The sequence below is a fragment of the Contarinia nasturtii genome, unplaced genomic scaffold (assembly GCF_009176525.2).
Source record: "Contarinia nasturtii isolate CC-2019 unplaced genomic scaffold, AAFC_CNas_1.1 Cnas_scaffold_1101, whole genome shotgun sequence".
Lineage (NCBI taxonomy): Eukaryota > Metazoa > Arthropoda > Insecta > Diptera > Cecidomyiidae > Contarinia > Contarinia nasturtii.
Genome location: NW_022198445.1, coordinates 1 through 68,045, shown reverse-complemented (window position 1 = coordinate 68,045; position 68,045 = coordinate 1). Strand labels below are relative to the sequence as shown.

General features: G+C 33.5%; 13 protein-coding genes across 15 annotated transcripts in view; 8 read left to right on the top strand and 5 right to left on the bottom strand.

Moving 5' to 3' along the window:
* Positions 1-227, bottom strand: part of LOC116344649 (sialin-like) — a 2,394-nt gene extending 2,167 nt beyond the window's left edge. The window contains exons 1-2 of the mRNA XM_031773289.1: positions 87-227; positions 1-22 (exon numbers count right to left, since the gene is read on the bottom strand). The exon at positions 1-22 is cut by the window's left edge and continues 196 nt beyond it. Coding sequence (XP_031629149.1) covers positions 1-22; positions 87-108 — 44 coding nt within the window. The 5' untranslated portion in view covers positions 109-227. The remainder of the gene's footprint in view (positions 23-86) is intronic.
* Positions 228-2,250: 2,023 nt separating this feature from the next.
* Positions 2,251-4,639, top strand: LOC116344611 (glucose dehydrogenase [FAD, quinone]-like). Its single transcript, XM_031773224.1, has 9 exons — positions 2,251-2,401; positions 2,474-2,602; positions 2,678-3,529; positions 3,618-3,665; positions 3,730-3,755; positions 3,815-4,075; positions 4,138-4,287; positions 4,351-4,456; positions 4,518-4,639. Exons 1-9 carry the CDS (start codon positions 2,251-2,253, stop codon positions 4,607-4,609), a joined length of 1,815 nt encoding a protein of 604 aa, XP_031629084.1. The 3' UTR covers positions 4,610-4,639.
* Positions 4,640-7,511: 2,872 nt separating this feature from the next.
* Positions 7,512-10,188, top strand: LOC116344648 (glucose dehydrogenase [FAD, quinone]-like). The gene is made up of 9 exons (XM_031773287.1): positions 7,512-7,783; positions 7,855-7,983; positions 8,058-8,891; positions 8,963-8,980; positions 9,116-9,163; positions 9,235-9,260; positions 9,347-9,757; positions 9,825-9,930; positions 10,002-10,188. The coding sequence occupies exons 1-9, from the start codon at positions 7,627-7,629 to the stop codon at positions 10,088-10,090; spliced, it is 1,818 nt and encodes a 605-aa protein (XP_031629147.1). The 5' UTR covers positions 7,512-7,626; the 3' UTR covers positions 10,091-10,188.
* Positions 10,189-12,076: 1,888 nt separating this feature from the next.
* LOC116344610 (glucose dehydrogenase [FAD, quinone]-like) lies at positions 12,077-16,190 on the bottom strand. The gene is made up of 13 exons (XM_031773223.1): positions 16,083-16,190; positions 14,533-14,767; positions 14,466-14,468; positions 14,285-14,407; positions 14,048-14,224; positions 13,704-13,967; positions 13,237-13,644; positions 13,114-13,164; positions 12,991-13,023; positions 12,816-12,916; positions 12,601-12,753; positions 12,374-12,523; positions 12,077-12,286 (listed from the first exon to the last, which is right to left on the bottom strand). The coding sequence occupies exons 2-13, from the start codon at positions 14,732-14,734 to the stop codon at positions 12,077-12,079; spliced, it is 1,875 nt and encodes a 624-aa protein (XP_031629083.1). The 5' UTR covers positions 14,735-14,767; positions 16,083-16,190.
* A 6,077-nt stretch (positions 16,191-22,267) lies between these two features.
* Positions 22,268-33,890, top strand: LOC116344621. 2 transcript variants are annotated; one of them, XM_031773239.1, is made up of 4 exons: positions 22,268-22,795; positions 31,954-32,056; positions 32,619-32,871; positions 32,942-33,890. In XM_031773239.1, exons 2-4 carry the CDS (start codon positions 31,972-31,974, stop codon positions 33,354-33,356), a joined length of 753 nt encoding a protein of 250 aa, XP_031629099.1. In that variant the 5' UTR covers positions 22,268-22,795; positions 31,954-31,971; the 3' UTR covers positions 33,357-33,890. The 2 variants fall into 2 exon arrangements, with proteins under 2 accessions (XP_031629099.1, XP_031629098.1); XM_031773238.1 differs by having other exon boundaries at positions 31,948-32,056.
* On the bottom strand, positions 33,881-34,795 carry LOC116344622 (mediator of RNA polymerase II transcription subunit 29). The gene is made up of 2 exons (XM_031773240.1): positions 34,433-34,795; positions 33,881-34,333 (listed from the first exon to the last, which is right to left on the bottom strand). The coding sequence occupies exons 1-2, from the start codon at positions 34,622-34,624 to the stop codon at positions 33,965-33,967; spliced, it is 561 nt and encodes a 186-aa protein (XP_031629100.1). The 5' UTR covers positions 34,625-34,795; the 3' UTR covers positions 33,881-33,964.
* Positions 34,796-34,919: 124 nt separating this feature from the next.
* LOC116344620 (myb-like protein P) lies at positions 34,920-39,915 on the top strand. Of its 2 annotated transcripts, none has more exons than XM_031773237.1 (8): positions 34,920-35,288; positions 35,585-35,762; positions 35,841-36,506; positions 36,573-37,895; positions 38,000-38,621; positions 38,702-39,202; positions 39,289-39,434; positions 39,519-39,915. In XM_031773237.1, exons 1-8 carry the CDS (start codon positions 35,227-35,229, stop codon positions 39,684-39,686), a joined length of 3,666 nt encoding a protein of 1,221 aa, XP_031629097.1. In that variant the 5' UTR covers positions 34,920-35,226; the 3' UTR covers positions 39,687-39,915. The 2 variants fall into 2 exon arrangements, with proteins under 2 accessions (XP_031629097.1, XP_031629096.1); XM_031773236.1 differs by having other exon boundaries at positions 37,970-38,621.
* Positions 39,916-40,600: 685 nt separating this feature from the next.
* LOC116344629 (meckelin) lies at positions 40,601-45,546 on the bottom strand. Its single transcript, XM_031773252.1, has 14 exons — positions 45,075-45,546; positions 43,566-44,326; positions 43,182-43,469; positions 42,768-43,100; positions 42,425-42,706; positions 42,221-42,361; positions 42,031-42,162; positions 41,902-41,968; positions 41,617-41,836; positions 41,413-41,556; positions 41,155-41,341; positions 40,992-41,079; positions 40,770-40,933; positions 40,601-40,693 (listed from the first exon to the last, which is right to left on the bottom strand). Exons 1-14 carry the CDS (start codon positions 45,262-45,264, stop codon positions 40,613-40,615), a joined length of 3,078 nt encoding a protein of 1,025 aa, XP_031629112.1. The 5' UTR covers positions 45,265-45,546; the 3' UTR covers positions 40,601-40,612.
* Positions 45,547-46,304: 758 nt separating this feature from the next.
* On the top strand, positions 46,305-47,411 carry LOC116344654. The gene is made up of 3 exons (XM_031773294.1): positions 46,305-46,835; positions 46,919-47,067; positions 47,147-47,411. The coding sequence occupies exons 1-3, from the start codon at positions 46,454-46,456 to the stop codon at positions 47,315-47,317; spliced, it is 702 nt and encodes a 233-aa protein (XP_031629154.1). The 5' UTR covers positions 46,305-46,453; the 3' UTR covers positions 47,318-47,411.
* A 536-nt stretch (positions 47,412-47,947) lies between these two features.
* On the top strand, positions 47,948-49,732 carry LOC116344630 (DDB1- and CUL4-associated factor 12). Its single transcript, XM_031773253.1, has one exon. The coding sequence runs from the start codon at positions 48,271-48,273 to the stop codon at positions 49,639-49,641; it is 1,371 nt and encodes a 456-aa protein (XP_031629113.1). The 5' UTR covers positions 47,948-48,270; the 3' UTR covers positions 49,642-49,732.
* A 282-nt stretch (positions 49,733-50,014) lies between these two features.
* LOC116344633 (nuclear cap-binding protein subunit 2) lies at positions 50,015-50,936 on the top strand. The gene is made up of 3 exons (XM_031773256.1): positions 50,015-50,195; positions 50,324-50,644; positions 50,720-50,936. The coding sequence occupies exons 1-3, from the start codon at positions 50,145-50,147 to the stop codon at positions 50,816-50,818; spliced, it is 471 nt and encodes a 156-aa protein (XP_031629116.1). The 5' UTR covers positions 50,015-50,144; the 3' UTR covers positions 50,819-50,936.
* A 5-nt stretch (positions 50,937-50,941) lies between these two features.
* Positions 50,942-52,164, bottom strand: LOC116344632 (coiled-coil domain-containing protein 134-like). Its single transcript, XM_031773255.1, has 3 exons — positions 51,685-52,164; positions 51,494-51,615; positions 50,942-51,412 (listed from the first exon to the last, which is right to left on the bottom strand). The coding sequence occupies exons 1-3, from the start codon at positions 51,800-51,802 to the stop codon at positions 50,978-50,980; spliced, it is 675 nt and encodes a 224-aa protein (XP_031629115.1). The 5' UTR covers positions 51,803-52,164; the 3' UTR covers positions 50,942-50,977.
* A 193-nt stretch (positions 52,165-52,357) lies between these two features.
* Positions 52,358-55,237, top strand: LOC116344631 (nicalin). Its single transcript, XM_031773254.1, has 8 exons — positions 52,358-52,754; positions 52,934-53,012; positions 53,092-53,200; positions 53,295-53,672; positions 53,747-54,133; positions 54,216-54,470; positions 54,558-54,739; positions 54,856-55,237. The coding sequence occupies exons 1-8, from the start codon at positions 52,586-52,588 to the stop codon at positions 54,998-55,000; spliced, it is 1,704 nt and encodes a 567-aa protein (XP_031629114.1). The 5' UTR covers positions 52,358-52,585; the 3' UTR covers positions 55,001-55,237.
* Positions 55,238-68,045: the final 12,808 nt, after the last annotated feature.

Genomic DNA, 68,045 nt, shown 5'->3' with positions numbered 1-68,045 from the left:
ACATAACGCTGTTGGATTGACACTGTATTGGAGATATATCAATAAAATCATTTCAATATATTTAAGCATTAATCTCTACCATCTACCTATTCCAAATGGTAACTTCATCGTCGTTATTTATACCACTTTTATTTAACACAAATAGCAAATTCTTTTTATATTTTAAAACTATCTAAATTCGTTTTTATCACAGATGTTTTTCACTTTCTCCGATCACAATTAATTTCTAGAATTCATTCGCTAACATGTTATGAAGTCGGTCGTTTTTTAACTGAAAATATTCTATAAATGAAATTCACTTTTTTTCATTTCGTCGCGAGTCACTTAATTCTGATAAGATAATCAAGGTCATTATCACCTATAAAACACAATGCGTGAAAATTAATAATCATCGCAAATTTCACAAAAGCGTTTATGATAAAAACACTTGTCACGTCGACAACAATTAAAGGTAATTAAATTTTATTAAAAAAAAAAAACAAAAGGAATGGACTGAGGAAAGAGAGACAAAGGTGAACAAAACGATATACTCCAGCTCATACACAGCTACTAAATAACAAAAAATAAGCTTGACGTTTAGGTATACGTTTATAATTCTTTGATTCTGGATAATTTACCGGTTTCTATGACATATTTTTAAATATATACAGCAAACGTCTAATGTTCAGGGTTTTCATATTTGGGATCAAATGATTCGACAAATCGAAAAATCATTCAGAACATCATGAATTCAAACCAAATGAATGATTTGATTCTTTGTGATTTGATTTGAAAAAACTTAAATGAAATCAAACACATATCTTTTAGTTGGTCCAAATCAACAAAATATTTGAGAAGAACAATTCAGATCAGATAAATCATTTGATTTAATTTGAAATCTAATATTGACAACTCTGCTAACGTTAAAGGTGATTTCTGGATGGAATGGCGTTTATTTCATAATAAACTTGAGAAGAACTTGATTTCATATATATTTTTTATATTTTTTATGATGTTGTGGCAACAATGTTGTTTATTATTTTAAATCGGTTAAATTTCAAACGTAATACGCAATTAATGTAAATCAAAATTTGAATCATATTTTATATTGTATTATAGCAGTATTGCAAACTATTCATGATAAAAATTTAAAATCTTGAAAAATAACGCCAATATAATTTATAGCATACATTGAGGCGTTTAAAAATAAACTTGAGATGAAATGAACTTGATGAGAGACAGACATCAAACAAACACGTTATTGACATTCTTATTGCTTCTTAAAACTATTCAAAAAACTTACTTTCAAAATTTTCGGGGAAAAAATGTGTTCAAAATCGAAAGAATGTAGCAATAATTTATAAAAAGTACAAAAAATATTTAAAATAAATATTTCGCATTGAATCAAATCTATATGCAAAGTTTCAGCGAAATTAAATCTGATCGACCTATAAAATTGATCGATTTTACGTCGAATCGTAAATTTACCAGAATTGATATCAACACGAATTTACTTTTGAAATGAGGCTAGCAATAAACTGATGACATTATCTGCTTATATTATTTTCACAAATAACAACTTTTTGCAATAGTTTAATTTGATTGCCCGAGAATGAAAGCGAGATTTCTATTCACAACTTATTGAAATGTAACACCACCATACAAAATATTCTGACTGTCAGCACTTTTTGTATGGCGGTGTTACATTTCAATAAGCTGTGCATAGAAGTCTCGCTTTCATTCTCGGACATTCATTTGTAAAAATAAATATCAAGAATAAAAGTAGTTTTTAAACATTTTTTGTTTTGGCATATTTTTTCTTGTAACACATTGTTGAAATGGTTAACTACTTACATAAAGTCAGAATTGCGATGATATAATAAGAGAGAATGAAACATGTCTACAAATTTTTTGCATGGAAATTCTAGTACCCTGTGTACAAACGCGCTAAAAATTTCAACATTTTAAGAGTCTCAATTTAAGAGTGCAGTCTCAGACATTGTTATAACAAGTGTATCGAATTAAAAAAAAGTCTAATTGAACTTGACAACACATTAGAATGAAATAATTACACATACATCATAATGCGTTTTCATACAAACACTGTTAAGATTTTTCACGGTGAACATGATATTCATATGTTACATTAATGTGAAACTTACAAATTTAAAAAAAAGATCGCACAATTTCGTAGTTATATATTAGTCTAAAGTTATTCGTTGAGAAGAGAAGACGTTCTAGTCTTATCACTTGCAATCTTCTTGTGTCAATATGTTTGGAAATTTGGCTTTTTTAGCCTTTTTGTTGAGTGTTTTCTGTGAAAGTGATGCGATTGCTCAGTTCTTATTTGATCATGGAACCATTAAAGACACCGTATTCTTTGATCAACAATATTCTTTCATTATAGTTGGAGCTGGTTCAGGTTGACCATTTTTTTCGTAAAACTCGCCGCGAACATTTTATGCATAACATTTTTTCCTTTGTTTTTCTGCAGCTGGTTGTGTATTGGCAAATAGACTCAGTGAAAATCCCGAGTGGAAAGTGTTACTTTTGGAAGTGGGTGATAAAGAGTCCGAATTGATCACCGATATTCCGGTGGCAGCAGTCACTGCAATGTTTACAAGTAAACGGACTTCTATTAAGACACACGATGAAAATACTTTCGTAACAAATACAAACGTATCCAATTCATTTTAAGAGTATAATTGGCGATATCAAACCGAAAAGGAGAAAAATGCATGCTTACTTATGGATGGTGGAGTTTGCCAGTGGCCGAAGGGAAAAGCGTTAGGCGGTACCAGTGTTATTAATTTCATGGTTTATAATCGAGGACATAAAAGCGATTTCGATGGTTGGGCTGCAGCTGGTAATAATGGATGGAGCTATCGCGATGTTTTACCTTATTTCAGAAAATTGGAACGAATCGATATCGAAGAGCTAAAATCATCGAAATACCGTGGTCGAAAGGGGAATGTTAATGTTCAGTACCCTGCATATCGTAGCAAGCTCTTGGACGCATTTATTGATGCAGGTAAAGAGTTTGGCTATGAAGAAACTGATCCAAATGGCGACAAAATGTTGGGCTTCTCGCAAGTTCAAGCGACAACTCGGGATGGAAAGCGATGGTCGGCGGCAAAAGCATATTTGAGACCTGTTGCGAAACGGAAAAATTTATTTGTGTCGACGCGCACATGGGTGACCCGTGTTTTAATCGATCCACAGACAAAAGTAGCTTACGGCGTTGAATTTTGGAAAGATCGACAACGATATCGTATTAACGCCACTAAAGAAGTAATTCTATCGGCTGGAGTTATAGCATCGCCACAAATACTCATGCTTTCGGGAGTCGGACCGACAAAAGATTTGAACGCCCTTCAGATACCAGTTATACAAGACTTACGCGTGGGTTACAATTTACAGGATCATATAATTTTAAATGGACTAGCGTTCCTTGTGAATGAATCGATTACAGTGAGCGAAACGAGCGCAGACGGATTGAGTGCATTTTTTAAATATTACGTTTTTCATTCTGGTCCATTTACGCTTCCCGGTAAAGTTGATTTTGCCTGTTTTTATAACTAAAAAAGAAAATTCAATCATTTTAAAATCTATCAACATTTTAATTTTATTTGTACTAGGCGGCGCAGAAGGTCTTGCATTTGTTAAAACACCAAACTCCACATTAGGTATTTCAGTTTAATTTCTTTTTTGTGTGCATCTTTTCATGACATAAGGGCTATTTGATTGCAGCAAATGACTATCCCGATATTGAAATTGTGAGTTAGAAGATGAATTGGTATGCTGAAGCGACTTAAATTGGTATATTGTGTTGTAGGTGTTTGGACCCGGGGCTGCAAATGGTATATTTACTGCGCCGATGCTAAGAGGATTTGGCATGCCGGAAAAATTCACCGAACAAGTTTATCGTGGTATCGTTGGGCTACCGGCATTTAGCCTCATTCCAGTTTTATTGCAGCCGAAAAGTCGGGGCAGACTTAGCTTGAAGAGCAAAAACCCATTTCAACCGCCAAAAATGGAACCGAATTACCTGAGCCACTCTGACGATTTAAATACTCTTGTTAAAGGAGTCAAATTGGTACGATTGGTTTTTTTTTTTAAACAATATTCTTGAAGATAATTTACCATTCTTTGCAACAGGTTCATAAGTTAGGTGAATCTACGAGTTTTCAAAAATACGGCAGCAGATTAAATAGGCAACCTTTTCCGGGCTGCGAAAAATATGTATTTGGATCCAACGACTATTGGGGTTGTTGCATAAAAAGCTATACACTTAGTTTACAACATCAAGTAAAAATGCACGAGAAACAAATTGCATTGATTACAATTCTAACTTATCTTTTTCATTTGAAGGTTGGTACATGTAAAATGGGACCTTCAACCGATGTTGATGCCGTAGTAAATCCACAGTTACAACTTTATGGCATTGATCGTTTGCGTGTTGTTGATGCATCTATCAGTGAGTGGTCCCCACGTGAGTAGTCCACGTTGTTTTATGTAATAACAATTATTCTTTTCAGTTCCAACAATTCCTGCCGCGCATACAAATGCCGTTGTATTCATGATCGGCGAAAAGGCGGCTGATTTAATTAAAAACATGTGGTCATCATAAATGTTAAGAACATTTGTGATTCTGAAATAATTGGGAAAAAATAAAACAATTTTTTTTATAAATCAAAAGACAATGGAAGACTTGTTTTTATAATGATGTTTCAAAATAATCCGTTATCAAACAAAATTACTTCTACCATCAAGATTATTTTTGTGTAAAGTTCTTGACTATGAATTAAAAAGATGTGTGAAGGTTAATATGCTAATGCCACTTTCTCGAATTGAAGAAGGTGACATTGGGTGTTTTATTGCCATGGTTAAATTGAACATGTTCAAAATTTTCTAAGATTTTTTGACTCATGCTTTTCACATAAGCATATGTCAAAGAAGTTGCCAGTGGCCGCAAATTTTTAGAAAATAAGATAGCATTTTGCGAGAATTACGACGCTTGAAGGTTAAAATTACATAAAAATTTATAATCTAGTTAACATATGTGTACAGTGTACACTTTACCCACGGTGCTTTGCAAAAACAAGAATTGCATATCATTCCACCAAAAGTGATTTTCTTTTGAATGTGAATTGTTAAAACATTTTATTTACATTTAATGTGTAAAATCGTCAAATAAACTTCTTCGAAGAAATCAAAGCACAATAAATATTGATATTTGATGTCAAAAGCATTCCACAAAATATACAGAAAATATTCCACAAATCACAAACGTTGAATCAAACATATAAACAATGTAAAACTATTATTTAATTTAATGTCACAAGCCAAGTGTCATTAAACATTGTTTACAGTGAAAGACACATTGAACCTTTAAATGCGTATGAACGAAGCTTTAAATTTTGTTTTTATACTTATTGAATAGATTGCTCACATTACTTCACTCAACACTTCTAATATTCACACAATTTTTAGTTGATGCAGTTGTCTTAATGTGCATTTTCCTCAATTAAAACACTTTTTTCTTTATGGTTGCAATGAGTTAAAAAAATGTCATTATAATCAAAGGAATGACCATTTTCGGCGGGCACGTTTTACCGATGCACTTTTTCCAACTTCTTTGTTGCGTTCGATCAATTCTCCTCTGGTGCTTCAAGCTATTTCCTATATAATGAAAACTTCAATATAAACATGGAACTACATCACCTTGCTAAAAAAAATGAATCGGTAATTTATTGTTTTCCTTTGTGAAAATAGCTGCTGAAGATGTTGTTGTGTTGAAAGCTATTTTTAAATTCATATGTTCAGACAAAATGCTGCTAATTCGTTCTGATACTCCTAACTAATTGAATCATATTTAAATTGTGAATGTGTTTTCATATTCAATGTGCTATTGACCGGTGTGCTGTCTTTATTTCCATCTTGTGTTTTCTTTTTGTAGTGTGCGCACAGACGGTTGATCATGTTTTTGTTAAATCATTTTTAAACGATAAAATGATCTATCATTATTCATCAAAAAATTCGTGATCCAATGGACTATTCAGTCTTAGAATAAATTTGAAAATTACCCCGAGATTCTTGCGTATTTTATCATGAGATATTTATATTGTAAATTCAGGTATAAATATTGCCATCAAGTAGCAGAAGAAATGAAATAATTGGTTTTGTTAATGGTAAGTACATGATCATATGAGCCAATCGCTTCAGTAAATGGATCAAACATGGTTTGAATCAATCAAAACTGATTATGGTGAAGAATTTTTAATCTCTTACCACAACTATGCGATTTAATTGTGCAAGAAATTGAATACCTTTATTTGTATATACAAATAGCTCGTTTTTAATGCAATATAGTTGCTTTTTCCTGATTTTTTGGTCTCATCAATTCTGCACAAAATCACAAAATTGGTCAAAGAAGGTCGACAATTGATAAACAAATAGCAAATACACACATGGCTGAAGGGAAGTACTTAAATACTGAATACAAAATTTCATAATTATATATCGCGTAAATTATGAAAATTTGACAAAATTATTAACATAAATAGTCGATAAATGTGCGTCGCAGCTGTGAAGTTATGCAAATTGATGTTATTGTAGATAATTTGTGAAAACAAGTTATTTGAATAATGATGTGAAGCCGGTAACTTGATCACTTGCATTGTCTTTTGTCGTACGGTCTGATAACTGAATGCATACATGCGAGAGAGAAAACAACAACGCGCATATACGTGTAGTCGTTGGAAAAGTGAAAACTTTATTCATTGAGAAATTTAATTGATTGATGATCATCGCGCTGTTGTCGATGTGACTACATAAGATCGATTACATTAATGCAATGATAACATCGATGATTCAGTATAAACTGCAAGTGAATATAATGCAGATTGTTTTACGCTACGTATTAATATGCCACTCATTGCATATGTATTTCCTTCATTTATTGTATTGAGTGATTTTTTTTGCGGCACAATCACAATAATCTATAATTTGTAACCCATATATCTTGATGAGCAGACACATTATGCTGAAGTGGTGTTTCCGAACAACATTGATGTTATTTCAAAACTGATGCCAGACGATAAAAATGGATGTACAGCCAATGTAACCGGTCTATTGCACCAATACCAATGAGTCTGATCAATTTGATCATATGATGCTTGTAAATGTACAAGCATGGATATATCACTCACTTCCACATATTTAACGTTCTTAATAAATCGACGTTTTTTTTTCTTTTTCTCATTTTCATGCCATACATACCTCTGAAACAAAAACAAAAAAATACACGCGACTATTTATGTAAACGAAATTTCCACTTCTATGTATACATTGCACATTTATGCATGCGTTCATTGCATTCGTACATACATCAAAATGCCATACATCAGTGCACTGTGCGAATGGTAACCGTATGTGCCATTTATGAATTAAATTCTTATTAATAATGCACGTAAAAAGACCGTCGTGAATTGTGCAGCCTGAAATGCAACAGTTTGTGATTGAACGTGAATGCGACTGGACGCTATTGCCTACATTATTTTTTTCAGATAAAATTTCGGTTGTATTTGAAATTTATTCTTTTAAATTAAAAGTGTTCGACAAGAAAATTAAAAATATCGCGTAAAAATGTCTGTGCGTTTTATATTTTTGGTGCTTTTGTTGATATTTAATGCAACAAATGAAATCAGTGGTCAGTTTTCGTTTGAATTCATGCAAGCGCCAATTACAGATACAGTAAAATTTAATCATCAATATGACTTTATCATCATTGGCGCCGGATCAGGTTGGCCATTTTCAAGTTTTCGTTAAAATTGCCGAAAAAATCCTTGAACAAACTGGTTTTTTCTTCTTCAGGTGGCTGTGTAATGGCGAATAGACTTAGTGAAAATCATAACTGGAAAGTATTACTCTTGGAAGTGGGTGACGAAGAATCAGACTTTTTAACTGACGTCCCACTAACAGCCGCGGTGACAGTGTTGACAAGTACAAAACGTTTGAAATTTTTCTTTAAATTAGAAAAAAGTGCTTTCAAGCATTTTTCTTTTGTCAAATTTAAGGACACAATTGGGGCTATCGAACAGAACGAACGAAGAATGCATGTTTACATTTGAGTGGTGGCGTGTGCTATTGGCCAAAGGGTCGAGCTTTGGGTGGGACAAGTGTTATAAATTACATGGTATTCAATCGTGGTCATGCCGAAGATTATAATCGATGGGCTCGAGCTGGAAATGATGGTTGGGGCTATCGTGATGTACTGCCATATTTCAAGAAAATGGAACGCATTGGCATCGAAGAATTTAAAACATCAAAGTATCGAGGACGCAAAGGAAATGTTGACATTCAACATCCTGCGTATCACAGTAAATTATTGGACGCTTTTCTGGAAGCCGGGAAAGAGTTTGGTTACGAAGAAAATGATCCAAATGATGAGAAAATGTTGGGATTTTCACAAGTTCAGGCAACAACTCGAAATGGACGTCGCTGGAGTGCAGCCAAAGCATATTTGAGACCAATTAAAAAACGAGCAAATTTGTTTGTATCGATGCGCAGTTGGGTGACCCGTATTTTAATCGATCCTAAAACAAAAGTTGCTTATGGTGTTGAATTCATTAAAAATCGACAAATATATCGTGTGAATGCTACTAAAGAAGTAATTCTATCGGCCGGAGCTATAGCATCGCCTCAAATACTCATGCTTTCGGGAGTTGGACCAGCAAAACATTTACGCGATCTTCATATACCAATCATTAAAAACTTAAAAGTTGGCTACAATTTACAGGATCACGTGGGTTTGTCCGGTTTGGCTTTTGAGGTCAATGAACCAATTACAATCAGCGAAAACAGCGTTCAAAGCATTAGTGCAATTTTTAGCTATTACATTCTTGGAAGAGGTAAATGTCGGAATCACCATCTTTTAACGTGAATACTTTGATTTTAAATGGAGACTATTTTTGTATTTCAGGTCCATTTACGCTTCCCGGTAAGGTTGATTTGGTCGGATTTTTCGTGAAAGAGAAAAGGAATTCAAATTTCATTCAATCTATCAACGAAATTCAATGATACAAACCATTTTCGAGCACTTCATTAAATGCAATTTTAATTTTATTTTTACCAGGCGGCGCAGAGGGTCTTGCATTTGTTAAAACACCAAATTCTACATTGGGTAATATAGTTTTTTTAATGCGCACATAATAGTTGATAAAATTATTTCGTTTACGATCAATTAAATTTTAGCAAAAAATTACCCCGATATTGAATTGGTAAGGGTTTCTTATTCAAAATATGGTTTTTCTATTGATCAGTTAAATGCCATACTTATTAAAATCAACACTTGATTTTGTTGAAGGTACTAGGCGCTGGAGCTTTGAACGGTGATATGAGTGGTTCAATGGCGAATATGTTGGGCATTCCAAAAAATTTCGTTAAAGAAGTGTACGCTGACATAATGGGAAAAAATGCGTTTAGCTTAGTCCCAATAATAATGCGTCCGAAAAGTCGTGGACGACTCCGCTTGAAAAGCAAGAATCCATTCCAATGGCCAAAAATGGAACCCAATTATTTGGATCATCCCGACGATCTCAATACTCTAGTTGAAGGAGCGAAATTTGCGCAAAAATTGGGCGAATCTGCAAGTTTTCAACAATACAACAGCCAATTAAATCGTCGACCATATTTGGGTTGTGAAAAATACGAATTTGGTTCAAATGACTATTGGAAATGCTGCATAACTGGATACACTTCAAGTTTACAGCATCAGGTAGACGTTTACATGAAATTTACCACAGATAAAATAGTGTCAATCACAAATGTGTGTTGTTTACAAGGTTGGTACGTGTAAAATGGGACCTTCAACCGATGCAAATGCCGTAGTCAATCCTCAGTTACAAGTCTATGGTATCGATCGTTTGCGTGTTGTTGATGCCTCAATTAGTGAGTTAATTTATTGAGCAATTCAATTAAATCACAATAAAAACATTACAATACAAATTGTTTAATTTCAGTGCCAGACATTCCAGCCGCGCACACCAATGCGGTTGTATTTATGATTGGCGAAAAAGCGGCTGATATGGTGAAAGATACATGGTCGTGATTGATATTATTCAATCGAAGTGCTAACGCATGGCTTAGAATTAATCATTTGTAAAAATAATTTCGTTCATTTTTACGATCGATCATAGTGTTTTTTTTTTAAACTATAGCACATTTAACGCATGAGAAATGGTCGTAGCAATCAAGTCTTTGCAAAAGAGAAAAATATGCACAGCCATATCGCTGGTTCCAAACGACTGATTTCATTTACACGCCAAATATGATTTTCTTTTCCATTTATCCGTTATGAATGTTAGCAATTGCTGAAAAAAAAAAAAACGTTATAATATATATTTTTCATAATGCATAGACGACGATGTTTCTTTTAGAACGTGTTCATATTGTTACTGTTTGTAAATTATTATAAATAAATTAATTGGAGATACGATTATATTATAATAAAAAAAATACCAAAAGCAACAATAATTAGACTTTCTACTCAAGAAGTGATCGAGTTTTATTGAATTATTTGCACAATTGTTGATTTTGTAAGAATAGATTTTGGTTAAACAATCAAAAAAATCGCAAGCCATGATCTTTTGTAATACTACAATGAAATTCAAAATATGCATGTTTTCGACGTGTAATCGGTTTGAAATTAACCTTGATGAACTGTCCTCTCGATCGAACAATTCCGAATTGTTATTTTTTTTTAGTGACGACATAAAAAAGACGAATTTACGAGCAAAATTAATGTTTCCAGCCAACTTAAAATTGCCTACTTATATCAGTATATTTGTAAATCAGAATAGATTAACTTATTCGAACGGAATATAGACAGCCATAACCCATATGATACGGTAGCCACAAAATGTTGATCGCCTCACGATTCAATATCAACTTTTTGTTTTTTTATCGGTGAAGAGATTTCTTCTTAGCTCATAAAATGACTTAATCAACCTTAATGGACTTTATTGCTTAATGTGAAACGTAGTTTTATACATTAAGCTATGGAATAGTAAGATATATATATATATATATATATATATATATTATATATGTTTGTTCAGTGATTTTAGAGAAAATCAGAAAAGATAGAGAGTTCGGGTTTTCGGCATTCGATAGGGCATGAAAAACCCTCCAGACGTATTTTTTATTTTCCCCATAAGTGCTCCCCATTTAATTTTTTCATTCATGGACCCTCTTTTTTGGATTCCACTTTGAAAAATATTTCGATTCCACTCACCATTTATTGAGTGGATAACGAATGGATTCGGGTGGAATTATTTTTCTCCGCAACTTTATTGGGTGGATAAAAGATGGAATAAATGAGTTTTACTTCAGTGTTAATTTGATTACTTTGGATCTAGATGAAACTTGTTGAAAAAAAGTTGGAGACACCCGAGGTACCAAATTGTTTTAGATTCCTTATAAAATTACCTTTCGAATAGTATATAAATTATGGAGTTTCCGGCAGGTTTGATGGCGTTTTACGCTGGCCGTTTGGCCGAAATATGAAAAATTGTGAGAAAAATCGGCTTCCGAATTTCATTGCAAGCAACCTAGTTCTATGATTTTGATGAAACTTTGCCAGATGATAGCTCTTGAAGCCCTCTTTCCAACGGTATACAGCTTATTAGCCAATCAAACTTGTGAATGTGTTTCCCAGGTGGCTGTTTGAGGCCAAATTAGTGAAAATATTGGCAAAATCAATTTTCAAGGTGTAATTTATTTTAAAAAAATTGTGGCAAAAAATTCAAAATATGAATGTCGAGTAGTTTGTTTTTCTTAGTAGTACGGTTCCACGTTTCACATTAAGCTCTACGGCCAAAAACTGGCAGTGTATTATTTTTTCTAACAGTCATTCAACTTATTTCATTCATGTATCAAAATGTAAATTATTTGCATAAACGTCACATTTGCGATAGACATAAAATTCACACATTTTGCCGTAAATTTTATTTGCATAAAACTAGCTTTTATTCAACATTATTCGAAATGACTAGGTGATGAATGTTTTTGATTTGAAACACACAAAATTATTTCACTATTTAAATACACTGTTCAACCACGTTTCTTTAATCATATCGGATGCTTTTTCTCCAATCATATATGTTGCCGCATTTGTATGACCGGCTACAATTTGCGGCATAATTGATGAGTCCACGACACGTAAGTTTCTGATGCCATAGACTTGAAGACTTGGATTTACGACTGCAGTCGGATCACTTGAAGGCCCCATTTTACACGTGCCAACCTTCAGATGAAATTAATAACATGGAATTCCAATCAATGCAAATTGCTTCTCAAATCGATAAAATCGAAAGTATTCCGTGAATCTTACTTGATGTTGAAGACTCCCTGCATGGCGTCGAATACAACATTCCCAATATGAATCCGAATTGTATTCCAAGTGCTCACATCCCAGGAATGGTCGTGTGTTGAATTTTGTGTTCCATTTCGCAAAGGCCTTTGTATTCGCTATGTTAAGACACTTTGAAGTCAATGGAAATCATAAAACATTTAAGTTAGTTTAAGTAAAATATCGCAGTCAGACTGTTCTCTATTTACCGATCGTACACCTTTAATCAAAGTTTCAACATCTCGTTGGTCTGAGAAAAAATTTGGCAGCATTCTTGGCCAATGGAATGGATTTCGACTCTTCAACATAATTCTACCGCGTGAAAATGGCCTCAGCAGTACCGGAACCAAACCAAAAGCTGGCTGAAATTCAAAGAATTGCTTTGATCTTTGGTGTCATTAACAAATTTAAAGTTGTTTTTCACCTTGCCAATGATGTGCGAATAAACAGTGTGATAAAATTCATCAGTTATTCCCACCATATTTCGCATTGCACCCGATATATCACCAGATAAGCCACCAGCTCCTTTTTTTTCCAAATTCAAGAGAATTAATTAATTTAAATTAACCGCGCTTGGATATTTATTTTACAGTACTTACCGGCCACGATCTCAATATCGGGATAATCAAATACTAAATTTGATAATTCAACAAAAATTTTTTTAATTTTAATTTAATTTAATTGTTAATCGAAAAAAAATTGTCCAATTATGGATTAATTACCAAAACTTGAATTTGATGTCTTTATAAAGGCAAGGCCCTCTGCGCCGCCGGCTGAAAAAAAGTTATTTATTTAATTAAACCCAATTAATATTATATATATGCGTGTTGCACGAACCAACTTACGTATAGTGAATGGTCCACTACCCTTTAGAAAATAATCTAGCATATATCTTGGCTTTTGCACTGATGATTCGCTCATTGTTATCGGTTGATTGACCGTGAAGTCCAATCCGTTAACAACACTGTGATCTTGCAAATTGAAACCGACTCTCAAATCTTGTAAAACTGGTATTTTCATCTCTTCTAAATGTTCACGCGGTCCGACTCCCGAAAGCATGAGTAGTTGCGGTGATGCAATTGGGCCCGCTGATAAAATTATTTCTTTTCGTGCAAATATTCGGTATCGTTGACGATGTTTTAAAAATTCGACACCATAGGCGACTTTAGATTTTGGATCGATTAAAATTTTTGTGACTCGTGAATGCATCGAAATAAATAAATTTGGTCGATATTGAGCTGACCGAAGAAATGCTTTAGAGAAACAAAGAAAACTTATCAGAAATGATTATTTATTCGATTTATTGTTTTACCTTTGGCCGCACTCCAGCGACGTCCATTGCGTGTATTTGCCTGAGCTTGTGAAAATCCCAATAAACTTTCACCATTTGGATCATTTACATTGTATCCATATTCTTTGGCTGATTGTAGAAATGTTTCCAAGACTTTTGTTCGAAAACCTGCTTGCTGCACATTCAAGTACCCATCACGGCCATGGTATGGTGAATTGTAAAGTGTTGGAATTCCAATTCTTTCCGACTTTTTAAAATATGGCAAAACCTCATCATAACTCCAACCTTTAATTTAAATCATTTTTTATATTCTCGCAAAGATCTACATAATCTATAGAATTTGATCTAAAAAAAAATGTTCCCACCAATATTCCCATTTTCAGCCCAACCATCAAAATCACGACGATGTCCTCGTTGATAGAGCATAAAATTTATAACACTTGTTCCGCCTAGCGCCTTTCCCTTCGGCCAATTACAAACACCACCTCTTAGACCCAAGCAAGCTCCATGTACCGGATCGGTTTTATATCCCCAATTGAATTCTGGCTTAGGAAAATGAACTTGAATACAATTCAATTTTCTGCGGGTTTGAATAATCTTACTTGTCATTTGTGTCACGGACGGTGTCAATGGTACGTCTGATAAAAAATTCTCCTCCCCTCCAGCTTCTAGTATTAGAACACTAAAGTTTGGTAACTCACTCAATCGATTGGCCACAACCGAACCTATCCAATGAATATATTTAACAATTTTGTCGATATTTATTTCTCTGATATCACTCACCGCCTGAAAAATAGTCAAAAGAATTAATATCTCTAACCCAAATTATTTAAATATTAATACTGCCTACCAGATCCAGAACCAATAACCACAAAATCGTACGCATCAAAAAAATGATTCGTATCACGAATGCTATCACTGAAGTTATTCATTCTCTGATAAACCAAATCCAGTATTGGCAAACGTATCGCTGTCACGGCACCATATTGTTTCACGCAAATGCATACAAGCAAGTATATGAGAATATTCCAAAAGCCACGGATAAACTGCATTGTTTATTGTTACCGCATTGATGTTGTGTAAGTCTGCAATGTGAAATTTTAGTAATTATTGCATCAACTTGACATTTATTTCCTCCTTTGTGTCAGTTTCTTGTCTTCTTCTTCTTTTGATCTGTCTGAACTGGCACATTCGCATTTTCTAATGACATTATTATCTTATTTAATTTGTTGCGTAGAATTATGGTCAGTGCATATTAATGTCAATAAAATAGTAACCGGTAGGCACGCAACTTCGTAATTTGTGTTTGTAAATAAATGGCACGACTACCAGTTTTACTTTACAACTGAAACTGTTAGAAATATATATAAATAAAATACGCCTTATCATTGACCGGAGAATGCATCCAAAAGAGTGAATATGGTATATAATGATTCCGAGTAGTACATTGCTCAACGCACAAATATAACTCGCAAAAGAAAACAAGAAACGCAAAAAGTGAAAAAAAAGACATATCATGCGGTTCTCGTGTCAATTTCACTATCGTTGTTCGAACGGTGCGCGTTCGCATTTCGCAAAGTTGATAGCCTTAACATCAATATGAGTCGAACGATTTATAGAAAAAAAATCGCTGCAATCACATCTTCCATGTGTCCGAGAATTGATTATGCAAAACCACGAACAATTTTTTCAACATGTATTACTGTATGCACTTGTGCGTGATTACTGTCTTCGTTTTATCGTGAAAATTGTTGATAGAGCTGACATTTGGGTCATAGAGCTTTTTCAAATACACTTAATTTGTCAAGAGTCAATAGAATTCGAATTTAAATATAGATGATATTTTGAAGTTCATATCGATTCATATTTGGTGCAAGTACACTGCCGTTCCGTAGTGTGGTAATACTAATATTGAAGTCTGCTCATGCATTTTTTTAAAATTCGAAACAGGTTTTTTTTTGCAAGTCAAAAACTTGATCGGCACATGTCGGCAGTTGTGTGCATTGTTTTTATTTCTGCATCTCTCTTCATCTTCTCTTTATTGCATTCAATTGACATCACACTGTTATTTAATGTGTGCAATTTGGTTGAAATTCGATATAAACTCGTAATTTATTGTATGCATAATATTTAATTTATTGCGTACAGTGCGGTTTGATCTCTTGACGGCTTACATAAAATCGAAGATCCATAGATCTTTTTTTCTTCAGCCATGACTTATGGTCAATGGCAATTGTTTCAAAGTGAACGTCATTTACGCACTGGAAATAAAGTCGAGATTTGAACTTGAATTTTTTTAAATCCAGTTTCTTGCATTTTAGCATTAATATTTAGTTTGTTTCTTTTTTTCCTGGCGAATGAAAAAATGTTATAAAAAGCATAATGGACAACAACAATTACCTCGCCTTAAACAACCTACAAAATTTACAAATATTACGATGCTTAAGATATGCCGGAATATTTTTACACCGGAGAAATGTCAACGTCGTAATTTCAACCATAAAACACCGTGTTTCAGTTGATCATATTCAGTTTTCAGCAAGAGTTAGTTAAAACGACCTTGACGTAATCGAACGCGAAAAACTACTGTCAAAAACAAAAACTACCGTTTATTCATTCATAACTCAACCGTTGAAATGTTCAAACAAATTTCTCGTCCCTCTTTCACCCTATTTCAATATCATCTTCGATTTTATAGTCCGGTTCATGGTGTAACTGGCACCAAACAGACGCAACAGTTTTCATTTCTCTCGAAACGAAAGCGACAGTATCGAAATGCACAATTAAAATGTGGTAAATCATTAAATTGCGAGTGGTAGTATCATCTCCATGTGAATTGGACTCAAAATGATGAATATTACTTGTACATTTCATGATGGCCAAGAGCAATTTGCGTGCACCGCTGTCCAGTTCCACGCAATTCAGTCGAAAAAAGCAGAACACCTTGACTTATTCAATCGACATTTTCATGAATTCGGTTGTTCTGACCGAAGTCGATATTATAAAAAAAATTTCAATTCTAGTCACGATTCAGTTTTATTCGATGTTAAAATGAATTCTACACACGAGTCAATTCCAAATTCATGCTAAGATGATTCTAAAATCGTTTCTGTGCATTTATTATTAATTCTTGAGTCGTTGTCTCCATATGCTGGCTTTATAATCGATACTGAAACCGTCTTATGTACAGTATGCAGGTAAAAATAAAAGAGTCATTCCAATGCCATTGGATCGTGTATGAAATTATTTATAAAGTTTAAATGCATTTGCCAAACTAAATACGAAATAACTGAGAATACGGTGCACTCGTGTATGATTCGAGTGATTTGAAAAGCCTATTTTAAGCGCACATTGATGCTTGGCGCTTGACAAAGTGACATGCGACAACGTGTGAACGCTTGACTTCATTCACTTTCGAATAAACAGGCCGATTTAAAAAATTGCCCACCATTTTTTTTAATGTGCTTGTTTGAATACTGTAATCACCTTTTATCACATTCTTGAGTTGGTAAACGAATTGACGACATTGAGCGCAGGCATGTGATTTATAAACATAAAAGACACACTTACAATTTGATCAATGTTGTTAATTTTTGCTGTGCGCCATTGATTGTGTTGTTAATATTGTTTATTTATAATGATGTTTTCACGCCATTAAAATCATTATTTTAACAAATTAAATCACATTCACCGAATGAATCAGCAAATGCAAAATCAAATTGATTGAACCGGACTGCAATAAAAATACAAATCATCTGCTGAGATACTGCGAAATATTACGATTTATTGCAAGTAGCGGTCATGTCACTTTCGGACAAGTTCAATGTTTGGCTTGCCAAATCTCTCATAAATTATTCAAATGTCATTCAAGCAGAGCAAAAAAAACGAGTAAATAAATATTCATCTAAGGTGAAGTCAAGTGAAGAATTATTATTTTTTTTTTCTCATCAATTTTCAGAAAACATCACACGAAATGAGCCATGCCGCACTTCAAAGCCCAACAATTTTGGTAATGTCGTGAGAATTCTTTGTTTGGCTTCAAAAATGATTTACATCATTCAAGTGAATATGCTTGACCACTATTTTGCAATTAAATTTATTGCATCATTTCAAGAATCATGAACAACGACATGGTTGAAGAGCTGCCTCGAGGCAATGTTGATTAGAACCAAATTTAATACTGTTAAAAACTAGGGGGTAACCGCGCTTTTAAATATAGAATTATAAAATTATAGAAATATGAACAAATTCAGGAGATTTCAACGAATTCAAGAGCTATCGAGAGATATGAACGCAAATTTACATTTTTGGGAGATATTGTCAGATATTCTGATCTAAAAATAATTCTGGATGTGGGTTTTGGTGGATCCTCAGGATGGACCAGACTATGGTTTGACAATGCCCTGGCCCATCCTGAGAGTCCACTTCCAGAACTGGGAGCGTTCTGATGATCCTGAGGATCCACCAAAACCAACTTCCAGAATTGAATACTTTGAGATATTGTGAGTTATAAATGAATACTTTGAGATATTTGAGTTTTAAGTTTTAATCAGATTTTAAGAATAAAGTTAAATGTTGGTGTATAAAAAAGCGTGGTTACCCCCTAGGTTAGAAAGTTTTTCATTTTTAAGAAGTTAATGATCAGATCGCTGACGTCAATGACATATTATATTCTACCACTTCGTGACAAATGTATAAGAACCATGAGATTAAAATAATTATCAAGTTTATTTTCACTTTTTTCTGAATCTTGATTATGACTCTTTCTCCATTCAATAAAAAAAATATAATCTAAAAAGTTCGTTCCAAATGCATTAATTTCAAAGTTCTTAAAAAAATTTGAAATAAAAAAAAATGATGAAATGTAGAACTATATTATTTCTTTTTTTTCAACTTCGATAACCTGTGTTTTTTCGCACAATGATAACAAAAAAGACATTTTCAATCTCAAATGATTTCTGAAGAGGTCAATAATCATTAAAAATCTTATATTTCAGATCGGTGATTAAATAATTTTCGTGATTTAATTCTACAATTATTCAATTGTCTTTATGAATAAGAAATGCAATTCAAATTGGAAAATGATTGAAGTGGTTTCTAATTGTAGATGCAATTGAAATTATTGCGTTAATCTAAAAATCACTAATAAATGGTTGGTATAATTATGTTCTGGTCTTTGCGATGTTAAAACTGTTTATTGTCTTTGCCAACGATCGATAACTCAAGATGTAAATTGATGGTTTACGTAAAGTGACGCCGTCAATTCGTCAGAATAAGCTTTAGCACATTCCATAAAAAATTCACATGAGCTATTCAGTTACATTATGGATTGGATGACACTTTTTTGCATTGATAAATTGAAAAAATAACACCTCGAATGGCGGAAATCACACCACAAATTAAAACTTTTTCACACCAAAAATATTGGCAATTCTTTTTCGACAGAATTCAAGGTTAACGCAATTTTTTTTTGCAAATATTTAATTGTTCTCGTTTGAATCTAAAAAAATGTCATATATCTCCTAATGGATCATTTTTTTAATAGAATTTCCAACTAAGATGATTCAATTCAAGGTCAACGGTTTTTAATTGAAGGAATTACTTCAATGAATTCAAGCGAGGGAATTTTTTAACTTTTGAATTTTTGAGCCACTTTATTCTTAGATTAGAATCACTGTTTTTGAGAATTCTTTACTGATCTTTAGTCTTTACTTTGTTTTATTTCTGAGCCATAGTCAAAACAATCAAACTGAACGCGCCAACGACTAAGTCACAATTAATCGCGTCAAAATAAAAAAGCCAGCTTCTCGGTTAAATTGATGCAAGAATGACTAGCTACTGTAGCAGTACATTCAAAAAAATAAGTTGTGTTGCTTTAAAACCATGAAAGTGACCGACCGTATGGCGGCTTGGCATTGCTTGAACGCAACTTCGTGTCTTTTCTCAATGTATTTCCATCAATATTGGTAAATAAGCACGCGTTTGCGTATGTGTGTATGTGAGAGAGTGTTTTCGCTTGACAGACGATTATGACTGAATTTCGTTTTGGAAATACGTCGAAAATTAGCTACGAAATAATAACATTTTAAGCCTCTATGGTACATGCATTGGTGTCGACGAAAAAATCGGTTGGATAATCGCCATCGCATAAAAGGCAATAACAATAAATGTATCCAATTTTGACCACACTTCTCAATGCAATTTTAACGCATTTTTTTGTTATCCGCGTAAATGAGTCTGTGTCTGCGAATATTCGTGATCATTCTCGCACTTTTCGGGTATTTTGATTTTTGATCAATAGATGAATTTCGTCTTGTTTCATTTCATTACACATTCCACAGTCTGAATATTAAATTTTCCGAACAAATGACCAACAAAGCAAATATAAAGATCATATCAATTTAGCGGAAATTAAAATTATTTATGGGAGTTTTCTGAAAATTAAATGATTACAAAATCGAGATTTAATGAACAGTTATATTTTTATCGCTTCGACAATTATGTAAAACCAAAGTATAAAATAATACATTTATTGTAAAGTAGGTGATTCGTTCCTCTTCGTATCACATACAAGTCGAACAAAATCGACACTCGTCTATTCACTCATTTTCAATGGAATCTCAATAGGCGTAAATGTTATGTGTATTTTGAAGACAAGCAAAGTGTCAAGCATACCAAAAAATATTGAAAATGAGTGTGCCTTGTACACATGTGTATTGGGCAATATCTTGCACGTAGGCCAATTTATCAGCACCAAAATTAGTGCAGATAATCAATATATAGAAATCAAAATCCAACAGACCTCAAAATAACAACACGAAAATTGCGAAAATGTTGTCAATACATAGCCAAACATGTGTAATTTACTTGAGGTTAGCGCAAAAGGAGTAAATTAAGTGTAAATGAACATATCAAGACATTTGATGCTAACAAGCGCACCCAATTGACGTTTCCACTCAATGAGGTTACAACGGAACTTCATGTCTGCACAAATTAAAACACATTAAAATGCAAACGGTAAATAATGCGATTTCCTAAACATGGTCATAAATGCAAAAAAGACAACTTGTGTGCAGCGCTTGCAAGGTCGTTTCGTTCAAACGTGGCTTACTTTACATTCTAGATACATTTTAAATCAAACTTACATTTGATTTTCTTAATTTACTTTTAATTTGAATTCCAAACTAGACAACCAGTCGAACGATATATCTTCGAAAATGTATGCGCCTGCTTATCTATTCTGAAACACCTTTGCTGTGACTCTTGTATTGCAATTGAATACGACTCATTTTATTAAGACTCACAGCAAATATTGATCATGTCAATTGAATCATTTTATTTGTTGGTTTTCGCAAATGAAACGCTATTTTGATTCAAGTCTATAATTTTCGTTCAAATACAGCCTCTAAAAGTACATTTTTCTAACATAAGAACCCGTTTTCAATCAAATCTGAATGTGTTCATGTATTTAAAAAAATGTCAAAAAAATGGTCTACATTTTTTTAATATCAAAAGAACTAACTTTTGGAAGTGTTATCACTTGAAAAACAGTAATTTAATACAGTAAACAGTAAATAAAATCGAATCGAGAAAAGAAAGAAAGCACAAATATTTGTATAGCACACATGTTGCGATCAATTGGTGAATTCAACGAAAATTGGACACACACAGAGGCTTAAACGGTTTACACGATACAGCTGATTTCCCCTTAACCATAATCAATTCGTACACCAACGGATTTTAGTTGGATGATATGAATCATATGGTTCTTCCCCGTCAAGTGCGCATTGTCATTGATGCGGCATCGTTACGATTTGGCTACGTGAAATTTCACATGTAAGAGGTGAGAGATCATAATTAAATGATTTTATGTATATGTGCCACAAATCAAAAAATTATTCGTCATTCCATTTATTGCGGACGATAAGATATGATAATTCAAGCGTGTGCGCAAAGCGAACACACTTATCATTTTTAAACACAAAAAAAAAACATCTTAAAAATATACCAAATAAAGAAGCGTGTAAGCTTTGAAACGTGACATCAAGCGTGTCAACGTTTTTTTAGCAATAAACGATATTTGGAGATATTAGCTATCTCTGCTACTCAGAGATTGCAAATTGGCCAACGACTGATCTGGGCTGAATATTCAAATGAGCACCGAAAATTCGAGGCCAAAAAATATATTACTATTGTAATATAAAAATATTGTTTGTGTTCAAAAAAGTATTGCGTCGCCTTCGGCCCTAAATTTGTTTTGGTCATTTCCAATCTGGCTTCCACAGGTGTGGAACATTGTTTATTTTCCCGAAGTTTTTTTAAATTAAAAAACCAGAAAATAATTCCAAAATCAATGTACAAGGAAAGAAATCGAAGATTTCATGAGCTTACATGCACCACTTTTAGATCGTTATTTCAATAGGTAACATTTCTCCAAAGACAACAAAAATATATGTTGTTTTCATTAAAACGCATCGATTCCCCTTTCGCTTACCGTAGAGGCTCCGCAACGTTGAAGCGATTTCGCTGGCGAATTTCACTATATTTATGCGGTTTGTATGTTGAGTTCAGTCGATTGACGACAGTGTTCACGAGAGGTTCTATTTTCGTTTGCTTTTTAAAAACCCCAATTTTTTTCAAAACGTTTCTGAAATTGAATTTTAAATTAGACTTGATTCCAAACAAATAAAAAATAACACTTGCAAATCGAACATTGACAATACAATATCGTTTTACTCAGAATTTCTCATCATTATCGCTAAAAAGAAAGCCAAACACGAATTGGTGTCATCGCAATTCATTGAACTTTCGAAAAAGTTTTGCAAAGGCAAAAAGAACCGAAACAAAAATCCAGAAAGAAATTCTGAGAACAAAAGAGAGACAATAAACGATTCGACTTAAGTAGTGAGACTTTATTTTGGCTGCCTGTAAATGTGTGTAAACATTTTTTTTTAAAGTCATATTGTAAGAGTATCGTGTGTTAAATTTGTGGCATCGCCAGAGCCAATAATATAAAAAAAAACAAAAAAGAAGACGAGAATTTAGTTTCATCAGGCAAAACATTGTAATTTTTCACATTGTGTCAATAACCCGCATTTTCAGTTTAAAACAACGTAAGTATCTTTTGAATCTATAAATAAAAAAAAACTGTACATTTCTGTGTATAAACAGTTTGACAAATTTTCGCCAATTTTTTTCTTTTGCTGCTATCATTGTTTGAGAAAACTAAATATAGAATATAAATTTCATTCGATTCCAAATGCAATCAATTATACACGTTCAATGCTTATGAGCTGAACTGCACGTTGGTATTATGCAATACTTTCGCTTTCGAATGGCATTGCACGCGTCTACAGATTGCAAGGTAGCTTAATAAAGCCACGTACATCGTAACATAGACATAGTCATAGAGAAGTGTATTCAGTCAAAGGCTAAAGGCTTCGCTAAACAGTTAACGTGTGGATTTTGAAATTTAGTTTTGTTGTTTACAATTAACACACGCGCCTCGACAGCACTGCGGCAGCGACAAAAACACAGTAGTCGTAATGAAAAAATAACTCTATCATTTATATAGTACAAGTAGATTAAATCTAGAACACACATGCCATTTATGAGGATTGGAAGTTTTCACACGAAACGCTATTTCATCAAAACCGACACTATAACAATTGATATAGTCATAAAACGCGCAAGTAAACGCGCGATTTACAATTGAATTGCCAAGATAGCCCAAGCACAAGCGTGCCGCTTGTGACGATAGAGGCTGTATGATGAGCACAGTCTTGTATGTGTGCGAACCCAAAGCATATAGCATTGAGTAGGTGATACAAACAGCGAGAGAAATAAAAATAAAAGAAATAGAAAGAGAAAATAAAACGCGGAGAGTATAAATGCACATGCCATACGCTTATAATGTCTCACCAACCATATTTTTTTTCCTCTACAAAACGACGGCACGTGTTATGGATTTTTTTTTCTCTGCGTTCGATGCACACTTTTTGTTGGCATTCGTTTGCTATACTTTTTCGTTTGAAGTATTCGTGTTGGTTCATCGTTTTTGTCATGAAAATTTTGCACGAGTATTGTTTCGGCTTCTATTCGAAATGGTTTGTTGGCATAATCGCTTATATATATGGGTAGCTCACCTTTTTTTCTGTTCACCTGGGACACAATGACATTTGTAGCGATTGATTGATTTGCGCTTAACAACAATTTTACAACACTATTTACATTGATGTACTGTTTTTGGCGATTTGATTTTGATAAGAATCATTTTATGACATCATCGAAATTAATTTTATTATTCACGCGAGTTTTTCCCGCAATTCAGTTGATGCCAAAAGCTAGCTGTTCTAATATGTTGCTCAAATTAATAAATACAATATGTGGTATGTTTCGTTCAAATTCGATACAACCTATTCGAACATCCCTAATGCTGATTATATTTATTGATATGTCTGATGAGCTACCTAATTATGTATCAGATGATGAATAACATTGATTGATGATAAATTATCGAATTTTGGGTTTGCTTTTCTAATAATAAAATTTTGTGATTTTATTTCCATCAAATTTATTCAAATCAATATTGATTGATGTTTTTTTTTAATCCGTCCTCGTGCAGTCAAAAGAAGCCAGTTTCCATATCTATTGTTGTGCCAAAATTATTTCCGCTAAACGTAAAATTTATGAATTTTCATGAATTCCAAAAATAAATATAGCTTTTTTTGGTATTTATTCATTTAAAGTTGAATATCAAAATTGCATACGAATACGTGGCCCGTAAAATCTGCAATAAAATAAAGGTCGTAAATTTGATTTAAAATTGCATCTAAAAGAGTGGGATTTAAATCTATCATAAGAAAAAGTTTCCGACTGTAAAGAAAAGTTGCAAATTTAGAACGAATTTAATAACTCCGTTCGCATTAACAGCAATTGGTTGATGATTCGCTGTTCGTATGAACATTGTAAGTGTTCGACGTGTACGATTATCGCACATAGTAAAGTTGCTAAAATATGCGTTAAGTGAAAGCATTTGCGACTATAAAAACGATAAGGAGAAACAAAAGTTATCGCCTGACTTACATTTTATCAAATTAAACGAAAATAGAAATATTCCATCAAAATGTTCAAACAAACCGAATGTAAGATTTCGTTGCTAAAATGGCAAAGCACACCCATTTCAAAGATCATCACAGCTAAATGGCAAAATTTTGAGAGGAAAGGTGTAGACACCACATCGATTGATGCTATTAATACTGTTAACATTGAATAAACTAATACCGATTGGGAAATTTGTATGAAAAATACACGATTGAAAATTTTATGAAATTTTTTAAACGACCTAAAAACAAAACAATTTTCCATTTAATATAATTTTTTTTTGCATCAATCAATCAATAACATACTCAATGATTGCTAAATGCATTTTAATACAATCAACAAACTGTTTGTACTTTGCATTATCCGACATTTGTATATCGTGTCCGCATTTTGAAAATCGATAGCCAAGCAATTTCAATTGATAGTTAAAATACAAAAGCGATGAAAAAATGAATGTATCCGCAGCTGCCGCAACTTGTCCAAGCAAAATACTTGCAAGTGACTGATGAATGTAAAATGAATAAAAAATATAATTGTTTTCCATGTCCAACGAAAATGGGTACCTTATAACGAAATTATTTGAAATTAAATTATTTTGGGACGAAACAATTGATAATAATTACCAAAAATGTAATGGAAAAGTGCGTTTCATTTGAAATAATGGAACAACTGGTGCCATAAATGACGTACATGTTATGGAATAAAACCAAAAACGATTGACGATTTTTGTAAAATTTTCGGTTATTTTCAAAATTCTGTAAAAAATTGTATTTTTTTATTCAGAGAACATTAAAATACAAATGTATAAATAAATTTTATTACTTTTGCTCCTTTCTGTCACGCGGTTGAAAAATATTCGCATCCATATTATTTTTGAATTCATAAATGTCATCAATTTTCGTATAAATGGTGAACATTTTAAACGAAATATTACCAATGCTCGTTGCTATCGAAAAATTATCGCAAAATATCTTTAAAAAATGTCAAAATTATTAGAATTGGTGCCAAATTTACGGGTGCACACAATTTCATACTTCAAATGTTTCGTACGTTTTTAAATGGACTGTTTCGCATACAGTTGCAACATACACGAACATAAAACGAACGACAAATCGGTATACACCGAACACTTGCGATGGCACAAACTTTTCATTTGATTGCTCCCAAATTGCCACGTTTCGCAGTAAATCAATTGAAAATGAAACAATACGCGAAAACATCCCTACTATTGAACAATTTTACTGTTTGCTTTTCTCTAGTCAATTCTTTCTCTATCGAATTTAATCGCTTTAGGGATATAAAACTAAAGGAATGTATTGCGCAACCGATTGGTTGTGAGTTATTTTTCAAAATGAAACCAATGTCTCGTTTGCTTAAAATGAAAGCATTTAATTTAATGAAAAAAGAACCCTTCTTTATTTCCGATAGATATTTCCATTTCACTTAAGAATTCTCATGTTTTTTCGCCCAAAATATTAATGTAGTTTTTTCTTGATTTTTGTTCCAATTCCAAGGAGTCATTTAATGATTAAAAGCAAAAGAACCACAGCATAAGTACCAAATATTTCATGCAATGAATTCGTTGAAACCTTTTCATTTTAAGAATCTTCGAAAAATAAAATATGTAAATTTCATACACCATCATATCGAATTATTCCAAACAATTTTGTTTTCGTAGCACTAATTTAATATGCAAAAAGGTTCTTGTTACGATAAAAAAACCATATATCGACACCGTAACGTAACGTGAACTCTATCCAACTGTTCAAAACATTGGAACCTTCAGAACAAATAAAAAACTGAATGAAACGTATTTGTTTATTTAGTGTCTAGTCGCCGGCCTGAAAGCAAAACAAGAACTGCGTATATATTGACGCACAAACTGTGACGACTCATTATTCTGTATCAAGTGAATTAATTATTTCGATAAGATATTATTATCATTTTGAGTTCTTTCTGTGCATTGCAACTGAAATATAATCAAGCCCATTACACGTAATCATTGTATCGATGCGGATCAATTTGGTTCAGCTTATAATGATGTAAGTGCCGCATGTAGCGGCTATTTCCGGGTTGAATATAAGATAATTGATCAAAGAGAAGCACATATCACGTTTATGAAACATGCATTAGCATCTTTATACAAAACCTGCGTTGTTTCCCATACATTTTAACCATGTCTCATTATTTCTAAAATCTTTATTATCACATGCAGAGTTGTTTTAAAACGTAACACGTAAATGGTAATGCACATCACAAACAATGGTTGTATAATTATTTTGTGGAAGTTGTAAATCCATTTAAAAAAAGTCACATTGCTTCGCTGTGTCACAAATACATCCAAAACTGTTTATTAATACGAATATGGCTCCTGAACCGACTTTGTAATGAAACTGGAGTCAATTCTTCTGTCAACAACAGTTTCATTGTTCACAAACGGTTCACACACGTGAAACTCATTACTCATTGGTTTTATTAATACTGCGTTCAATGTGAATTATAAGGTTTGGATTCTTTTTTTTCGCATTGCTCATCATACACGAATCTCATTGCATTTTAATCAACGACAGCACATTGTATGTCATGAGGGGGAGAACAATGTCTGAAAAACGTGCTCTACAATGTTGCTGATTGGATAGTCACCACTTGATCGCTCTCCATTAAACAATCACGTAAACAATGCTGAAAATGAGTCTTGATGTATTGCGAAAATGTGACTATTTTTTTTAGACAAAGCTCAGCTTTTTATTATGAATCATTGTTTTTTTATAGAGTTGTTCTCTAATTTGAGCAATGATGTGATTGATATGACTTCTAAAAATGTATTTTATCTCTTGTTGTATAATCGTATCATATTTAATCAAACAATGTTATCCTTTCAAATTATCCTTTTTAAGCTTTCTGTTATTGACTGTTATCGAATCAACATTGAACATTGATTGTCTGTTTGCCTATACTTTTTTCGACGTATCCATTTGCAATTTCAAACAGACCATCAAATTCAACGGAAACTTCCTACTCTTCAGCTCATTTGTAAATTTAGTTTTGAAACGTGTACAAAAACTAAGTGTGATCATCTTTCGTCATCGTGTCTATGAATTTTCAACAAAACTAATGACAAACTATTTCACATTGGCACATATCAAGAAGCGCGGCTCGTGTAATATTGTTGTTGTTGTTCCTCATGCTTTATGCGAATTTCGTTTGTTCCACGTGCGGTCGTATAAATGACATTGTTGTTGTACTCAATCGTTATTTTTTCCCTGTTCATTCATTCTGTTTTGTTTGTCATTCGATGGGATTCATGCGTGTGTTTGATTTGAACTTTTTTGTCGTGAATCTTTGTTACACATGTCAATGTTTTTTTATTTTCTTCTTCACAAAATCGTAAATTGATGTGATTTTTTTTCTCATGATCTACGGAAGTTGATATATTACAAAATGCATGAGTTCATTGTGAGCTTGACAAATGTTTGAAGTATTTTTCGTCGATTTATTTCGAGAATAAGCTATAAATACTTGCGCTGATGAATTATTATTATCGCGTTTAAGGCGCGTGGTTGTTGCTGATTTTCAAATTGGCATGAATTAATATCATTATCATACCGAGCCGAATGAGAAGACATTGATTAACGGAACACGCTCAAAGAATGTTACTAAAAAGTCATCTATGATCGTATAAATTTATATTATAAATAAAAAGATCGATGAAACCGATGTGCGCCTTAATCTTTTGTGATTTAGTTTGTTTTCGTTTAGTCGAATGCACGTGTACACGCACACATAACAGTATGATTACGGTTTTTTGAATTTACAATAGAATAAATACATTGTTTTTTCCGTTGATTTTTTTTGATTGAATTTATTCGCTTTTTTAACGATCAACGATCATTCGCTTTCATTGAATATATGGTGAGTCAACGTGTTTCGTAATATATGTAAGATTCTTCATTCATCACTTGAAGGAGTGCCAAGAACACGTGTCATTTTGGTCAGAACGCAACAGTTCAAGCCCGTAAAAATCGAAAATAAATTGATCATTTATTGTGAATAAAATGTGTAAAATTGTAAAAATACACCATAAAAAACAAAAACATGTTTGCGTTGCACACGATAATCGTTGTTTACATCTGGAAACATTCGATTCTAAATATTTTTTTCTCATTCCAAATTCCAAAAATCAATCGATATGCGTTCATTGACGTCAGAAAACTTTTTTTTAAGAGTACAGATCATTATGACTCAAATGTTTGTAAATAATATTCGTTTACACACAAAAAATATGCGGTAAAATGTAAACGTGAATTCATTATTATAAAATATTTACATATCAAAATATCATTTGATATCAAGTAATAAAGAAGAAGAAATATTAATTGTTGAATAAAAAAAAATTTGATGTTTTTGACGTAAATGTTTTATAATAATGAATTGACACTCGTACACGATGAATTGATTGTTTGATTTTCACTCTTACTATGAATGCGATAAATTGCGGTCAATTCTAGAACAACACAAAATTATAAAAATGACGAAAATATGACCGCATTGAGTTTAAATTGTGTAACTTATTCGAATTGAAAGTATCGATATTGAGTTTGGAACGGTTTAATGTTGAAAACAATTTTCGGGAAAAATGTGTGTGTTTAAAGGATTGCAGCGTCATTGCACGCTATCATATCAAATACATGAATGTTAGTAAACTTGTTTTCAAATCAGGCTACCAAATAAATGTCTGTGTATTGTTTGGCTGTTCTGCTCCACATTTGATAAGAGCAAAAAGTCATGTCATTGGTTCCGTACCATTTGATTAAATAAACGAAAATAAAATGTGGCAAGTTTAATTAAACAATAATCAACAAAGAAAAATGGAGGCTCACGTGCCTTGGAGTGTCCACAAACGCGATCATTATTTTAGTACGACAAATTCAATTAGACATTTTATATACTGTAATGAAAAAAATGGTAATGCACAAAAAATTGGCTGAGCCAATTTAATGTTAATTACGAACCAATCATAAATTCGCTTGCGTCTCCATGTCACATGCAGTAAATTGCTTATAACTCGTGATAATATATTAATGACTGCATTCGCAGCGTTCAAAACGTGATCTCGGTTGATTTGTTGGATGAGCATAAACCACAATAAATCATAGACAAACCGTTTGCAACATTGCAAATTTTAATTACAAGCAACGTATAATAAATGCATACCAGTCATGCGCACAGAAAGAAGAGACATCAAATGTGATTAAAAACAATTGTTATTTTCAATAGAATCGAGACGAACGTATGGTTGTTATGAAACGCAACGGCAATTGAATGCCACACCAATTGTTTCTACGCATAAAAGTTTGATTGAAACACGTGCATTGTTTTCACATAGATCATTGACTCCATCGAGCTTCACCGACAAACATATGCACGCATGCAAACAGGTTTTGTGCGTTAGCGTACACAAATGAAAAAGAAAACTTCAACAGACTTGCAATTAGGAATATGTAATTTTCTTCATTGATATTTTTTTATAAATCAGTCAAGTGCATTACATTCCTAATTAGACTCTGGTCATTCAACGCAAATATCGATCAGCACGCGACCTAAAAATCACGAGTGTCAATTGAAACCGATTATGTGATTCGGCAGATTCGTCACGAAACAATAAACATCACACATCATCGCATTGAAAATGTGCTTATTTTGTCTCTGAGCTGTCACGGTTACTCTGCATATATACATTATAGACACCCAGCAACGACACAATGAAACGTGATATTTCATTTTCAATATACTGCAAATAAACGCAAATCGATTTTTTTCGTCATTTTTTGGCCACCTTTTTTGTTGGTTTACATGAAATGTGAACTTTGATTGTTATTGCTATTAGGAAGGAATAAAAAAAAATTGGCTTGCACTAGCGCCACTAACAGCTTTTGGTGACAAACAATTCAATAATATTCCCTGCTTGCAACTTAAGAGATCATAAAAAAAGACTGACGACATTTCACATATTGGCACTTAGTAAAATCGCAACGACGCAATGAGAGACAATTCAATGAACCTATCATTGCACCGACGGAGTGTGTCGGTTCTCATTTCTCCAGAATATCGTATGTCAAATGGCATCAGATTTCGAATTATATTATGATTTATATCGGGATTATGGATGTGCTTTCATTGTATTGATGGAAATTCTAATAAGGCCTTTTGAATAGAAAAAAGAAGCCAAAATCTCTTTGGTTTTGTCTTCACCTGAATTCGCTAAAATTGAATTTGACATTTAAAATACAACTCACTATCAGATAAATATGGATATAATACATGGCTGTCGGATAAGCACTGTCAATTTGAATTTAATGCAAATTTGGCATTGCGATAATTTATGTTTTTTCGTCAAAACGTTCATTTCTCTCTTGAAACTTGGGTCTAATGGGTTCCAACAGAATTTCACGAAGGTATATACAAAGAGCCACGTTTTTTTAATTAAATGTTTACTCATACAGATTGTACAACAGTCAGTCGTGAGAGGGGAAATATTTAGCCTCACATAACAATGTCAAACCAATCTAACTTATGGAAATGTGCGAGTACACGTGTTATGCCTCTTGAGTTGATACAATATGATTCGAATAACTTAACAATGAATTTACATGGTTTTACGACAGAATTGAAGTATCTTGTTTACACAATAAATGTACATAAAAAGGAAGCACCAATACCATTCTAAAAACAAGAAGCGTTGGCATTTATATCACATTTCCGTGCGACTTTGTTTTTCTTCCCATAGATACCACATTTTCACTGAATACACAATTCATGTTTAAACTATTCTTGGATCACATTTCACTATTTTTTTTCTATTTTAAGAATAGAATACACACGTGGCTTGCAATCAAAATTAAACAATAGATTATTTTCGATTAATTTAAAATGTCATTATAGATAAGAAAAACCGAATGCTGTGAAAAAACAAGACACTTTTTATTTTTTTTCAAATGTTATTTCACGGAACGACTAGACTTTGAATAAACATGCAACACGAGCGAATACTGACCTTCATCAATAACATTTTATGGATCGAAATTCAATATATATATATATATATATATATACGAATATATAATTCAAATGGTTTTCATTTTATTTTGTTCTTCTCTTTCAGAAACAGCTGACAAGCAAAGAAATTATGGCTCCGACTATCTGTGAAGATGATATGGATTCATATCAAAACAACAATCGAATATTGAGACACCGCTCGGTAATTAGCTATGGTAAGTTAATTCGAATTAATTAAGACAATTTTTAAATATCACTTTAATCATTAGTTTTGAAAACACGTTTCTTGTATGGAAATTGCGTTGAAATTAGAGCGATTCATTTCAATGAATATACATCGATAGATAAGCTGCTTCACGCTTAGCTGTTAACTACGTTTTGTGCTTCATAGAGAATTTATAGAACATATGATTTGTGTTAATTTTCGTTTTGAAATATATAGATTTTCCGTAACATTTGTTCTTTGAAAATATATTTTAACATGACCAATGACCATATTATCTAATTTCAATTCATTTATTTTTTGATAATTATTTCGTTTTTTTATGTTCACTCCTTGCAATAAATTTTTTCCGAAAACGTTAATTTTCGTGCAAATTTGGAAGTTTAACAAAAAAATTTAATTCCCGTATTTTTGGGAAACCGTTTAGTAATTTCGATAAATATTCCGAAATCGCCTTTAAATAGTTAGGATTTTCTTAATGAGACAATAATTATGTATAATTTTTATATAATCGAATTCTTTTAATTTTTGCTTTTATTCTATCCTTTTTGCAGTTGGCCGCCAAGAAAATCGCGAAAATCAACCGAGTAATGAGAAGGACACCTATAATCGATTAGGTGGAGAATTTGTTCCGTATTCATCCGATCGCCGTAATAAAATTAAGCGCTGCAGGCGAGAAACTCGAATGTCATATGAAAGCGAAGATTCATCAGACAGTAGTAGTATTCCAAGTGTTTCAACACCAATGTCCTTTCATAATTATGCAAAGCGTCAAAAGTTCGTTGATTCCGAAGATGACGTAATCAGGTAATTGATTTTATTATTGAATCTTTATGCATTCATAATTTGACGCGATATTTTTTGTTTATTTTTACAGTACATCAAGTGATACGAATGAAAATTCGGTATCATCATCATTTAATGAAGATCTCAAACGAGGAAATATACGTGTTCAGCCGTTAAACTATTTAATGCCATTAACACCATTTTCGCCGGTATCATCAACAACTGATGCGATGACAATGTGTTGTCGATCAAAAATGTCATCACCACGCTACAATAATCCATTTTATCGTCAAGATTTGATGGAAATTGCAATGAAAACAATTATGCTATTACGAAAAAATCGCTCGTTGCATGCCCGACTTCATCAACTCAAATTGGAAACGCGTGCATTCGTTGATGATGTGATGTCGAACCCTGAAAATGCTAAATTACGACAAACACCAAACCAAAGCAATGAAAAAACACACGAACATTCGATAAATGTGTTAACTATAAAAAATCAGTGAACATTTCATATCATCGATTCATGCAGCACTTTTTTACACACAAATATATTTGGTGTTTTCATATTATGTTCAGTTTAAATTAAGTAGAGACATTTCTCAGCTATTTCAGAAACGAAGCTTTTTGCAAATGCTTAATAGCTTATATATACAATAGATATTCTATTGCTTATGTTCAATTGCTTATGTAGATGGTCTATCACAAAGAATGGTGTAAGAACAAAAGTGATGGCAACACGTTTTTATAATTAGCGTAAATGTTTCGTTATTCAGACGAATGTATAGCACAACAAGAGAATAGGAAACAATCACAAAAGCATAGATAGAATTGTAGAAAATGGTGATCTCGTTGTAAGTTGCAGCAGTGTCTAATTGCTTTTTATGACATCGGTTATTGTTATAGAATTTCTTATAATTAGAATTTAATTTTTTCCAAATTTGAAACGTGTAGAACACAAAATTTTCTATTATTTCACATAATCTTTAAGGATGAACTATTTAACAAATAAACAATTGAAAGATTTTTTTTATAAATTATGACGGTCCTTTTATTCATTTATTCTTAAAAAACGCAGGTAAAAAAATGATGTACTTATAATATGAGTGGTCCCTTATTCACTGGGTGCTAGATTTTGAGCGGCACAAATGAGCGTATCGTGTATGTCTTTCGCATATGCGATATGTTGACGCACCGTAGATAAATACTGTGGATATGAGACTGCATTGTCATTTGTTGGTGTGGTGTCCATACGTGTGAACATAACTTGTGACGGCAAATAGCGTTGTGAAGCTGAATTTTGTTGCAAACATAAAATTGACGTCTTCAGATGCAATTCAATTTGGTCACAAATCGAATAGAACTCTTCCAAGTGTTTATCAAAACGTGGCGGTGTTTGATTACTATTATCAATCCCTTTGATCGGCCCATTATCAATTAGATTGTTGTGGTGTAGCAAATTGGCTGCTGTTTTCAACGTCATCTAGAAAAATCCAAAAATCAATCAAATAGAAAAATAATTCTAAGTATTTTGTCAATTTTTGACGACGAATTAAATCTAATTCTTCACGTGATAACATACAGCAAGCGAATCTCGCAACGGACCGGTCAAACTTTTCACTTTGGCAATATTATCAAGTGTTTCTGTTTTGGATTGTGTTGGATGAGCGGGTGTTGAAGTCGGAAGACTGCCTGTACTAGACGTTGAACCCTGTGATTGGGCCGATGGTGGTTGTTGCGGTGACGATATCGCATTATTTGAGTGTTGATTCATTTTTTATGCTACTGTATTTTCGTCGACGAAACTTATTTGATTTCGCTTTATTTTTTGCGCGTGAACTTTTATCGAATGTGTATTATACAATAAAAACCAAAAACTAATTTGTCAGACGTAAACACAATTTGTGAATAAGTAAGTACAGTCTCTAAATGACACCAGAGTGTCAAATACATGCGACAACCCCAAATTGCTGTGATTCGCCGTGGCGCTAGTGTGGTGGCCGCTTTCTAAACTAATATAAATTCGAATTAAATGTGTCAACGATCAAACAAATCCCACCAAATATCACACATAACATAAGTGAAGCCAATTGAGTAAACACGCAAAATATTATGACTGCAGTTCTATCGATTTGAATTGCAAAGTTTCTTTCTTTATCAACGTTTTTGAGAAGTGTTTGTGTATTTTGTTGAAAACAAAACAATTAACTATCGTTTATAGACTGAATGGTATGCTGTTATTCCATCGTATTTTCAGAATACTACTAGCGTGAGATTTTAGTATTCGAATGCATTGGTGAGACGCGTGCACCGCATTCAAACGTTCGATAGTGTATTTTCATCTGTATAAAAGCAAAATCACAATAAAACATCAATATGAACTGGCATGGTAATACTTTGGATACACGTCCGCTAAACCCGGTCAATCAGAATAAAATGTAAGTATTGAATAATAGCGTTCATTGTGTTTATTTTTACAATCAAACTGCTGTTATGTATACAATATATACAGTGTGATTTACCATGGATGAAAGCACTTTTTGTTTGAATAATAAAATAAATAAATTCGTTTTTGATCGAAACAAAGAAATTAAAGTGATATTCTGTGTCGAAATGAATGAATCAAGCATTGTTCATTCATTTTTGTACGGTCGTATAATGAAAATAGATGTTTTAATTTTTTGGGTAAAAAAACAAAAATGTTCATTCTTCTTCTTTTCTTCCGTTATTTCAGTAGACAGATGTTCGCTAGGGAAAATTTGGATACATATAATTTGGATGGTAACTCAGATTCGGATCATAGTGTCGATGCATGTTTGGATGACACAGGAGTGTCTGAGTTAGTTGGTTGGGCGGTAAAAAAGAATAAAGGAACCAATCTTGATCCAGAAATTCGAAAACGACCAGTAAAGGTAAGCGTGCAAAATCAATATGATATGATTTTTCCTGCAAAAACATAAAATAATAATGCAATGCATTCATTGTTTCAGGTTTCAAACAGTCCACTTTCTGATTATAATGTCGAATGGACTCGAATGAGTCATACATCTGATTCATTCACACCGTCGTCACTGTCAAACCTAAGTCTTCCGTCAAATCCTACAAATCGATCATGGACATTTAGCACACCACAACAAAATCGAAGAAGTCGAACCAGCTCAAGAACACCGGCAGCCATTGTACGCGATAGAATGAGAAAATCCGTCGATCGAATTCGTTCGCCAAGAAGAACCACGAAATTCAAAGGAGATATGATTCCGAACACTTTTCTACCGACAAATTTCAGCACACCAGTTGGAACAAATAAAAAACGAGCGTCTGTCTTTGCCACCAAAGAACGACATACTGAAAAAGCAGATAACGACCAAGAAGTCAGCTCATCGAACGGAGATGCTCACGAAAAAGATGCTAGAACACGAACAATGAACTCATCAGATAAAACGCTAACAAACGATAGCAATAAAAACAATGAACCAGTATCGACATCAATTCGAGTACCAGAAACACAACCAAACGATACTATAGTTCCGGAAACGCAACCAAATGACACTGCAATCCCAGAGACGCAACCAAACGAGACGGTAATTCCCGAAACTCAAGAAAACGAAATACCAGATTCACAAAACGATCACGAAAATAATCCAGTGCAAGCACAGGTAAAAATAACAATCGGCACATGTTTTTTTATGATTTCAATTTCAATGTGCGTATATTTTTTTAAGGTTACACAACAGAATACAGACCAGCAGGCAGCGCCTCGAAGCAATAATTTGGTGTATAGCACACAAAAACTTCAACCACATCCATCGATTCGAGATAAATCACCGATGACAACACCATCGAAATACGTGCCATCATCAACAACACCAGGCCGAAATCTAATGTCAAGAACTCCATCTCGTATTCCAGTATCGAAGATATTCAGAGGAATTGTCCACACGCCGAGATCAAATATTGGTGATGCAACGCCAGCTAGTTCAAAGAATGGCGGATGGCGTCATGACTTTATCGTAGTGCAAACGCCAACCGCAAATCAACAAACGCAACCAATATCAACACCAGCAACAGTAGTTCCACCACAAAATGTCACGATAAATGTGAATGTAAGCAATTCACATCCCCAAACATCACAACCATCGCAACAAGAACAACAACAAACAAAACAAACAACACACACGATTCGTACAAATAATCCGCTTAACGAAAATGGTCCAAACGCTGAAAATGGAAGCAACGACAGTATACTGACCAATGATAGCAATTCGAACGATGGTCACAAGATGATCAATTCCGATCGATCCAATACACCGATTTTAGACCGTGGCAATATTTCGGCAAGACGCAAACTCTTTCCGAAAGACGATCCAGAACAATCCCGACGCGATGGAACAACTTTCAACAAAATTGACAATTTAACGCGAACAATTACAGGAGATTCAATTGCATCGCCAATGCGAACACGACAACGAAACTCGAACTTGAGTGCAAAGAGTGTGTCAAGCATTATGGTGCCAAGTTCGCAGACATTTGTTAAACCAAAAACATCAATTCAAAATGCAACCTATGATGTTGCAACAGAAAATGGATTGGCCCAACCATCAAATGACATTCCAAACGTTGGAATGAATTCCACTGAAAATTCGCAAGCACTGACATCGTCAAGCCATACTGGCGGTGATACATACAGTATTAATGATGCAGCCAATTTGCCATCAGAAGCATTTCTTGAGCCCATCGCGGATGATGAAGGACATGAAAATGATGTAGCCTTAATCGATCGAAATGATGAGCAACCATCTGTGAACGAGCGCACATCGCAACTAAATCAAACCAATTCTCTTTCAAAAGAATTCAATCCGGTTGTAAAATTGAATCGGATTTCAATGAGAAATTCAACACGAAAAACAATTGGTGATTCAACTGAAAATATTTCAAATTTGCACGCAAGTAAATCGTACATTCAACCGCCACCATTTGAATTTCAAAATGATGACGATTTAATAAAGGAGGGATCACCACAAACAAGTTTGCGCAATTTTAATGAGGTAAGTTATCTTTTTAAATATTTTTTATCGATTTGATTCAATCGAGTCTAATCAATGTTACACTATTTTTATAGCGTATATCTCAAATTCGTCAATTTTTACAGCAACAGAACCAGTCACTTGGTTTGAACAGTAACAGCAGCCGAGTAGGAAGGAAGCGAATACCAAAAAAGAAAAATGAAGATTTAGAAGTTTTCGAAAAAAATATCGAAAAAATCAAACATAAGGAACCATCGAAAAAACCAACGCCACGTCAACTTCGTTCGACTATTTTTGAAGATGATGATGAGACTGTTGATGAAAATATCGAAACGACAAAAAGCAGTAAAAGTTCATCGGCGGCCAATGATTCTGTATTCAAAGTGCCATCTGCGCCTGCAGTCCGGGTATCAAAATCAAGATCAATAAATGTAACCAAAAACAACAGTGTCAATGCAAACCAATCAGTTTTGACAATATCGCATGGGCCAGAGCAACAACACGAATCACAACAAGAAGAACAAGAAATGGAACACGAACCAATTAATGTTGAACCAATGGATGAAGATGAATTCATTGAAAACAATGAACCGAGTACAACAGATCAAAGTGTACAAAAAGAACCATCGCCAAAACGAAAGCAGAAAGCTCAACCGAAAGTTCGAACAAATGCGACAAAAAAAACGAATCAAACGACGGCGAAAGCAAAAAAACAAGTAGACATTGCACCAGAAAATGAAGTCACATGTAAGTACATATTATTACACTGAATCGCTTTCATTGCATCTTTTCTAATTGTTTTACTTCTTTTTTTTTTTGATCGTTAGCAACCGAAGTTCCGACTACCATGAGAAGATCAGGCCGTGATGTAAAAGCAAATTCTTTGCAACAGTTCCGAAACGAACTTTATAGCAGTGTGGTTAGTAAACCCACAACAAAACGAAAGTCAAGAGAACCAGTTCGACATACGGCGCCTGTTGTTACATTTCAAAACGAATTCGAAAGTGAACCACCGAGAAAAAAACCTCGTGCACAATCTGAAATGGGGCATAAACGTACCAAACGACCGTCAAATAGTACACATTCAAGTAGTAAATCGACAAAATCGATGAAATTGTCAACAATCAAAGAAAGCCACGAAAAAGCAGAGAAGCATCGCAATGATATTACGCCATTCCAAGAAGAAATTCCGATGCTAATAAAGAAAAAAACGCTATCGAAAGAAGACTGGTGGAAAGGCATGCTTAATCTCAAACAAAAAGATCCAATCATACACAGTATTAAAGACACCGATGCTGAACACATAAACAACAGATTTGGTCAAATTGGTATGTCAACTCTCTTGGGCTCTTGCCCATACAATTTTCTCACATTTTCGAATTTAACACTGAACCTCCTTTTTTTCTTCCGACAGAAATATCGTCAACGGACAAAATTTCTTATATGGAAAGAGACGGTGTCGACTATGGTTTTATACCATCGGCATCACGGCAAACTGTTGGTTTTATGCGATTTAGGAGTGGAGCGTCTAAGGTTAAAGGACCAAGTCACGAGGAAGTGGTAAGTTGACACATTTGGTTAAAGATTACAATCAGCCACTATTTTTAAATGTTATTGTTTTATTATCTTCATCTATCTTTTCAGGAATTGCATGTGCTTAAAGGTGAATTCCTCATAGAATGTGACGATACCACCATGGATGCTTTTGCTGGTTGTGATATCACCGTTCCAAAGGGCGTATCGTATGGATTGAAGAACGTTAGTGATGACATTGGTATCATCCAATGCACATATGCATTATCAATGTCATGAACATTTCTATTAAGATCACATGTACAAATATTTGATTTGGTTTTTTTTTCTTGTTTGGCTTTATTTTTCTCTATACACCTCATAAATTTAAGTTAAAAATTTAAAGCCTTATAAAAATGCTCGTTCATGAAATATAAATTAAAATCTACTTAGATTTTATCGTTGAAAGTTTTTGCAGTGAATTTAAAATTCTGAAATAAAAATGAACTTAAGAATATTATATGATGAGGCTATTTGATGTTTCTATTTTCAATCTGACATTTAAGTGAGATCATCAATTGAGTGTGCGCATATGCGATCACTGACAATGAAACCAACACAGCTCCATTAAATGATTTGCACGCAAACATCATTGCTTTTTGAACATCACATACACATGCGTAGATGTAAATAACAGTGCAAAATGAAAGTACGCGAGATCGATTCTTGCGCTCAACACTTACGAATAAATGACCGTTTGTGCGCATGTATCAGTTCACAATTGAATAGAAAGGTAAGGTACACAATCGTATCGTTGCTATTTACAAATGCAATGACGTTTATTTGATGGAACGGATGAATATTATATGTATTTTATATGTGTATGGAACGATAAATATGATTGCGATTGAGTGTGTATAAAGTTACATTGTTGTGGCTTTTCATTTGGAATTTTTATAATTCACTAAACTTTGAATTTCTCACAATCGATACAAATAGCGACTGAAATGCTTTGTATGTCGGGTGGTTCGCAGCAGTCTCGTCAATAGAGTCGAACAAAGAAAAATTATTGATTACAAAATCAAAAACCCAAAAATAGATCGATTGTTAAGATGATGAGATCGCGAACTGCCTTTTTTACCATAAAAAAATCGATTTTCTTTTTCTTAAATACTTCAACCAATTTTATTTTCCATTTTAAAAATACATTTGAACACGAATTAAAATTATATTAAAAATCGTTCATCGATCAATGTTTGATCGGACAAATTTCTTTTTACAAGCAATCGCATTGTATGTTTTAATATCTGTGAAAGGTGAAAAAAAAAATGTTTTAAGCAAATAAGTTCGATTGTTTACTTTGAGAAGAATATTTATAATAACCTCTGAACAAATTCCCAGAATTAAAATTGCAAACAAGAAATTTCCACATATTATAATCATGAAGAGGAATAGCAAAATTTCGATTTGGAATAAAAGCTGCTCGTTGCCATAAAATAAAATACTATCAAATGAATGACCATTGTCCATATAAAATGTTCCGCGATCTGTATGAAATAAAATATTAAATTAGTTGCCAGCTTCAACAAAGTCAATATTTCTTACTTTCAGTGACATTGCTATCAAATTCAAAGTCAAAAATATATTCCACAATTGATTTTTCTTGTATTATATAGTCCAAATCTTTCAGTCCCTGCAAGAAAGAAATGAGTGAATTTCAAGTGAAATAAAAAAAAAATATTTGTTCCACAGCAGATTCGATCCGTACATGATCAATAAATGCACTAAGAAAGCGATTGATCGTTGTGTTTGTATGAGCAATTTGTTGGAGATTTTGTTCAAAGAACTTTCCAACCGTTTCATCGGGCTGATTCTGATTTTGTTGATAGTTTTGTGGCCCATTTTTGTCTTCCGTTGATTTCCTCAGCGTTGATTTCAATTTGTTGTAAAGAGCTCTATAATTAACAAAAAAAAAAAAAAAAACATTTTTTTTATAAAACGATTGAAATAGATCTTTCATATTTACCTCAATTGTGATGGAGCTAAAAAGCAGAAAGTTTGGTGTTCTGAATTTGGCAATAAGCCTCTATGGCCGCACATATTTTCGCTCTCGCGTCGCAGTTGTTGCAGCATTGAACACATATCAGTGTCAGCAAAGCCGTGTGGCGATCTAAAATAATGGAAAAAAAGAGCTTGAAGACTTGTGCATACACATGTATTTGATATATACCTTCCGTGGATATAGTAGCCGTATGAGTCAATGAAAAAAATGAACATTGATATGTTTGACATGGAGCAAATGTCGATAAATTGTTGAATAGAATTGAGTATGTATCGTTCATATATGAGAAAATTGAAAACGCGTTGAATTGCATAGCAAACACAGTATACAATCAAACCAATTGCAAGCATTTCCAGTGAACGTCCATTTCGAATGATCCGATCGGCGTCTTATGAAAACAAATGGACATTTAAATTTTCATTTTTCTTGGCATCAATTTTATAGAACAATTACCTGGTGTCCATGGCCAATGGAAAATCGATTTGAATGAAAACAGATGGGCCCAATCAAAGCGAAACACCTAAAATGAATATTCCAAATTACGTCTGAAACTTTGAATGAATCGTTGATAAAAATATTTACGATGATTGTGAGTAAAACCATCAAAATTTGAATGCCAATTGAACATTTGCGCTTTGTTGATAGTTTCAGCCATTCATTTGCAACAAAATACGTTCTCCATGCAGACAGTCCATCATTCTGTTGATATCGAGCCTGAAATTTGATTAATGAATTTCCACTGACTCATATTTTTCCTTGCATATCAACTTACACTCGAACAAATGGACGGTGTGTCCAAGTTATTTGTGGATTTCAATGTAATTTGATGTTCAAATACTCGTGGTCGTTCCCAATCGATGAAAAATATATCGCAATTTATTTGCAAGCCCAAATGATGGCAGAATTTAACGATCTACCAGAGAGACCAAGTTGAAAAACGGAGAACGAAATGATAAAGAGAATAAACAAAACTCACCTTCAAAATGAACGACAAAATGAAGAAGAATTTTATCATTTTCAATTCACCGAATGGAGGTAACACTTTCACAACATATTGTGTTTTGTAGATAAAATAGATGTATATGCTTAAAAATGACGCACTTAAAAACAACACCGTTCCCACCGCTGAGCAACAATGAATTATGAATTTCACCAAAAGGAATGAATCAAAGTCATTTTGTTGTTTGCGGCGTTTGAAGGACATCGTTTGAAAAATGGCCATTCCAAATGCAGCCGCCATAGCAATCGTAAATAGGATCTGAAGCAAAATGTAGAAAAATTAATAAAGTATTCGATTTTCTTTTTCTTTTGTTACTTACGTGCAAAAAAATGCCAATACCAAACTCTTTTGTAAATGTAACACGAAATTCGAAATCCATATCCAAATTATTTGCATATCGAAATTCACGCATATCAATGGATGCATATTCGACTATCAACTGAGGAACCGATATCTTATTGCCAAAATAGTAGTGGTGTTCATTCAGTTGAAAGAGTAATTCGACCTTTTTCACATATCGAATGCTTGTGTATTTTTCAAAAATATTTTCGGCTGCATACGGATGAGATCGATACGTACGATTTCGGCCAGTAAATGTGTCGATCATGAAAAATCGCTTCACAAATTGCCATTTATCACGTTCATATGGACTCTAAAAAATTAAAAAGTTTAAAATAATCAAATTTAAATACTTGCAAAGAACACCGAATTAAATTTTAACAAAATACTTTACCATATTGTATGTGAACGCATTACGAATCAGAATTGGAACAGATTTCACCAAATTTAAATTGTTTTCCGTATAATTTAAGAACAAATTTAAAAACGATTGTTTCCGTTCCCCAATTTCAATGAGAGCTCGTAGGTCAATTTGGCATGCGCTGGCCAAATTTTGTCCAAAGTGTACTTGTTGCTGATGCATGCCACACAAATTCAAATCGTCTAATTTAAGTGGTTGAATTGTTTGTAATTCTCCGTTTAGACTATGAGCCACCAGCAACAAAGAAATTCGATTCGATGCCTATTGATACAAAAAAAGTTAAAAACAATTATTCAATTAAAAAAAAATCCATCAAAAATGTAAAAGAATCCAAATCCACAAAGTTTTTGAACTAACCGGAAATTGACTAAATCCATCATATAAATCCGTGTCATATGCGTCGTCAATATCTCTCATATATCTATATCGGTAATCGATAACTTTATCCAAATCTTCCGAATTGCTGCGTCCCTTTGCATAAAATAGAAACGGAACTAATTTCGTTTGAAACGAATCGGTTCCGGTGCTGATGAGTGCTGTTTGCATTGTGTAAAATATGTTACACGGTGAAAATTTGTCCAAATTATAAACGGTTAACACACATAAATTCGCAACGTGTTCACAATAATCGATCATTTTCATCGTTTGACATAAAAATACGAGAAATTCCAAATGTTGAAAAAGATCATTGGCAATCGTTGTTGTCGCTTGATTTGTGCCAATTTTAAATTGTTTGTAATTCAAAAAATCCTTCATCAAATAATTCGGAATGCAATAATCTTTGAATCGAACATAGTTTTTGGTATCTATACAATCCAATGCCGGTGACTGTTCGCCATTTCCATACGCAGGACATGTAAAGTTGGTTGTTTGATTCTTATCGACGCTCTTTGCGGGAATTCGTTGTATTTGTATTGATTTGGATGGCGGTGATGTCGATATTACTTCGATCAAATGCCCCAAGCCGCATGACAATGATGTTCGCAACAACGGCGAGAAGAATTGAATATTGCAATCGATGGCATTCGTACAATTGAGTGCAGAACAAATTGGCTGCCTCAAATTTGTATCGTACTCAACTTTTGTGATGGACTTTTGATTGCACACACAATTCAAACCTGAAACATAGACACAAATATTTATTAAAATTGAAGCAATCAAGTGTCACGATAGCACGCCAATTGAATATCTATGACTATGTATACCGAATACGCTGCTTTCAATTTTCATATGCACGAAGATCAACATATCGTTTTACATAAGCTTAGTGTCTGTTTCGCGCGTGTTTACATATCTACTTGTTTTTTTTACTACATGGCGATGTTAATCGCATTTTTGATCCGGAACAAATCAGTGTACGGAAGCGATGGCCTTGAGACAAGTTCAAAGTCAATAAATCGTTCCAATAAAATTGGCTTTCAACATACGGCAAATGAAACGTGTCCCGATTTACACTCACACACCAATTTGGAAAATAGTTTGAGTCATATATGACTATTGACTATGTTTATGAGAGACGCAAATAATATGTTGCCTAATGCTTATTCCTAACGGAAGCAATTTTCCAACACTGGCCAACATATTCTTGATGGGGAAAACTGACTTGACTTGACATAACATGCAACCGCTTTTCGACACAACGATTAATGGAACAAACGTTCAAATAAAAGCATAAAAACCGAAGTAAAAATAACAAATTGACTTATGACATCGCCTCTACATAAAACATTTATCCTTATATTGGCACTGAAACGAGTATAAATACACCATTCGAAATGATATTTCGAAACTGTGGCTCTGCACTGGATATGTTGAAATGAATATAATAAGTTTTCTTACAATGGAAACAATGTAGTAATTTCTTACCATTTTTCGATGGCACCAGGCTCAACTGTGGATCACATTCACGGCACATGAAATAATTTACATCGTAATATTCCGATGATTTACAGTTTTCAATGTTATTATACAGAAAGATGGTATTTTCATTGGCCAAAATTGGTAAATAAATGAAAATATTCCACATACACAATGCAAAGATCGGGTGCTTCAACATTTTGAGGTTGTTGCCCCACTTATTCACAATTAATTGAAGCAATTCTCGAATTAAAACTTAACTAACCCACATTTTATCAATAATTTGTGAATGGTTTTATAGAATCTCTTGGCAAATCTAAATGTCATATATTCACAAGAATAACGAGTTGGATTACATTAGTTTTACTTTAATTGGACTCGTTAACACAGTTGTTAATTGAAACTCGATTTACATAACTAAATCATCAAATTCGTAAAGAATTGAAACCGTAAATTATTGAGTGGAATCAACCACTCTGGTCTATGTACTTTGTTGAACTGAAACTAACCAAAATGTATTATTGCTTAACATCGAATATACACATAGTGGACAATCATTGTCATAGCAACGGTAAATATAACAAACGCCATAAACACGCTAAAATGCGGAGAAAATTCGAGCACCACATTCAACATGTACTCTCCAAATCGAATCGCATTTGACCGTTCGGTAATTTTATGCCTATTTATCGTGCGAACTGCTAATAATAACGTTACTGTGCAAAAGCAACAAATGACTCAAGGGATGACGATATGAATTACGTGTATCCAATCCACAGAGCATGCTTTGAATTTTGAATATATTTTCAAAACGAAAGAATGGGATCGTAATTAATTTCTTTGGAGTGTAGTTCATTTAATGAGACCAATAAGAATTGAAGGAAACATTTTATCCTACCATCATAAGACAAATTACCATAATATTGATTGCATTTTTATTGCACAATATACCTGATACGAAACATGCGAAATAAATGAATGCATTGGCTGTTTGAAGCTACAAAGTCATTTATTTTAAAATAAACGTCAAAATTGAAAACATGTAGCTACATGTTTTATTTAATATTTTAACGAATATTTTGATTCGATGGTGTGTGAAAAAATGCTGTTGCCTCAACCAGGTAGACAATATTGAATTCGCTGCACAAAAAATTCGTTGGTGTTGCCGTTGTCGTTCGATTATGTTGCTATGATCGCATTACAAATGTTTGACATTCTCAAAACGTTATTTGTAATTTGTTTATGAGTTGGAGACGGTCTTACATTGGCAATGGGACAGTTGAGTTACGTTTTTTAGTTTCTCTTGTCATTCTGATCGAAGGCGGCTTTGCTGATGATCTAAATTCACATTTTCTTTTCCATTATTGACAGTCTATATTTTAAAGTGTATGTACGACGTACGTGTAATTAAGTTGCAAGTTAACATAGGAATACGTTCATTCAACACTAGATTTGGATCATTTTCTTGTTTTTTTTTTTGTGAGAACGACAATTCCAATCAAGAAAGAATTGTTGGATACTTCAATATGTCGGAAAGAGTTGAAGATTTTGAAGATTTTCCCGATGACACATGCGATGATGATGATGAATCTGAAGATTTTCTGGGACATAAAAATTCAGACTACGAAAGTACAGAGAATGACTTTTTGAAAAAACTTTTCGAAATGGTGGAACAAGAAAATTGGTGGAAACGTATGCTTGATTTCAGTCAAAAGGATCCAATCCATGATGAAAATGCTGATGTTGAACTCATACATGGTGATCAAATTGGTATGTTTGATTCTTTTTCTAGCTCATATAAATTTTTCACATTATTTACACATTTTCCAATTTAATTTTTTTTTGTTCCACAGAAATTTCGTCAACCGATAACATTTCTTATATAGAAAAAGACGGCGTTGACTTTGGTCTTGTACCATCTTTGGCATCACAGCCATCAGTTGGTTTCATGCGATTCAAGGGGGGAGCATCGAAGGCCAAAGAACCGAGTCGCGATGAAGTGGTAAGATGACAAATAATTTTTTTTTACAGAATAACTAGCCACTAATTTAAATAAAACCCAATTGTCTTTTTATCTTCAGGAATTGCACGTGCTTAAAGGTGAATTCCTTATAGAATGTGACGATACCACCATGGACGCTTTTGCTGGTTGTGATGTGACCGTTCCAAAGGGCGTATCGTATGGATTGAAGAACGTTAGTGATGACATTGGTATCATACAATGCACATATGCAGCATTATCAATGTCATGAGCATTTATTTGATTTGGTTTTTTTCACAAATTTAAGTTAAAAATCGTAAGCCCACTTATAATGAAATATAAATTGAAATCTATGATAATTTGATCGTTGCATTTTTTTGCTGTGAATTTAAATTTTGGAAATAAAAATGTCATTGAATATCAACAGAGTATGTTTTGAATTTGGAGTAATTTTTCAAAGAAAATAAAGAGTGCGTAGGTAATTTCTTGCTATTTCAGTTCATTGAATGCGTCCAATAAGAAAAGAAACAAACAAATGTTCATAATATTGATTGCATTTTTATTGTACAGTTGGCCTGATACGAATCGCTCAAAATAAATTAATGCAAATGCATTGGCAACTTGAAGCTACAAAGTTATTTAAGTTTTTGAAAAATAAAATAATGTTCAATATTTCAACGAATAATTGTTCAATATTTCAAAGTGCTGTTGCCTCAACGAGTTAGACAATTTGGAATTCGCTGGTGTTGTCGTGCGATTGTGTTGCTATGAAAGCAGTTCAATTATTTGACATTCTCAAAACGTCATCTGTAATTTGTTTATAAGTTGAAGAAGGTCTTTGATTGGCACTGGAAAAGTTGAACTACGAATTCATAGTTTTTTTTTTTCATTGTAATCAAAGAAAGTTTTTTTTGCTCATCAAAGTCGATTATGAATCATTTGCTATGTGTAAAAAGCTGAAATCGTATAAAAATGATGTGAAAATTGCAAGTAAACTTGCAGTTAATCGTCAAAATATTAAATGACGTAATTTCGTAATTTGCTGATGATCTAAATTCACATTTTCATTTCCATTATTGATAATCGACATTTTGTTTATAATTATCACTGTAAAGTGTATGTGTAATTAACATCGAAATTAATTCATTTAACACTGGATTCGGATAGTTTTGGTGATTTTATTTTGGTGAAAACGACGATTTCGATCAAAAAAAGATATCCAATATGTCGAAAACAGTACGCAGAAGCATTGTTGGGCGACGACCTCCTTGTTATATACTGTCACGACTTGAAGAGAGGAGTGCACGAGCTCGTCAATTACGACAAGAACGACGTCGTAAACCAGATAAACCCGATGATTTCGTAACATACGAAGATTCGGACAGCGAAGATGAAACTCCCGTACAACAAAATGAAGTACTGAACACATCCTATAATTTTGTCGATTATGTACGAAGCCGTGAACTAAATATTAAGGAACAGCGAAGTGTATGCCATACATATGCAAGTCGACACATTCTTACGCATGACATGTTCAAAGAATCGGCCATATCTCTAGGCAATATAAATAAAGTGTTTTGCTCGCAATGGCTGAGCAATCGACAAATCATATTTGGTACAAAATGCAATAAATTAATGGTGTACGATGTGAATATGAGGCGAGTTGATGCCATTCCAACGTTGCAGGGAAGCCGTCAAGCAGGCGCTGAAACACAAAATGGTATCAATGCAATCGAAATAAATCCAAGTCGTACGCTGTTAGCGACCACGGCAAGACATAGCGCGGATATAGCCGTTTATCGATTGCCCACACTCGATCCAGTTTATATTGGTGAATATTGTCATCGTGATTGGGTTATGGATATGTGTTGGTTGGACGATCAATTTCTGGTCTCAGGGTCAAAGGATGCAAAAATGGCATTGTGGCGTATCAATGAAGATAAAAGTGAAGTGAATGAAAAATGTGACGAAGAAACATGCCCAACACCCGAACGTATAACGGCATTTTCAGTCAAAGAATGTCGAGCCGCTCAAAAGATTCGTGCGCTATGCTTCAATCCAGATTATAAGGAAATTGCCGTTATTTCACTAAACGGTTACATTCATATTTTTAATGCGGAGACATTTTCACAAAAACTATCACGCAAACTACCAAATTGCCAAGATAATGTGTGCATTGCGAGCCAACCGCAAGGTTTATATGCAGTTGGTTGTCGATCATATACATTACTTTTGGATCCGAGAACATTGCAAGCGGTCAAAAAAATTGCATCAAGATACTCAGGTTGTGGCATTCGTTCGGCTAGTTTTCAAGAGAATGTGTTAACCGTTGGAACGGGCTTGGGAATGTTAATGTTTTATGATTTGAGAGCCGGAAAATATTTAGAGAGTAGCATTAATTCATCGCGTACGGTTGTGCTGAAGGCAAGCAAAGGATATGTATTTCCTGAAGAAGATATTGAAGGTTTTCAACAAGTACGATATGTTCCGGCGATTTATACGCATTGCTATGATATGAGTGGAACACGGTTATTCGCAGCTGGTGGACCCTTGCCAATGACACTTGTTGGCAATTATGCTGGGATATGGCAATAAATTTACGCAGTACGATTTCGAAATTAGTGGATAAGATGAAATAATTTTAATCGTAGCTTTTAAACAACAAGAAACAACAATAAAAACTATGTGGATCTGATTGAATAAATTCAATTTTTTTAAAATTATCTTAAAGATAACTTTGCAATGTTTTTTTATTTCGTAATTTACACTTTCTGATTGAAAATTGCATTTCAGCTACTAAATTTTCTTTCTCTATCGAACAACCTTTGTCGATCATATCATTGTGCAAAGACGATGCGAGAATGTTAAATTAGACAATATTGAATTCGCCGCATAAATTTATTGCTTCGCTGTGGTGTTGTCGTTGTTCGCCGTTTCAGCGCGTTGCTACAGAACAGACAGTATACATGGAATATGGTTTGACATTCGATGAACGTCATTCGGCGAAATTGTTTACATGTTTGCTAAGGATTGTAGCACAAAATCACAATTGCCGCTGGAATTTATTGATTTAGTCAAGATAAAAATCGGTAAAGATAATGTCGACGCCATCGGTGGAGCTCAGTTCATATCGTGACCAACATTTTAAGGTAAATTTATGCCAAGACGCTTGGAATAATTGTGCTAAAATTTACATAGTTTTAACCTCAAACAATGCAATTGATTCATTCGATATTCGATTTATTTCAATTTTTTTCATCAATAAAATGAATTGTAGGGTACACGCAACGAACAAGAGCGATTGTTACGCGGTTCGGCCACCCTTTACATTGGAAATTTGTCATTTTACACAACCGAAGAGCAAATCCATGAGCTATTCTCACGATGCGGTGAAATTCGACGTATTGTGATGGGCTTAGATAAATTCAAGAAGACACCGTGTGGTTTCTGCTTCCTCGAATATTATCTACGGAATGATGCCGAGAATGCAATGCGTTACATAAATGGTACACGTTTAGATGATCGAATTGTGCGTGTCGATTGGGATGCCGGTTTCATTGAGGGTCGTCAATATGGAAGGGGCAAATCTGGCGGACAAGTAAGTACCAAATTCCGAATATTCTTTTTTTTAATGGTCACGTATTATAAATTTCTTGTTCATTTTAACAAATAGGTTCGTGACGAATACCGTACCGATTTCGATTCTGGTCGAGGTGGCTATGGCAAGCTTGTGGCACCAAAAATCGCGCCAAACACCAATGAGGCCCGATAATCTTGGCCATTCCAAAATCGTCACACATCTCTTTCTCTCGAAAAAAAGAACCCATTAAAATATAAAAATATAAATCAATAGGCTTAAGTATTCAATAATAAAAAGTGAAATTTATTTATAAAATTGACAAAAAAAAAACAGTTTCGGTTATTTTAAATATTAGAATTCATCGCGGGATACCATGCGAGGTCCGCGTTCAAGTTTTTTCGCTTTCTTTTGCTTTTTTGTGCCGTCTTTTTGGTGAACGGAACTTCGATATGGATTTATATAGTTTTCTGTTCGCTTCTCTGGATTGATTTCCTGATCGATTAACCACAACAGCTCCTGACTCTTGTCGTCAATAATTCTGTCGTTGAATTGACGTGCGTATTTGATACACCAATTAATCAATTCCTTCCAATCCGGTCCCAATTGCTGAGACTCAAGCATGCGATACGAAATGTCTGGATTGTGAATTAAAATCTCTCCAAATAAACACGTATTTTCCAGCGTTACTGTTATGGCATCGAACAAACGAACATCTTTTGGTGGAAATTTATCAACTAATGGATCATATCGGCTGGTTTGTATTATGTGCTGTGTTTGTTGCAGGATCTGAATTCAATTACAATGCGTTATTTAGTGAATTAAAATTTCTTTGAATTCGTACGAACGGCAACCATTGAAATGTCTTACATTTAGCAATTTTTCATATGCACCTTCCAGCAATTTGTACTTTCGCTCGTAAGTGCCCTCATTCTTAATGATTTGCAGTAGATCTTTGCCCTCTTTTCGTCTCTCCTTAAATAATTTGGCGTCTGAAATATTCAACAATTAAGAAGATTATGTAGAAACCAAAGTATCGGATACGACTTTTAAAAACTTACAGGCTTTTTGATTCAATAGTTTTGGGCCTTGTTCGGCTTCATTCGAACTTGTTTCTTGCGAACCGATGACCAAAGCAATATGCAAAAAAATCACAATCAAAATATTTGTTAAATCCATTTGACAATGGAATTGGTTTGTTTCTTTTTTTCTATTCAGTCCAAATCGAATCGTTGAAAAGAATAGGACGATTCACTGAGACACGTAATGTAATCTATTTGATAAACACATTGTTTTCATCCTGGACATACACCGCAACACAATACACACTCTCACACATTTTGTCTCATTAAATTGTTTTACATTTGTGTGCGTTTATCGATGGTCTCGTGACACCGCAAACATAAATGTCAAATGGTATTTTAATTGGTTAAATATTTCCCTCAATAATGAAAATTGAAAGCAATTTATGGAAGAGCATTTGGTCAAATTCTCACATTCAATAAATGCAATGCATATTAGGAAAATTCGGTCGAACACAAAAACTGTAAATGGTTTTGTATTATGCGGTCGAATCACGCGCATGTGTTCGTACTACAGTAATTGCTACGATTAATGCGTGTATGTGTGTGTATATGTATGTGCGGTACATGATGAAGTGTCATAGAACCGATGTTTCATTATTAGAACGGTGACTGCGTGTTGGTACGTATATATTTTGGTATTTGTGCGTAGTGTCACTTTTTCTTTCAATCAATTTCTTCAATTGTCTTCAGTTTAGTATTTGCACGTTCCACTCAGTATCGAAACTCAAACGATTGCGATTTGTCGTTTTCGTGGTTGCTGCTCCACATTGATTTTTGCTAAATTCACACATCCAAACATACATAATTAAATGTACAATATTCACTAAATTAATTTTCAAATACCAGCCAACCAAAAAAAAAAAGAAAGAAGTGAACCATGTTCGAAGACGCAGATAATTTGGCCGACCTATTCCGTGGCGGATTACCAATTTACATTTTAATTACGTTGCCCATTCTCATGATTTGTTCATCGAATCCAGTGTTAGCTAGTAGCGAATTTAATGTGCAACGAATGTCCCAATACGATTTACACGGTGTTCCATTTGGTAAGTGAACAATTTGCTTATCATTTTCATAGTAATGATTAATTACTGCTGCCGTGAAATGTCTTACCGATTGAGGTTAAGCCACCACTTAAAAATTCATTTCGAAAAATAAATACAAATGACTGCTATAAATGGCGAAAAATGATTGTTCAATGTGAATTATGTTTGTTTTATTTTAGGATGTCGTGCATCTGCCATCAACTTAGAAGCCAAATCACTTTACACATGGTCAACATCTAGACACTGTGTGTTATCAAGGTAAAAAGAGTTTTATTTTGGATTTAAATTGAATTGGGCTCCGAATCGATTATGCTATTGTATCTATTTTTATCTGCAGATTTCAGGATCTAACAGCCGACCAATTTCGTGAAATTCGTGCCAAAGCCGGTGGCCTCATTCTTTTGCTACCTCAAAATTTGACTGAACTCAATGCCGAACAACGTCAGGTAATGCAATCCGAATGATAATTGGATTTATTTTAAATTATTCAAATTCAATTAGACGTCGTTTGTGTAATGGTATTCATTATTTTATTTGCAGCAAATATCGATTTTAGAACAAGCGATGTTGGCCCAAGAGATTTCAATACCAGTATTCTTTTCGAAATATGATACGGAACTCAACAATATTATCGATGACATTTCAAAGCTGAAGACCAACGAAAAAGATGATGTTGCCGAAATTAAAAATGCCGGCAAACGCGATTCAGCTTTGGGTGAAATTATAAATTCGATCTCAGCCAATGGATATCAGGTTCAAGTGAGCGGTGCTCATCATTCACCAAACAAACAATCCAAAATTCCAATCGTTCAAGGTGAACTCTATCCAATATTGCAAGCATCCAGCGATGCATCCACAAATAACAAGTTACCCACAATCATCATAACAGCTCATATCGATAATTTTGGATTGATTAATGTAAGTGCGATGGCTTTTGTAAAGACTCAAGACCAAAATTAAAAAGAGTACTAATTATATCATGCTTTTTTCAGAACCAATTGAGCAACGTTGATGCGGCTATATTCTTCAGTCTAATGGACACATTCAGCAAAGTGCATAATTCCATTGGAATGGCACCAAAGTATCGTTTCTTATTTTTACTCACCGAATCTGGTAATCTAGTCAATTTCCAAGGTACAAAAAAATGGTTGGACGCAAATGTTGACGAAAATTCGGCATTACAAAATGTTGAATTCGTATTGTGTTTGGATTCGTTGGGCAAAACTAGTTTGAATGAATTATTTGTGCATGTATCGAAACCACCCAAGGAAGGCACCAACATTAATACGTTCTATAAATTGTTGAAACAAAATGCTCAACGATATGCAAATCAATCGGTCGAAGGTGTACATAAAAAGATCAATTTAGCCGATGCACAGGTGAGAAAGGAGGCCTTTTGCAAATAGCAAAAGAATGTTTCATTTCATTTTTGTAATAATTTTTTTTCACTGCCGGATACAGCTTGCATGGGAACATGAGCGCTATAGCATGAAACGCATACCAGCATTTACCATATCAAATTTAAAATCATACAAAGATCCACAACGAACCACCATCTTTGAGGAAAGTCACAAGAAAACACTTGAAATTGCCCAATTGAATGCCAAAGTTATTGCTGAAACTCTCGCCAGCTACGTTTATCGAAATACAAGCGCGGCCAATGGAGATTCTCAAACACCAACCGAACCAAATACAGAAATTTTCACAGGAACCATTGTGAGTTTTGCACATTTTATGAAAATACGAAGGAGAATGAGCTATATTTATAGAATTTATATTTGAATCGTTCAATTTATTTTTTAGGCAATCACAAGTGAAACAGTCCAACCATGGCTTTATTCTCGCTCATCTTTGATCAATAATGATGTTAAGAATGCCTTTGAAAAATACTTGAAAAATGTAAAAATTTCATACGATAAACCAGACCAACGTGAGCCAGACTTTATGTTCTACGACGGACAAGACGGTGTACTGAACATTTACAGGTGAGAGAGCGCACACTCGATGCCTTAAAATAGTCACACAAATGAATTGTAATTAACTTTTTGTTTCTTGTTTTTTTTTCTACCGATCATAACTATGCCATTTTCACCGGATGCAGTGTAAAACCAGCTGTTTTCGATCTATTTTTAACCATTGTGATAATCTCATATTTGAGCACGGTTTACTTTGCCATACTGTACTTCGGTCATTTTTATAGTGCAATTTGTAAATTAAGCAATAACAACAAAACAAAAGTAAACTAAGCAACAAAACGGATTAAACCGTTCAACTGTATGAGCTAAGCAACAAAACCACGTCGATTCGGTGACATATGTGCCGTATCCATGAACCAACTTTTAATGATTAAGTCACGTAGTTTGCAATTGTTTTTCCTTTTGTTATTCCCTCATATGGAATTCGATCCAGATACGTTTAATAGAGCGAAAAACAATGTCAATGCATTTTCAAAATGTAGAAGAAGAAAAAAACATAGACCCAAATCGATTTATGTATTTTTTTGGTATTATTTGGTTTGAACTCTCATTTTTTTCAGCATTACAATTTCGTTTTCTTCGTTATAAGAATTCTAATTTAAAATGTCTGTACCTTGAATAAAAATTAAATCAAACAATATAAAAGCCCAATCTATTTCTTATGCTGTGCCTTAAACATTCATCACCGCTATGTAATTAACGAACCTTTCGTGCAAAGAAAAAGAAAGTGAGGTTATGCTGTGTGTACGTCATTCCGCTGTATATATGAACTGTCAAATTGTCTTGTTTTGAAAAGAATATATACATTTGAAATCTCAACCAGAGTCGACTGTGATTCCGTCCGATATAATAAAAGTGTGCATTGGAATTCATTTCGTAAATATGATCCGGACGCATAAGCGAGAAGCAGTGGCCAATATAGATGAATATATTTCCGAATTATTCGAAACGATTTATAAATCAACGAGCAAACCAGCAAATATCAGTGATAATGGTTTAATAACTTTGCTGTCGCCGCTTGTGAAAGCGGCAATCGAAATAAAAAATGAACCAGTTGTTGAGCGATTAGATGAGTTGATTCAGTTACAAGGTGAAAAATTTATTGATCAATTAAAACGTGAACGCATCGACGACGAAATTGAATTTCAGGAATTTCGACGACGTTTTGCCATTCGATCAATTCTACACAACTACTATGAATGCGAACAAACCGACATGACATTTCGTAAATTGTACAATCACCTTCAACCGCAATGCACAACCATGACAACAGATCGTCTCAAAACTTGGTTGAATCGTTTGGGTTTTTGCATTGTTATTGTTCCACATAATCGTGAAATTGTGATCGAAATGCATGCACAAAAAATGGCCCGCATTAAATACATACGACGCATTCAATCACTGCGTCAAGCCCAACGTAATATTGTTTACTTTCGTGAAGTATCAATCGGTTTTAATAAATCAAAAGCAGGTGCATCATCGGCCGACATCGATGAACTGACCGTATTTTTTGCCGCCAATCATACGGGACTGCTGAACTTTGCATTTGTTGAACGTGACTCAAAAACAACGCAAAATTTTATCGAATGGCTAACGGTAATATCGGGAAATCAACCGAAAAGTACGGTTTTGATTATTGAACCAAAAACATTTAGTGCGCCTTCAAAACCATCGATTTTCACCGGTTTTTTGCCCACGTCATTCAAATATGAACGAATTTATAAGAATTATAATACATTTATACCTTGTGCAAGTTCAAGTTCTGATGCCTATTCGGTGGAGATGTTGGACTTTTGTTGGAAAAATTGCGAAGTGGGTATGATGGCGAAAAAATCATTTATAGATCCAAAAAAAATCATGGAAGAGACCGGTTTTGAGGTATTGTATTTACCATGTTTACATACTGAATTGAGTCCAATGCATCGCATTGATTTTTCGAAATTGCTCGAAAGCATCACCGAGAAGGATCGTTCGATTGATAAAATCAAAGATGTCATTCGATCACATTTGGACAGCAGTACAACGGATGAATGGAAAACATATTTGGAGGATGCAATTCGCGTTGAAAATGATTTTCTACGATTTGAGGCTCTTTTAAGCGATGAAGACGAAGCAATCGAAATGGACGACAGCTCGGATGATGTACAAATTGTCGATGAAAGACGAGAAACAGTCACATTGAGCGATGACGACGATGACAACTAATTCATTTTAGAGAGCGACTTTATTGAGACGACTTAGCCCTTATCTGACACGTGTAAGCCAGCATTTCAATTTTTTGATATCAACAATTTTTCGGAATAATTTTACTCTTCAACGTGTCAGAAGTATTCATATGCAGACACACGTTGTAGGACAAAATTATTGTTGAAATGTACTAATGTAGCCGGCTAATTCGTGTCAGCTGAGCTGATCTTAATATATTGTTTGGAAGACTGATTAAAAAATGTATTTGGTATTTTTCTCCGTAAATTTACTTAATGATTCACTTAAAATGAATTCGAAAGATGAACAGACGTTTTTTTTTGTATAACTTAAAAATAAATAAAACTATGTCAAGTAAGAAACAAACAAATTTTGTAAAAATTTATTTTTATTTTTTAAATTCAAATGTGAACCTACATCCAAAAATGAAACACATGGCATTGTGGTACCAATATGTATGAAGAAAAAAAAACAACAACACGGCGAATTCGTCAGTTCGTCAGTCCAATACACTCAAAACAGATGCTACTAACACCATTCAAAGCATGTATATTTTGAGTGCAGCCGTATATGTATGAATGAAAGAGCGCTAACGTTGCTATTTAGTATTTGCTCAAGCAAATGCCGTCATACACACTTGCGTCATACTTCTGTCTCTTTCTTCGCCACAAAAATGTAGTTGACGCGCTATGGTTAATGCAGGTCTGTATGAACACACAGTTTAGTTCAACACGAAACGAGAAAGTGAAGAGTTATATCGTATTCGACCACGATAAAGAATTAAGAAAAGTTTATACATCTGCCTATTTTGACTTTTTCTTTTCTCCTTCGTCGAAACTAGTTTTAGTGGAATATAAAACTGCGTGTTCGGCATTTTTTAAATGAAATTGATTTGTGAAGAGATTTAAATATTATAATTGCCGTTCTATTTTATGTATATAATTTCCTTGATGGAATTTTTTTTGACGCATTTTACATATCTCGTCGAATTACTGTGAAACATTCTTCAGTGTTGAACTTTTCGATCTGATTGCCAAACCGTAAGCAAGCTACAAATGGAATCGTCGTTTTTTGGCGTCAATTTTATTTAAACAAAATACTACAAATATTTATCTGTGAATAATGAAAAAAAGTACGCAAATATCGAATCGACATTTAAAATCGTTAAAATCGTGAAAGTTTTTGTGTGAGATAACCTTTGCATTTCGAGAGAAAAAAAAGAGAGAAGTGAAAAATAAATGCGTACAACACAGAGAGATAAAATTCGAAAGTATATATTTCGAATGATTTTCAAGTGAATTAAGTGTCTGAATTTCTACACGCATATGAAATGAAAGAAATTGCAAAATGAAAAAGAAAATGCTAGTGGTTGGAATTCAGTGATCCTCTTACCTTACCAGATATTCGGAATTGTGATAATTAAAATATTTCAAAGCGCAACAACAGGCCAATTGGAAAAATGGATTTTGAAAGTACAGAAAATATGGAGAAAAGTGAATATTTACCGTTAGGTGCGGTCAAGCAAGAAACGCTCGATGCGGCCAACGGAATTGTCGATAATGCAACTGAAACCATTGCCGAGAATAATAAGTCCGCACATATTATCGTATCGATTGCGGCTGAAGAAAATCCTGATTGCGATAGCGCTGAAAAGCAGGTAAGATGATTTTGTACAAAATGTGTCTTGACCACGATGCTATTGAGTAATAACTTTTTTGAGGTCATATAAAAATAGAATCAACAAGCCGGCTTTGAAACTATTTCAATTGCACATTCGACAATGAGATCCTGGTGACATGACTATTTTTTTTTTGCACAAACATACGAACTTTTTTTTTACAACTCATACACATGTATCGTGTGGGTTAGATGTACTCAAAACAGTAAAATAAAAATACATTTTTCACATGCAATATACATATATAGTATATATATAACATTTTATTCAACATGGATGACGCTACCACAATATATACCTATTTGTGTGTATAAGTTTGCTTTTGTATTTGCAATGAATGTGAAATGAGCATGTCGTACCGACGGCAGCAAATGCTCATTATATGCTTGTATGTACTTTGTTCGTAAAACTTGAAGCGATCATTGTTCTGTCGTCTGTGGAATGTGTTTATTTAATGTTTTATTTACTCAGGTTTCTTTTTTTGTTTGAGCTTCTTTTATTTTTGGATTTCTTAATTGTTCCTTTTGTTATTGTAAATTTGTTTTCCGTTTTTTATGACCGAATTTGCAAAATGTTGAGCTGAATATGCATAAAATCTACTCGTGAACGTGCCAACGTCCATTGCACTTCATTTGCCGTTTGCAGTAAAAATAACATTTTACGACCATTTATTGGCTCCTTTATTTTATATGCATTTTTGAAGCTTCATAAAGATTGCGTTGAAGTGAAGAAAGTTTCACTTCTCTTATACATTGGGGAGTTTTTCACATAGTATTTCATATATTCAGAATTATTCATGTGTTCGCATATTCCCATTCGCTAAATATAGACTACAAAACTTTCAAATTGTTGAAATTGTTCAAACACTCAAAGAGCCAACAAAGCAGAGTATAGACCTCTTTAACTCTCTTTCACAAAGTGAAAGTAAAACGCGAGAGCGTTCGTTACCCGGTTACAACCAAGAACTCACTATACAATTTGTGTAGTTGCAATATCGACATGATTTGCGTTTTATTTTATTTTTTCCCAAAATTTCGATTGAAATAGTCGGTTTTCAATAAATATCACGTTTTAATTAAACATTCAAATAACAATACGTCTGCATTATTGTCGCACTGTTGACAAAAATTTCTGTGCAGAAATCAAACAATGATTTTTTGTCTCTCTCTTTCTGTCGCTTTCACGCAAAGCGATTGCTATACAATCGATATTACTCTTTTTTATATTTTTTTATTACAAAAGAGAATGTTAAATTAAATTCCTTTTCAATTACGAAAAATGCTTTAAATTACATATTTTCTCAGTCTTATTGCCATTCACGATGGTAAAAAAATTTGTGAAAAAGGCAATATAGTTTGAAACAAATATTTGAAAAATATGCCGTTATAATTTGCTGCCGTCATTTGCTGAGAGAATGATATCATTCTGATAAGAAAATCGATAGATTCGGAATTGAGTGTAAGCCTCTAAATTTGGATTTGCGATAACCAATTAGCGGTACAATAAACAAATAAGATTTGCACAGATAAGATAACGATTATTGCATAGGTGCTCTGAAGGTGCTATCTTTACTTGTCAAGGATTCATTATCTTGTAAAAACGAAAATCCTCTCAATCAATTTTTTATTTTCGGAAAACCACAAGACGGAAATCCGAATCCAAACTACGTTTCTTCCCAAAAGTATTTGCGTGTTTTTTTTTTCTTCTTTAAAAAGTAAAATATTTGAATAAAAAATGTAAATAGATCTGTTTTGAATCCTTGAAGAGTGACTATTGAATCCTTAGTATGAAAAGAGCCAACTCGAAGGTTATACACGAGTCATTGTTTATCAAAAGCACATGGTTTGCTTGAGACATTTTTTGTTTTAAAATGGGGTTGGTTTTTGTTATACAACTTGTTCAATGCGGCCACTTAAGGACCGACAAATGTTTGTCGTAAATAAAAGAACACAGATAGAACAGTAGGACAGCAAAATGTGTGTACAATATACAAATGAGAGACAGAAGAGAATACGCATTTTTCACAAAATAACAATGGAAACACATGAAATCGAATCTTCAACCTTTTTTCTTAAAAAATAACAACCCTTCTGATCGGTTTTTCTGACGATATGTGTTTCATTTGTAATACACAAATAATTAAAGACGTTTTTTATGTTTCATCGTACTTACCCATTCCGCAGGTACATATAAAGCATCATTTTTAGTTCATTATTTTCACCAAATTTCCTACTACGTTTTGATGGTTTATTTCAAGAAAAATTCATGCCATCACAAGAATAGGGGAATAAATTTCACAAATAAAACCCAGGAATGTACATTCAATAATAGTTGATAAATTAAAACTCATTCAATTATAAAATTGAATCCTTAATAGCCAATTAACCGCTGGCGATATACGGATCAAGTACCTTTAAACTGTTTTAATTATTCCATTAATTATCATTTTGATTGAGACCCAATTTGTACGCTACGGCGATGAATATTTTAGTTAATGAGTTTATGGCTTATCTCTGTTTGTTGGAGTGGGTTTTTATCAATAGTAAATGTGTCGAGAGGACCTTACAGTTTGGGTTTTTCATGGGCGATTCCCCTGAAATATCTCAATTTAGCCTTCATGAAACATACTAAATATGAGCGTGTGTTTGTGTAGGCGCCACATGAAAAAATGCAATAAAAATGATTCAGAGACTTAATAACCTTCTTCCTTTATTTGATTTGATGCAAGTGCGTAATAAGAGTATCATTCATAGTCTGAATAAGACTTTCAATTTATATCTTATCAAGAACAATAATTTCATTTTCGATAAAAAAAGAACGTAATTAACTCCGATAAATAAAATTGTTTATAGTGAATCAGCAAATGACTCGGTGATTTCATTGTTTTAATTTCGTGATATGATAATTGGTAATTACGTCGTTTACGCCATGACTTATGAATGAAACGTAAACATAAATAGAGTAGCCGAAAACATTATCATACTTCCGATTTGCGGTAATCATGACGAATAAGGAAATCCTGTGTGAATTTTAACGGAAAACTTTAAGATAAAAATGGGTTTTTAACAACATTCCGTATTTAAATGATATTACATTTTTATCCGTGGGTGTTCAGACTGTCCTTTTTCTAATTCTAAAAATATACGTTTTTTTGTAAGAAATTCTTACGTTATATGCTCTAGAAATGTGACGGAAAATTGTGAAAATATTTGAATTATACAAAACACTAAACCAGAGAAAGTTGATACGCAGAAAAAAATAAATTACCCTCACGATTGAATTATTATTATTATTATTATAAGGAAACGAATCACCCGCAGCGAGAACCTTATATAGCATATACTATATCTATATATACGTATACATAGACCGTCTATGACCGGTTCCATCTAATTTAAATTCATTATTGTTGCGTGTCTTGTTTTAACAATAAGGCGAAACCATTTTCAGACCTTTTTTACATTGTTCAAAGGCAAAATGTATTGAGGGGAGTCCGGTGTCTTTCGTACGGTAGTCTATGGTAGCTTATAATATAAATAGAGTACATAGAATGGCAAAAGGTTTTATATTTTCATAAAGTACCTATTTTAACGAGCTATATCCTCCTTTTGTTTTCCCCCTTAGAATACCTGAAGTTTGAATACGACTGCAAATATTATTCATTAAATAAATCCAAATCAATGAATTTATACCATTTTCGATTCAATAAAAAGTTTAATTTACATCTCATTAGCCGGTGGATGATAAAATGGATATGTTCCACAAAAAAAAACACTTTAAATATTTTCTGTCCCTTCTGCAAAAAATGCCCATGGTAACAGAGTTGTCAAAATGAATCGTTTCGCTTATCATTCTAGTTATCATCTAGTTATATTTAAATACATAACTTAACCAGTTTTTCATTTTACATACATGTCACCCTAAGTTTCGTGAAATTTTGATAGAAAATTTATCGCTGCGTTTTGACTAAACAGTTCGTTTAAAACTGTACTACAGTCCATCAATACGTCAATGTGGTTGACTAAGCGGAATTTTTATATGAAAAATAGTCAACGAAATTGGCAACAATTTCGCTTAGTCAACTGCATTCGCTTTTAAGTGAAGGTGTAATTTCAACTAACCAATTAACTAATATTCATGGCAAATATATCAAATTTAAATATAGTCAATATTTTGTACATTTGCAAAACAAATTTTCCCTCAAACCACTTGACTCGCTCAATGCTAGGGGACATTCATACTAGAAAAACTAGTGAAACTAGCAGCAACTAGCAAGCACTAGCGTATTATAGTCCAAAGCAAATGAATTGAGGCATGTAAAATATATTGTAGCATGCGTAAGTCGCTTGCAAACGAACCAAGTGAATAGCGGAGACGCACGAAAACGAAGTGAGTGAATAGCGACAACGAACGTTGTTATCCATTGCCGCAATACACTCACTTCGTTATCGTGCGTCTCCGCTATTCACTTGGTTCGTTTACAAGCGACTTAAGCATTACTGTTGTTTCTTTTATGTATCATACGATACGTCTAGGTAATTTCAAAACACTAGAAAAACTAGCAGCTACTAGCAGCACTAGTGTAATCACTAGTAATACTAGTAAGCGATTAGCGAATACGTAAATAAAACTAGCTTACTAGAATTGCTATGAATGTCCCCTAGGCTCAATGTCTAGCAGCACTCTCATTTTTTGATGCAAATTCACGGTGTGTTGGCAGCTGCTGCCCCCTTAGGTAAGACCCACTCCCACTTTAACGTCATTCACAAGAGAAGCAAAAACGAAACAATATAAAGAGCCAAAACAATAGATATCGCCATGTACAAAATAGACTGTATTTTATTACTTCGTCGCACCATTTTCAAAATAGCAACATCAAGGGCGTTAACTATTGTAGGATGAAAACGTTTCCACGGGGGTATTGAAATTTATTTATTGTTTGTCTAGCAGACAGAAATATTGATATTCAGATAATTTCATTTTCGTTTGCTAACACCTTTTTTCAAATATTTATTCATTACAATAGTTAAAATTGTCAACGGATGCAAAGTTAATAAAATATTAAAAGGCTCAATATTATAACTGAATATTTTACACACAATGTTGGTATTTCATAATTGAGAAAATGAAATAATAAATGTCGCGAAGAGGTTCCGTAAAAACTTCCTGTTCAACACGTGTTAGAAAAAAAAAGAGGCCAAACAATTGCATCATAATTAGCGGGGAAAAAATGAGTGTTTTTTTCATATAACTTTTAACATTTTTCAACACTTTTTTCTCTGTTCTGTTCTCGTTTTCAAGCAACCACAACCCAATTTAATACCCAAAATGAATGCAATTGAATTAAAACTGTTGTAAGAGTCAAAAGACATAAAAATGCCATTGAATTTTTCTTCTGAGAAATATGTCGCATGGTAACAAAGCACAAAAAAGACCATAACAATTGAAAAGACAAATGGTTGTGCAATTTCTTTTTAATCCATTTCATAATTTTTCCTCCGTTTTGTGGTGTCGGCTTTTCTCTGAGCCGGAATGTTGTCATCTTTTAGGTTTTTGATTTCTTTATTTCTGAATGGCTTAACATAAATCTCACAGCAGCCAGAAGTAAGGAACAATAAAATAATTTGTCCTTAGTTAAATTTGAAACCCTTCGTTTGGCTACCGCATTTATTTAAACATGCCAGAGATTACATAAATTTAAAAAAAACGACCTTATTTTTGGATGTGATGAGCGAATCGGTCCCCACTTTTTATTTTAAATTAAAACCACTTGAATAAATATATATAATATATATTTATAAATATTTTGCGCAACGTTCAAGGGTATTGAAATAAATTGCAAATGATCAACGATTCCCGTGTAATAAACTGGCGAGCATATAAATTATTATTACAATGTATTTGATGGCAATTTCAAATCTACAGAAACATACATGCATATTTTTCTCATGCGCATGCAATTAAGACGATAATTTGTGATCACAAACTAAAAAAAGTGGTCGAACATATCAATTATTATTACAATATATTTCATGGCAATTCTAAATCTAATGAAATAAGTGCACATTTTTCTCAATCGCATTCAATTAAGATGATAATTTGCACTTACGAACTAAAAGACACGAGCTCATACTGTATACATGGAAATGGAAAATCGTTCACGTTGTATCACTTTCGATCATTATTGAGTACATATGAAAAAAAATGCCAATGTTACTTTCACAAACTCCGTATAGTTTATTCATGATTTTATAAAAAACTATATAATAATAATGTCAATAAACTTTGGCCTCGGCTTAATTCGCATATTTATTCCTGTCTTTGAATACATACGGAGAGGTAGAGTGGTGATCACAATGCCTTATCATGCCAAATCTATTGTTTGTACTGCAGCCGAAGCCAAACAAACAATCCGAAAAGTACGAAGGAAAAAATGTTTGGGAACACAATGGAAGAAAAAAAAATTTAGCAAAAATAATTTTTAAAAATAAAGAAAATAAATAGAGACGGATCCCAAACATACAAATATATATGTAACAATTGTATATATATATGCTTAACACATGGTTGCTATGTTTTATGTATATATCCAGATGACTCTGTCACGCATTAATGACTTTGGGCGAAACCACTATTTCCGAACAATTGCTTTTAGGGGAGTTCGCACACTAAATGAGATTTATACATATAATACATATTACTTATTTTCTTTTCCGTTGTTATTTGTCGTTTTCTCTCATTCTCTGCTCTTTTCGGTACGGTGTGCAGCTGCCTCGGCTATTTATATATCCACACTTCAGTATAGATACTTACAGATTGCTATAATAATTCAGAGTGTTCACATCTAGGTTGGCGTTTTGTCTTTGGGCATCCCAAAATATTTTATGATGACGAAGCGAAACCACGCGCAGCCATAAGAGTGGGCACGATTTGATGATTTTGCTAAAGAATTAACTCTGTTTGTTGCTTATCATTTAAAATGACATAACATATTTCTTAGAATTCATTTTTGGTTATCACAAAATCTATCCCGCCAAGTTCGAAAAACCGCAGAATATTTTATATTCAAGGACTTTATTACCATACGTATATGCTGTAGAGCGATCCGATTCATTTGAATATGTATGAACAAAGGGGTTTCGAATCACTTTTTAACGACTACGTTTTCATCAAAACCACGAAATGATTTTTGTAACGACGTGGTATGGTACAACTCAAAGCACCACCATCAATATGAACAGACTCGGTGTTTTTTTTATCCGTTCAAACTAGTGCACAGGCTTTTTATTGCTTTTTGTTCACAAGAATTCTACTTAAAACAATTTGTTACGGCTTGTGACTATGAGTGAATGACTTTGCTTGCCAATACAGACACATCAAGTGTTTCTTAGATTAATTATGAATCAAACCGTGGAATACAACAGCATGCCATGTCATAACGAATATATGTCTTTTCTCTTTCTCCCTCTCTTTCCATCGACATGAAAGTGCCTCAAAACAATTTGGTTTTATGTGTCAGAACACACATAAAAAATTCAAAAATGATTTTCATTGTGCACACGATTTTATTTTAAAGTTTATTTTCAGTTCATGACTAGATTTTTCGTTCCTTGTACGAACGAATGACAAAATGTCATTTACCAATGACGTATGTATAAATGAAATGTTACAGATTTTTTTTTCGAATACAGTTTTAAGTTTGTGTTTTTCATTTCCATGCTTTTACTTTTATTTAGCGAGACTTGAAGCATACGCAAACTGTACAAAACAAAATTAATCGAACAAATCGAACGTATTTTCAACACACTGCTTCTCTTATTCAGTTTTTTTTTTCCTTTTTCTTTTTGAACTCCCTTTATCAGTTAGTGTAAATATTTATAGGAAATACTTATTTATTTCTTATATAAAGTGTTCGAAAATGTAGGACTGCACTCATTACTCAAATCTAGCAAAGGATCTATCTACTTCATTGAATGTTGTTTATAAATAATAATTTAAAGTCAATGGTAAATAATAACGATAATGCAAATACGCATTAAACCCATCTCCTCAATATTCTTGATAAAATCCAGTAATAAAAATGCAATATACCATAATCTGAAAATATGCGGTGGTTATAACTGTGGTGCAAAGCCTTGACTATAAAATATATAGAATGTGAACGCTTTAAATGATTTACGGCTATGAAAATATCAACGAATAATAAATGATTGGATTTGAAGAAAAACTTGAACTTTGAAACGAATGCATTTTGATTTGATAACGTATATTGCGTCTAACACGGCAACGTGAAAAGGCGGCAATTTGCATAGTAATAGCCTAATCATCGTCAACTTAGCTCCTTTTACATTGTTTAATTTATTATTTTATGGCGAAAAAGCTTACAATATAAAAGTTTAATTGCGTACACCACTTTATAATATGACTGTCAATTTCAAATTTATTTGTCTACCGATAATTAATTATTAACACCATTATATCGTAACACATCGCTCTTAATATTAATAGTATTATCCTTATCGAAATCATCAATAAAAACAGCCATAAATTCTGCTTATAGTAAAATTGAAATATTATAGTAAAATAATAAAATGATGACGATAATGATCTTTACAAAAAAAAATCTATTTTGTATGTACATTTCCAATTTGATTCTTTATCTATATTCATTTCAATTTAATACTGACAATTCCATTCTTCTAAAGGTGAAATCATGTATACGCTACTCTGTTAATGAATTCGGTGTCCTCAAATAGTTACTCCTTCATTCCTAAAAGTGAAAGTTCTTTTTAAATGGGGTTTTGATTGGCTGACCCCCTTAAATTTTTTCCGTGCCCAAGTATGACTCCTACCTAGACAATATATTGAATTAACTAAGTACGTTATCCACCTAAATGGGCTAAACCAATAGAAGTTATTGTTAAGTTGGCTAACGTACTGTCAGCTCAGCTGACCAGTTAATACAATATATTGTCTGCTCTTACCACTATGTAGAAATTAGACAGTTGGTTTGGCCTATATTCTGCTTTACAAGTGTGATATTAATTTTGAAATTTTGATGGCGAAAAAGTACAAAAAATAGTGTTATCTTTTAAACAATGGGCAACAGCCAATTTTACAAAGCGACATCATCAAAACTTCACGGCTCTAGTGAACTAACGCACCAATACACAGCAGCACACTGACTCCGGTTCTCTCTGTATCGTAAAATTTGCACAAGCAACTACGATTGTCTACTGAATGCAGAATTTGCAATACATACGGATACACAGAATCGGAGTCAGTGTGCTGCTGTGTATTGGTGCATTAGTTCGTTTAAGCCGTGTGATTTCGATGATGTCGTTTTGAATGTTTTTTTGACAGATTTGGCGATACTGTTGCCCATTGCTTTTAAAAGTTTATAGATGAAATTTTCATGATTATAGTGGTACA

What these genes read in the sequence shown, in the direction of transcription:
- LOC116344611 (XM_031773224.1), top strand. Translation starts at nt 2,251, where the DNA reads ATGTTTGGAAATTTGGCTTTTTTAGCCTTTTTGTTGAGTGTTTTCTGT. An exon ending in TGGTCCATTTACGCTTCCCG is followed by an intron (nt 3,530 to 3,617) that starts GTAAAGTTGATT and finishes TATTTGTACTAG; the next exon opens with GCGGCGCAGAAGGTCTTGCA. An exon ending in TTGTTAAAGGAGTCAAATTG is followed by an intron (nt 4,076 to 4,137) that starts GTACGATTGGTT and finishes TCTTTGCAACAG; the next exon opens with GTTCATAAGTTAGGTGAATC.
- LOC116344648 (XM_031773287.1), top strand. Translation starts at nt 7,627, where the DNA reads ATGTCTGTGCGTTTTATATTTTTGGTGCTTTTGTTGATATTTAATGCA. An exon ending in CATCATTGGCGCCGGATCAG is followed by an intron (nt 7,784 to 7,854) that starts GTTGGCCATTTT and finishes TTTCTTCTTCAG; the next exon opens with GTGGCTGTGTAATGGCGAAT. An exon ending in AACACCAAATTCTACATTGG is followed by an intron (nt 9,164 to 9,234) that starts GTAATATAGTTT and finishes ATTAAATTTTAG; the next exon opens with CAAAAAATTACCCCGATATT.
- LOC116344610 (XM_031773223.1), bottom strand. Translation starts at nt 14,734, where the DNA reads ATGCAGTTTATCCGTGGCTTTTGGAATATTCTCATATACTTGCTTGTA. An exon ending in CGATATTGAGATCGTGGCCG is followed by an intron (nt 12,917 to 12,990) that starts GTAAGTACTGTA and finishes TGGAAAAAAAAG; the next exon opens with GAGCTGGTGGCTTATCTGGT. An exon ending in TGATTAAAGGTGTACGATCG is followed by an intron (nt 12,524 to 12,600) that starts GTAAATAGAGAA and finishes TTGACTTCAAAG; the next exon opens with TGTCTTAACATAGCGAATAC.
- LOC116344621 (XM_031773239.1), top strand. Translation starts at nt 31,972, where the DNA reads ATGGCTCCGACTATCTGTGAAGATGATATGGATTCATATCAAAACAAC. An exon ending in CCGCTCGGTAATTAGCTATG is followed by an intron (nt 32,057 to 32,618) that starts GTAAGTTAATTC and finishes TCCTTTTTGCAG; the next exon opens with TTGGCCGCCAAGAAAATCGC. An exon ending in TCCGAAGATGACGTAATCAG is followed by an intron (nt 32,872 to 32,941) that starts GTAATTGATTTT and finishes TTATTTTTACAG; the next exon opens with TACATCAAGTGATACGAATG.
- LOC116344622 (XM_031773240.1), bottom strand. Translation starts at nt 34,624, where the DNA reads ATGAATCAACACTCAAATAATGCGATATCGTCACCGCAACAACCACCA. An exon ending in CGTTGCGAGATTCGCTTGCT is followed by an intron (nt 34,334 to 34,432) that starts GTATGTTATCAC and finishes GGATTTTTCTAG; the next exon opens with ATGACGTTGAAAACAGCAGC.
- LOC116344620 (XM_031773236.1), top strand. Translation starts at nt 35,227, where the DNA reads ATGAACTGGCATGGTAATACTTTGGATACACGTCCGCTAAACCCGGTC. An exon ending in TTCGAAAACGACCAGTAAAG is followed by an intron (nt 35,763 to 35,840) that starts GTAAGCGTGCAA and finishes TCATTGTTTCAG; the next exon opens with GTTTCAAACAGTCCACTTTC. An exon ending in GACCAAGTCACGAGGAAGTG is followed by an intron (nt 39,435 to 39,518) that starts GTAAGTTGACAC and finishes CTATCTTTTCAG; the next exon opens with GAATTGCATGTGCTTAAAGG.
- LOC116344629 (XM_031773252.1), bottom strand. Translation starts at nt 45,264, where the DNA reads ATGTTGAAGCACCCGATCTTTGCATTGTGTATGTGGAATATTTTCATT. An exon ending in TTTTGTCGTTCATTTTGAAG is followed by an intron (nt 42,362 to 42,424) that starts GTGAGTTTTGTT and finishes TCTCTCTGGTAG; the next exon opens with ATCGTTAAATTCTGCCATCA. An exon ending in CACCGTCCATTTGTTCGAGT is followed by an intron (nt 42,163 to 42,220) that starts GTAAGTTGATAT and finishes ATCAAATTTCAG; the next exon opens with GCTCGATATCAACAGAATGA.
- LOC116344654 (XM_031773294.1), top strand. Translation starts at nt 46,454, where the DNA reads ATGTACGACGTACGTGTAATTAAGTTGCAAGTTAACATAGGAATACGT. An exon ending in CATACATGGTGATCAAATTG is followed by an intron (nt 46,836 to 46,918) that starts GTATGTTTGATT and finishes TTTGTTCCACAG; the next exon opens with AAATTTCGTCAACCGATAAC. An exon ending in AACCGAGTCGCGATGAAGTG is followed by an intron (nt 47,068 to 47,146) that starts GTAAGATGACAA and finishes TTTTATCTTCAG; the next exon opens with GAATTGCACGTGCTTAAAGG.
- LOC116344630 (XM_031773253.1), top strand. Translation starts at nt 48,271, where the DNA reads ATGTCGAAAACAGTACGCAGAAGCATTGTTGGGCGACGACCTCCTTGT.
- LOC116344633 (XM_031773256.1), top strand. Translation starts at nt 50,145, where the DNA reads ATGTCGACGCCATCGGTGGAGCTCAGTTCATATCGTGACCAACATTTT. An exon ending in ATCGTGACCAACATTTTAAG is followed by an intron (nt 50,196 to 50,323) that starts GTAAATTTATGC and finishes AATGAATTGTAG; the next exon opens with GGTACACGCAACGAACAAGA. An exon ending in GGGGCAAATCTGGCGGACAA is followed by an intron (nt 50,645 to 50,719) that starts GTAAGTACCAAA and finishes TTTAACAAATAG; the next exon opens with GTTCGTGACGAATACCGTAC.
- LOC116344632 (XM_031773255.1), bottom strand. Translation starts at nt 51,802, where the DNA reads ATGGATTTAACAAATATTTTGATTGTGATTTTTTTGCATATTGCTTTG. An exon ending in ACTATTGAATCAAAAAGCCT is followed by an intron (nt 51,616 to 51,684) that starts GTAAGTTTTTAA and finishes TGAATATTTCAG; the next exon opens with ACGCCAAATTATTTAAGGAG. An exon ending in CATATGAAAAATTGCTAAAT is followed by an intron (nt 51,413 to 51,493) that starts GTAAGACATTTC and finishes AATTGAATTCAG; the next exon opens with ATCCTGCAACAAACACAGCA.
- LOC116344631 (XM_031773254.1), top strand. Translation starts at nt 52,586, where the DNA reads ATGTTCGAAGACGCAGATAATTTGGCCGACCTATTCCGTGGCGGATTA. An exon ending in TCAATGCCGAACAACGTCAG is followed by an intron (nt 53,201 to 53,294) that starts GTAATGCAATCC and finishes TTTTATTTGCAG; the next exon opens with CAAATATCGATTTTAGAACA. An exon ending in ATAATTTTGGATTGATTAAT is followed by an intron (nt 53,673 to 53,746) that starts GTAAGTGCGATG and finishes TGCTTTTTTCAG; the next exon opens with AACCAATTGAGCAACGTTGA.